The sequence below is a fragment of the Caretta caretta genome, chromosome 15 (genome assembly GCF_965140235.1).
Source record: "Caretta caretta isolate rCarCar2 chromosome 15, rCarCar1.hap1, whole genome shotgun sequence".
Lineage (NCBI taxonomy): Eukaryota > Metazoa > Chordata > Testudines > Cheloniidae > Caretta > Caretta caretta.
This window is the reverse complement of record NC_134220.1, coordinates 10810527-10862662: the sequence shown is the minus strand read 5'-3', so window position 1 is coordinate 10862662 and position 52136 is coordinate 10810527. Positions and strand designations below refer to the sequence as shown.

The following is a 52136-nucleotide window of genomic DNA, read 5'->3' as shown; positions in this document are numbered from 1 at the left end:
GGACGCGGCAGGTAAACAAACCAGCCCGGCCCGCCAGGGGGCTTACCCTGAACAAGTGGCGGACCAGCTTTGAGAGCCACTGATCTAGTCCAGTCCCCTGCACTAGTGGCAGGACTAAGTATTACCTAGACCATCTCTGACAGGTGTTTGTCTAACCTGCTTTTAAAAATCTCCAATGATGGAGACTCCACAATCTCCCTAGGCAATTTATTCCAGTGCTTAACCATCCTGACAGTTAGGAAGTTTTTCTAATGTCCAACCTAACCCTCCCTCACTGCAATTTAAGCCCATTGCTTCTTGTCCTATCCTCAGAGGTTGATAAAAAACATTTTTCTTCCTCCACCTTGTAACAACCTTTTACATACTTGAAAACTTATGTTCCCTCTCAGTCTTCTCTTTTCCAGTCTAAACAAACCCCATTTTTTTCAATCTTCCCTCATAGGTCATGTTTTCTAGACCTTTAATCATTTTTGTTACTCTTCTCTGGACTCTCTCCTATTTGTCCACATCCTTCCTGAAATGTGGCGCCCAGAACTGGACACAATACTCCAGTTGAGTCTAATCAGTGTGGAGTAGAGCAGAAGAATTACTTCTCATGTCTTGCTTACAACACTCCTGCTAATACAGCCCAGAACAATGTTTGTTTTTTTTTTTGCAAGTGTTACACTGTTGACTCATATTTAGCTTGTGATCCACTATGACCCCCAGATCCCTTTCCACAGTATTCCTTCCTAGGCAGTCATTTCCCATTTTGTATGTGTGCAACTGATTGTTCCTTCCTAAGTGGAGTACTTTGCATTTGTCCTTATTGAATTGCATCCTATTTACTTCAGACCATTTCTCCAGTTTGTCCAGATCATTTTGAATTTTAATCCTATCCTCCAAAGCACTTGCAACCCCTCCCAGCTTAGTATCGTCTGCAAACTTTATAAATATACTCTGTGTACCATTATCTAAATCATTGATAAAGATATTGAACAGAACCCGACCCAGAACTGATCCCTGTGGGACTCCACTTGTTATGCCCTTCCAGCATGATTCGGATCCACTGATAACTACTCTCTGGGAGGTTTCAGAGTAACAGCCGTGTTAGTCTGTATTCGCAAAAAGAAAAGGAGTACTTGTGGCACCTTAGGGACTAACCAATTTATTTGAGCATAAGCTTTCGTGAGCTACAGCTCACTTCATCGGACGCATACTGTGGAAAATACAGAAGATGTTTTTATACACACAGACCATGAAAAAATGGTTCTCTCCCCCCACCCCACTCTCCTGCTGGTAATAGCTTATCTAAAGTGATCACTCTCCTTACAATGTGTATGATAATCAAGGTGGGCCATTTCCAGCACAAATCCAGGGTTTAAAAAGAATGTCGGGGGGGGGGGGGGGAGGAAAAAACAAGGGGAAATAGGTTACCTTGCATAATGACTTAGCCACTCCCAGTCTCTATTCAAGCCTAAGTTAATTGTATCCAATTTGCAAATGAATTCCAATTTAACAGTTTCTCGCTGGAGTCTGGATTTGAAGTTTTTTTGTTGTAATATAGCAACTTTCATGTCTGTAATCGCGTGACCAGAGAGATTGAAGTGTTCTCCGACTGGTTTATGAATGTTATAATTCTTGACATCTGATTTGTGTCCATTTATTCTTTTACGTAGAGACTGTCCAGTTTGACCAATGTACATGGCAGAGGGGCATTGCTGGCACATGATGGCAGATATCACATTGGTAGATGTGCAGGTGAACGAGCCTCTGATAGTGTGGCTGATGTTATTAGGCCCTGTGATGGTGTCCCCTGAATAGATATGTGGACACAGTTGGCAACGGGCTTTGTTGCAAGGATAGGTTCCTGGGCTAATGGTTCTGTTGTGTGGTTGCTGGTGAGTATTCGCTTCAGGTTGGGGGGCTGTCTGTAGGCAAGGACTGGCCTGTCTCCCAGGATTTGTGAGTGTTGGGTCGTCCTTCAGGATAGCATGTAGATCCTTGATAATGCGTTGGAGGGGTTTTAGTTGGGGGCTGAAGGTGACGGCTAGTGGCGTTCTGTTATTTTCTTTGTTAGGCCTGTCCTGTAGTAGGTAACTTCTGGGAACTCTTCTGGCTCTATCAATCTGTTTCTTCACTTCCGCAGATGGGTATTGTAGTTGTAAGAATGCTTGATAGAGATCTTGTAGGTGTCTGTCTCTGTCTGAGGGGTTGGAGCAAATGCGGCTGTAGCGCAGAGCTTGGCTGTAGACAATGGATCGTGTGGTGTGGTCAGGGTGAAAGCCGGAGGCATGCAGGTAGGAATAGCGGTCAGTAGGTTTCCGGTATAGGGTGGTGTTTATGTGACCATCGTTTATTAGCACTGTAGTGTCCAGGAAGTGGATCTCTTGTGTGGACTGGACCAGGCTGAGGTTGATGGTGGGATGGAAATTGTTGAAGTCCTGGTGGAATTCCTCAAGGGCTTCTTTTCCATGGGTCCAGATGATGAAGATGTCATCAATATAGCGCAAGTAGAGTAGGGGCGTTTGGGGACGAGAGCTGAGGAAGCATTGTTCTAAGTCAGCCATAAAAATGTTGGCATACTGTGGGTACCCATGTGGGTACCCATAGCAGTGCCACTGATTTGAAGGTATACATTGTCCCCAAATGTAAAATAGTTACGGGTAAGGACAAAGTCACAAAGTTCAGCCACCGGGTTAGCTGTGACATTATCGGGGATAGTGTTCTTGACGGCTTGTAGTCCATCTTTGTGTGGAATGTTGGTGTAGAGGGCTTCTACATCCATAGTGGCCAGGATGGTGTTATCAGGAAGATCACCGATGGATTGTAGTTTCCTCAGGAAGTCAGTGGTGTCTTGAAGGTAGCTGGGAGTGCTGGTAGCGTAGGGCCTGAGGAGGGAGTCTATGTAGCCAGACAATCCTGCTGTCAGGGTGCCAATGCCTGAGATGATGGGGTGCCCAGGATTTCCAGGTTTATGGATCTTGGGTGTAGATAGAATATCCCAGGTCGGGATTCCAGGGGTGTGTCTATGCGCATTTGATCTTGTGCTTTTTCAGGGAGTTTCTTGAGCAAATGCTGTAGTTTTCTTTTGGTAACTCTCAGTGGGATCAGAGGGTAATGGCTTGTAGAAAGTGGTGTTGGAGAGCTGCCGAGCAGCCTCTTGTTCGTATTCCAACCTATTCAAGATGACAATAGCACCTCCTTTGTCAGCCTTTTTGATTATGATGTCAGAGTTGTTTCTGAGGCTGTGGATGGCATTGTGTTCTGCACGGCTGAGGTTGTGGGCCAAGTGATGCTGCTTTTCCACAATTTCAGCCCGTGCACGTCGGCGGAAGCACTCTATGTAGAAGTCCAGTCTGCTGTCTCAACCTTCAGGAGGAGTCCACCTAGAATCCTTCTTTTTGTAGTGTTGGTAGGGAGGTCTTGGAATTAATTTGCAAATTGGATACAATTAACTTAGGCTTGAATAGAGACTGGGAATGGTTGATTCATTATAAAAAGTAACCTTTCCTCCCTCCCACTGTTCCTCAGACATTCTTGTTAAACCCTGGATTTGTACTGGAAATGGCCCACCTTGATTATCATACACATTGTAAGGAGAGGTTTCAGAGTAACAGCCGTGTTAGTCTGTATTCGCAAAAAGAAAAGGAGTACTTGTGGCACCTTAGAGACTAACCAATTTATTTGAGCATAAGTTTTCGTGAGCTACAGCTCACTTCATCGGATGCATACTGTGGAAAGTTTAGAAGATCTTATTATATACACACAAAGCATGAAAAAATACCTCCTCCCACCCCACTCTCCTGCTGGTAATAGCTTATCTAAAGTGACCACTCTCCTTACAATGTGTATGATAATCAAGGTGGGCCTCAGACGTTCTTGTTAGACCCTGGATTTGTGCTGGAAATGGCCCACCTTGATTATCATACACAATGTAAGGAGAGTGGTCACTTTGGATAAGCTATTACCAGCAGGAGAGTGAGTTGGGGGGGGGGGGTGTGTGTGAGAGAACCTGGATTTGTGCTGGAAATGGCCCAACTTGATTATCATACACATTGTAAGGAGAGTGATCACTTTAGATAAGCTATTACCAGCAGGAATGTGGGGTGGGAGGAGGTATTTTTCATGCTTTGTGTGTATATAATAAGATCTTCTAAACTTTCCACAGTATGCATCCGATGAAGTGAGCTGTAGCTCACAAAAGCTTATGCTCAAATAAATTGGTTAGTCTCTAAAGTGCCACAAGTACTCCTTTTCTTATTGTAAGGAGAGTGATCACTGTACATAAGCTATTACCAGCAGGAGAGTGGGGTACAGAAGTTAAGCTGACTGGTCTGTAACTCCCTCGGTAGTCCTTATTTCCCTTTTTATAGATTGGCACTATATTTGCCCTTTTCCAGTCTTCTGGAATCTCTCCCATCTTTCATGTCTTTTAACAAATAATCACTAATGGCTCAGATATCTCCTCAGTCAGCTCCTTAGTATTCTAGGATGCATTTAATCAGGCCCTAGTGCTTAAAGACATCTAATTTGTCCAATTTTTAACTTATTCTTTCCCTATTTTAGCCTCTACTGATCTAACCTCATTTTCACTGGCGTTCACTATGTTAGATGTCCAATCACCACCAACCTTCTTGGTGAAAACTGAAACAAAGAAGTCATTAAGCACCTCTGCCATTTCCACATTTTCCTGTTATTTCTCTCCCCCACGCCCCATTGAGTAACGGCCTTGGTCTTCCTCTTGCTTCTAATGTATTTGTTTTCTTGTTACCCTTTATGTCTCTAGCTAGTTTGATCTCGTTTTGTGCCTTTGCCTTTCTCGTTTTGTCCATACATATTTGTGTTGTTTATATTCATCCTTTGTAATTTGACCTAGTTTCCACTTTTTGTAGGAATTTTTTTTTTATTTTTAGATCATTGAAGATCTCCAACCTCTCCCTCCTTCATGTTTTCAAAATAACAGCCTGCTTATCCCTTAGCATCACACAGTGCCTCCACCTGGCCACCCACCTCATGACAGAAGTCCATTCAGAATGGGGTGAACTGCTTTCACCCTATTATCTGGACCAGGCCAGGAGAACACAGGTGCACCTTCTGGACTGGAGATAAAATAGGGTGCCATGAAAATGTCAGGCTAGTTCCTAGGGGGATAGGTATTTGTGTCAGAGGAGTCATCAGCACAACTGCTACCATTGGTGCTAGTCTCACCAGAGGCCACACTGTCTGGGCTTGGAAACAGTTCTTCAGGCTTTGTAGTTGGGGAGCTTGCCCATGTTATACTGTATCTGTTTTATGGATGTCAAGAATTTATTTCCAGGACTTTACATTTAGCTTGTTACACAAGCATTATCTTAATTTTAAATTTAAAAAAAAACCAAGCTAAAGTATGCAGCTGGCCTGTTGGCTCCTGGAAAGGTAACTGCTGACCTTCAGCCAACTTTGCTATACTCTGTGATCCCACATCCCTTGACAGAAGTCTGCATTCGACAATGTAAACACTGCCCTGTTATCACACTTGTGTCAAGGTAAGGCTGTAATTATAAAGAGACTGATGCAGACCACAAAGACTATATTTTTCATACCCTGCTGAAGGAATGAAATTCATCCTGCTCATTCTGCTGTTTTCAGGTATGACTACATCATTTACTCACTCTCACGCCCTAAGTCTGTCTATCTTGCACATGTGTCACGGACTGGAGGTCTTGGTGGGTATGAACTCAACTTGCCACACATATGGCAGCAGACACAGGTAATTTATGGAAAGTGACAGTTTGACAATGAGCTCATCCACCTTCAGAAGCTGCCTCTGTGACACCCCATTTTTGATAGACAGGAGCATTAGCGCTTTAACTTCAAAAACCCAAAGAAGAAAGCTATTTTCCCACCCTCCCCCATATCCCAGTCTTTCGGATCTGATTAACATCAGTTTGGTTGTAGCTACAAGGGAACCAGATTGGGCACGTCTGAGACATGAATATGTGTTGTCTGCTACTGTCAGGTATAACTCCCACCTGAGTGTTTGTGTTTCTTCTCAGTGGGTGCGGCCAATGCCGCTACCATCTCCCGGGCTCTGTGGCAGTTCCGCGCACTAATCAAATGCGCCATCCCGAACAGCAACCCACTACATGATTACAATAACTATGGCTGCTACTGTGGCTTCGGAGGCAGCGGAACACCAGTGGACACCCTTGACAGGTTGGTGAGACTTTGCCTTCTCAGAACCCTTCCCTCTCCTTGCAGCTGTATCTGCAGTTCTTGCTGTCAGCCCTTTCCCAGGTGCCCCTGCCTGTAGGTGTTTGGAGAACATTCCTGGCTAATATGACATCCTGTGCCAAGAAATGGGGTTGTATTGTATTTCACTGTGTCCATTCTCAGGGGTTACGCATCATCCAAGCAGCTCCCCTTGTTTCACTCTTCTGCTGGTGGTTGCTATACTGAAGAGCTGAATTGAATGTGTAGTAGCAACTCTTGTAGTGGTGCTAAGTAGCAGCCAAGAGAGAAACAAATCAGGGTGACCAGATTTAAGCATACATCACAGGGCTTTGGACCCAAGTGATGCCACTGCAATGCTACTGATGTAAGTGCATGTGCAACAATAAGACTGAGAATTTGGCCCCTTATCTGGCAGATTACTTTCCCTTCAGAGATGCCCTACATTTGCTGTCTGATCATTGTGCCCTTTTGTTCAGAGTATTGTCTAGACCAGTGTTTCCCAAACTTGTGACGCTGCTTTTTCACGGAAAGCCCCTGGTGGGCCAGGCCGGTTTGTTTACCTGCCGCGTCCGCAAGTGCGGCCGATCGCGGCTCTCACTGGCTGCGGTTCACTGCTGCAGGCCAATGGAGGCTGCGGGAAGCGGCACCGGCCTAAACAAACCAGCCCAGCCTGCCAGGGGCTTTCCCTAAACAAGTGGCATCCCAAGTTTGGGAAACACTGGTCTAGACAATCCACCCTAGTTAGATAACTTAAAACAAGCCAGCTGAGCTCAAGCCTGAGTACATGGTTCTGAATGTATTCCCCATTGTTTCACAGGTGCTGTCAGGTGCATGATAACTGCTATTCTATGTCCAAGAAGCTTTCAGCGTGTAAAGGACTTCTGGACAACCCTTACACAGAGGTGTATACCTACAGCTGCTCAGGCACCACCATTACCTGTAGTAGTATGTCTGCCTTCTCTTATTTCACTTTAGCCACTGGTTTCTTTTTTATGGGGGTTTGATCTAAGTTGCATCTCCTTCAGCAGGAAGGTGCTTCCTAAGCAAGCTCCCCTCCATACCATTACCCACTTCAGTAGAGATGGTGTTTGCCAGGAGTGGGTATACCTCCCTGTAGAGACTCTGTAGCAATCACATTCTACACAGCATAGCCCATAGCTCTGGTTTGAAAGGCCTTAACTCCTTGGGATCACAGGTTCATATCCAGGACACACATCAAAGGACAAAGCCTTTTGTCCTGCTAAACTTGGTTTTACACAGTGTCTGGTGCACAGAGCTCCCATCTCTTCTTAATAGCTAGCAAGTTTCATGTCAACTCTTATGAGAGGGAGTTTGCCCAAGAATCTTGCCCATAGTTTCCTCTCCTCCCACTGTTGAGGGCTATTTGACTGTAGCTCTTTATCCCTGGGGTGGCTGCATTTCACTAGTGGTGTGTTTGAAGTATTCTGGAAAGCACCTTGAGAGCATTTCAAATTAAAAGGAGAAGGTATGAGAGTGAAGGGAAGGAGTATAACTATTTAAGTTTATCAGTTTCACTAGCCAGCAGAGAGAATCACCTTGGCTGCCTCTCCTCCCTGCCACCTAGGAAGATTTAAAGTAGTCTGAAACTGCCTCTCTTAATACAGCTATTGCTTAAACATTTGAAAACTGAAAATATGTAACATTTCCATGATAACCATAGGGATACCCTCTGAGGCTGGTGACACCTAAAAGGGGATAGGCACAATTGACACCTCACAGGGTCAGGACTAGAGCAGTGGGTAAAAAGAATAAAATATCTGATTCAAAACAGCAGAGGTTTTGGCCTCCCCAAACTGCTGCCATTGCTTGGAATAAAAAAAGCTGTCCTATTACTAGAGGCCTTCTGAGTTTTCACCTTCCTCCGCAGCATGGGCCATGTACTTGGTAGGACCATCTTACTAAATCCTTTCCCTGCCATTGCAAGGCCCTTGGTGCAGCCGGTCCCTCCTGTTCTCTGCCTGGGGCACATCACCGTGTAGTCTTGCAAGGGCTGCACGGTGTTGACCTAATGCTGGCTGGTGGCTTGGCGTGGGTGGCTGGGAGGGGTCTGGTGGCCTGTGCAGGGCCGGTCTCAGCCAGGCCTGTAGACCCCAGGGGGGTGAGGCCACGGCTTTTACTGGCCCAGCTTGTGCTAGGGTAAGAGCCAAGCTTGGGGGGGGTCCAAGGCTCTTCTTCCGGGGGCGCTCCGTCCTCGCCCTCACAGGTAACGTGCCCAACGTCTAGGGCCCGGCCGGAGCGCTCCGAGCGGCCCACAGAGGCTCTGCCCCCACAGCCCAAGGGTGCCAGACGTGCCCTGGTGTCGTTCCCTCACCCCGCGCTGGGCTCGCCGCACGGGGAAGAGCCGGCCTAGTGAGCGGCCCCTGGGGCGGGCCAGGCCCGTGGCCGGACGCTCGCTGGCCGCTTTGCCCTCGCTGACGCCGCCTCCTTTCCCCCCGCAGCCAAGAATGACGAGTGCGAAATGTTCATCTGCGAGTGCGACCGCAAGGCGGCCATCTGCTTCTCGGAGGCGCCCTACAACCCGGAGTACAAGGACCTGGACTCCGCCCTGTGCGGCTGACCGACCGCCCGCCCGCCCGACTGGCCCCAGCCCCGGCCCCGGCCCCGCGCAATAAAGCCTAGCACCGCGCCGCGCCTCCCCCTTCTTCCTTCCTTCCTGCGCCTGGCAACCGCCACCAACCGCCCCGCGGGCCCGCCCACGGCAGCGCGCCAGGGTGGGCGGGGGGATGGGACCCGCCCGCTGGCCCCACCTACCGGCCGGTTCGGGGCAGAGGGCGAGGCGACACACGCTGGCTTCCCCGGAGTGACGTAGTAACCCCGCCCTCCCAACTGTCACACCAGCGCTTTGTCACGTGTGCGGCCCACGCGCCCACCTCCCCGATTGGGCCGCTAGGGACACGTGTTCCGGGAGCCGCCGTCCCCGCAATAACAGCCGCTACACAGAAGACAGGGAGTTCGTGAGCCCCGCCCACTCCCGGGGTAGGGGACAAGGAGCCACGCCCACTTCCCCGCCCCCATAGGAGACCTAGACCGTTCTCTCACTGTCCACCCCCACAGGGGACAGGGAGCCCCGCCCACTGACCCCATCGAAGACTGAGCCGCGCCCACTGCCATTCCCTCTCCCTCCCCCCACCCCCAGAGGGGGTTTGGGGCTGCAGAAACTGATCCATTGCTTCTTCCCTTCAATGGTATCAGGGGCGGGCAGTTTCACCTGCTACGCCTTCCCCAGTGTTGAGTAGACTGGTGGGGCCAGGTCTTTGCTTGAGTTGTAATGGGGCCTGGCTGTTCCCCTCCATATTTTCCAAGTTGCTGGATGGCCCCTCCTTACCTGTCAGGGAATAGGGGGGAGTGAGTGGGGGTCATCATGATCCAGGCCAGCCCCACCAGTGCTTGTGGGTCATGGTCCTGTTGCAAATGGCCTGTCACTTTGTGACACCCCCATGTCCCACGGGGGCACTGGCTGCACAGGGAGGTGGGGACAGAAGAGGAGGTTGTGGTACTGTGGTCACACTCTGGGTAGGAGAGTCTGAGGGGGCCTGCTCTGCTGCCACCTCTCTCTCTTAGGAGAGGGGATTTGGCTCCTCAGCGGCATTGAGCCAGCTCCTCTCCCCAGCTGGAAGTCACTTCCCTCAAACAGGATGCAGGTCATGGTCCCAGCTGCCCTTGGAGGAAAATGTTTGTGTGCAGAGGAGCCTAAGAGAAGCCCTGCCCAAGAGGATCACTTATCTCCTTATTTTCCTGTGGGAGGATGTTCTGTCCTGAAGCTTCCAGCAATTTCAGCAACTCTTATTCCCTACACAGACCCTCGCCAGGAGAGGTTGGCACTAGGATAGCTATGAGCTCCTACTAGAGCAGCAATCTACCCTCTTGTGAGTCAGTGTCAGGCCCTCAGGATGGGAAAGGAGGGTGGCCTCTACTTTTCAGTCGGAAGTAACTCTGCTGGCTTGCTTTCCCATTCAGGATAGCTTTACTGCCTGTCTTTCTCTAGCGAAGTGTAGGATGGAGACCTTGGATGAGTTTGACAATGAATACCCCCTCAGTATGTCATTCTGCAAGCTGATTTCCCCTGAGGACTTTGAAGTACAGTCTTTATCCTACACTGAGCAGTGCCTGCAAGAATTGTATACAAACATGGAGCAGAGCCCAGGGATCTGTGAGAGGGTCATGCGAAAGCGGAAGCAGATGGAGAAAGAAGCATCTGGCCTGGCATCATTTTTAAAGGTACCTGCAGTGCCTTCCTGACTAACAGTTCCCCCCACCAAATATCTGAGATTATTGGGGGAGATTTTATCAGGAATAACAGCGAGAGAATGTTCTCTCGGAGCCAGGAACTCTTGACCACTCTAGTAATGAGACAAATCACCTTGTAGTTTTCCACCACCACTCTTTCCCTGTTTCTGCTTAGGCTGCTGGTATCTGTGCCACAAGAGGAGGGAAAAGTCTGTTTTCCAAATTGTGCATGAGCTTTCCTGAAACCCGCATCCCTCTCAGGGTTCCCCCCTGCCTCCAGCATGGAAAAGCCTGGATGTAGCCTCATCACATGACCTGGATCAATCTCTTCTGGGACTAGGGAATGAAGTGCTAGCTTGAGACCACCACTCTAGTCTCCACCTGCGTGTTGACTCTGATTCTCAGATCGCTATTTGCAAAGTGGTCCAAGCTTTAAGGGGAGTTAAATGTTACTGAAATCACAGGTTATGGTGATATATGTTCAGCCTGGTCAATATGAATCCAGTCATGCGATTTCCACTAAAGGGAATTATGGGAGCAAATTCCCCTCACCCAATGGAAAAATTACTCTCTTTTTTAGGAGTTTTTTATGTTTGTTTGCTGGGGGAGTGTGCAGGGAATAGAGACTGGAATCGACAGAGGAAGTGCTACTGAAGCTATTGTTGTACTTCCTCCTTTTCCATGTAGTAAGGGCTCTTTAGGTTGACTCGGATACTCTCGCCAGCTCTCTATCTGCTCTGTGACATTAACTTTCCCCTGATTCCAACCCACATGAATCTAATGGCAGCCTGAAGGCACCTGACCATTCTGTGTATGTCACCGCTCTGGCAGTGTAAAGGGTCCTTAAAGTCAGTGTAAATGTCCCCCTGAGACTTCCCCTTGTGCAGGGAGCTGCCTGACCAGTGTAAAAGCTCTACCCCAGTCCTTCTCCTAGTCCATAGCATAAGGGTCCATTGAGGGGATGGCCAGATTTCACAGCACTACAGCTGTTCTCTGCTTAACAGAGTTCACAGGGAGCTATGGGAAGCAGAATGTTAGAGCAGCCCAGAGGCTGCTGCAACTTACACTGCGAGCAGGCACAGCCCTACTCAGCATCAGAATAGGGGGGGTAAAAAGATAGCTTCAGGCTATCTTTGTGATTTCAGATCACTAACGCTCCCATTGCACACAGAGCCTGGTTTTCAGTTGCTCTGTTCCTGTACTTGGGGCAGGGATAGAAGCTGTGGGAGGGACAAACAGAACATCAAAGCCATAACAGCTGGTATGTGGGATACTGGAGAGATGGTTAGGTAGTCTTGTGAACCAACAGTCCACCTTGGCTATTAGACAGCAGTACCCACTGCAGAGGCGAATAGCAGTGCCTTACCCTCCATTCCCCCCCACCCCCCATGTTGTTTTCTAGGCCAAGTTTTTCTGGACACTTCAGGGAGAGATGAATTACTGTAACTATGTGGGGATTGCGGAGATGCAAGAGAAGGTGGTGCAGCTGAAACGAGACATGCAGAAAGTGAACAGCTATGCTCGGGGTAATCCCTGTGCTTCAGTATCCATTTAGACATGTGGCACAACTCTTGGAAATTTCCCTTCTTGGCTCTTCCTCTCAGACTCCCCTCTCTCCATCCTGTGGCTTGTGATGCAGAAGAGAAAATGCAGCGATGTTATAACAGTGCCTTTCCCTATTGGGAAGGGATAACTCAGAAGTCTAAGCTCAAGCTTGAAATAGCTAAGCTCTCTGAAACAGCAGGCTTAAATCCACCCTTCATGCTTCTGAGGCAGTTTCATTTAGCTAGCATCTCTCTACTGATTTTTATCCATAGATCTGAATGCTTTACAAAGGGAGATAAGCAGTATTATCTCTGTTACCTATGAAGAAATAGCCTCAGGGAGGTGAAGTGACTTTGTGAAGGTCACACAGTGAGTTGGTGGCATGGCTGTGAATTGTACCGAGGTCTTCTGTCTCCAAGTCTAGTACCTGGACAACACAGCCTCCCCAGTTTGCCTCATTGTCCTGTGCCAAAATTTCCCTTTCATTGTGCACCCGTTGTGTGCCACTCTCCCACCCCTGAGCTGGCTATGTTTTAGTGGTGGTTTATGTATAAAAGTTTGTGAACCACTTTGGGATGTCTGGGATGAAAGGTGTTATAGAAATATTAGATGTAATTGTTTGTTAATTAGCTGTTTGGATTCTGATGGCCATTTTCACCCCAGTCTATGATATAGCTCTGATGTTTCCTTCTCAGTCCTCGGCCTGGTAGTTATATTAGCAGCTGGTATAGAGTGGGAGAGGGGGTGTGGGGTGTGTGTGTGCGTGTGTGTATCAATCTACAGCACTTCAGCATGCCTCACACTAACTCTGTGGATCCTCCTGATGCACATTAAAAGTTCCCTAGTGTGTATTGACATCCTACAGCTTGAAACAGAGAGATTGGGGACTGTCCCTCATCATTCTGATCTAGTTGGCGGACAGCAGCTCTGAGGTCTGCCCAGAAGCCTATACAACTGTATAGTTTTGAACTACTTAGAAGAGCAGGGAAAGGACAGCCCTTGACAGGGAAGTGCTCTCTCTGTATCCCCACTCTAGGGTCTAATTCCATGCATTATTAGGTAGTCTGTGGTAGCTGCACGTGCACCTCAGGCCAGGCTGGGGGTAACAGTCCAACTAGAGGAGACTGTAAGCTACACGTGTCAAGGTGTCCAGATGCTAGAGGTGAGTGAAGGATGGAGTTGCATGTCATGGCCCTGCCCAGATCTAAGGTGTGTATTTTGGGGCTCATTGGGGAAATCTTTGCTCAACATAAGAACGGCCATTCTGGGTCAGACCAAAGGTCCATCTAGCCCAGTATTCTGTTTTCTGACAGTGCCCAATGCCAGGTGCACCAGAGGGCATGAACAGAACAGGTAATCATCAAGTGATCCATCTCCTGTTGCCCATTCCCAGCTTCTGGCAAACAGAGGTTAGGGACACCATCCCTGCCCATCCTGTTTAATAGGCATTGATGGACCTAACCTCCATGAATTTATCTAGTTCTTTTTTGAAACCTGTTATAGTCTTGGCCGTCACAACAACCTCTGGCAAGGAGTTCCACAAGTTGACTGTGCGTTGTGTGAAGAAATACTTCCTTTTGTTTGTTTTAACTTGCTGCCTATTAATTTCATTTGGTGGCCCCTAGTTCTTGTGTTATGAGAAGGAGTCAATAACACTTCCTTATTTACTTTCGCCACACCAGTCATGATTTTATAGACCTCTATCATATCTCCCCTTAGTCGTCTCTTTTTCAAGCTGAAAAGTCCCAGTCTTATAAATCTCTCTCTTACAGCAGCCGTTCCATACCCATAATCATTTTTGTTGTCCTTTTCTGAACCTTTTTCAATTCCAATATATCTTTTTTGAGATGAGGCAACCACATCTGCAGGCAGTATTCAAGATGTGGGTGTACCATGAATTTATATAGAAGCCATATGATATTTTCTGTCTTATTATCTATCCCTTCCTTAATGATTCCCAACATTCTGTTAGCTTTTTTGACTGCCGCTGCACATTGAGTGGATGTTTTCAGAGAACTATCCACAAGACCCCAAGATCTCTTTCTTGAGTGGTAACAGCTAATTTAGACCCCATCATTTTATATGTATAGTTGGGATTATGTTTTCCAATGTGCATTACTTTGCATTTATCAACATTGAATTTCATCTGCCATTTTGTTGTCCAGTCACCCAGTTCTAAGAGATCCTTTTGTAGCTCTTCGCAGTCTGCCTGGGACTTGACTATCTTAAGTAGTTTTGTATCATCTGCAAATGTTGCTACCTCACTGTTTACCCTTTTTTCCAGCTCATTTATGAATATGTTAAATAGGACTGGGCCCAGTACAGACCCCTGTGGGACACCACTATTTACTCTCTCCATTCTGAAAACTGACCATTTATTCCTACCCTTTGTTTCCTATCTTTTAACCTATCTCTCTTTCTATACACTTTGGAAAGATTATGTCCAGCACAAACATGAGTCCAGCATCTCAGTTGCCCCCTCTGCTTGAGCAGGGTTTTCCTTTTATTGTGCTTCCACGTGAAATTGAACTGCCCTGAGGCTTAGAGGATATTTTCCAGGACGAGGAATTTGTCCAGCAGCCTTTCCATCAGGCCTGGCATCCATTCCTTCAGCAGCAGCAGGGGCTTTAGGGTCCAGTAAGGATATATGACCTCTCGATGTCGCAGCACACCAGCCCGCACCACTTCCCGTGCACACTCTTCTTTGGGACTTGCCTGCATGGTGATTTTATCACCGATGATTTTCAAAGCATTGTCTGGGATGAAGAGAACAATTATCACACAGGGTATCTCCTTTCCTCTCTTCTTCCAGATTAAACAGACTGCATCTGGGTGCATTGGGGAGCATAAACTCTCTGAACTACAGGAGCCAACACCCAAGCCTTTTCTATAGTTCTTAAGATCATCATCATGTAATAAATCTCCTGACCTCCCCTTATTCCCCGGAGATTATCTCTCAACATCTGGATGATATTTTTCCCCTTCTGCACTGTGTATTGCAGCCTAATGATTGGGTCTGCCCAGCAGAGAGTAGCATTTTTGTTTTACCTGTGTCAATATATCCCAGCACAGCAACTGTGACTGAGAGACTGATCTCCCGAAGGTGCAGCTCCCTGCGTAGCGAGCTGTAGAATCCTTCCAGAGCAAACTTGGCTGCATTGTACGAGAGGGTGAATGGACCTCCAATGCGACCTGAAGAGAATCAAAGCAATAGGAATAGCTGAGAAGTTCCCCCAAGGAAACGATTTGCTGAGGGGAAAGGTTTTAGGCAAATGGAGCTGTCAGAGGACAAACTGGAGTCTCATGTAGATCCAAGTCTAAATACTGTTCAGATCATTTTTCTGTTGCATAACTGCCAACCTCAGAAACCAGACATGTCTTCTATTAGATGGGGCAGCCCCACCAGCTCTTGCTGGGATCCCATCGAATCTCACAAGCTAAACAGTGTCAGGGCATGTCATGGGAGGAGACCTCCAGGGGCACCTGTAGATGGTTTGGTAGGTGGCCCTCTTTACTCTGCTTTGAGTTCCTACTCAGACTAAATCCCCAGCGTAGCTGCATTTCAGTGATGGGTGAGTGATCCCAGTGAACAGTTTGTACTGAGCATTTTGAAAGACAGATTTGGAGGAGAGTTGTAATTACCCATCCTCTGCCACCAAAGAGTTAACAAAACTTCTCTGGAACTAGAAGCCTTTGTAACAGGCAGGAAGAGATTGGCTGTTGTTGTAACTAATGGCTTTTCCTGTGGAGGAGGTGAGATGAAACAATGATTCCACCAGTATTGTTAGCTGTGAGATTGGTTTGACTGAGTAGGGCAGTTTGGATGCGTTCACTGGTAACTGAAAGGAGCAGCCTTCCTTACCACTCAGAGACGATATGACAATGATGCTGCCCTGAGACTCTTGCAGCATGGTCATTGCAGAAACTGTCAGCTGGACGTAGCTCAAGAAATTGACAGTCATAGAGCTGGTCACTGCTGCCATGTCTCCTTGGAATGGGCCAAACCGGCCACTTCCCCCAACGTGGTTCAAAACCAGGTAGTCAAGACCCCCTGAAAGAGAAGGGGAAACACAGATTCAGATGAAGTATGTGCATCTGTTCTTGGATCAGATGGATGCGGTACACTATCTGCCCTCCCCGCTCCAAGATAGCAGCCGTTCTGAATCAGAGTCTACCAGAATCAGGGGATCTGCAGTGGGATGCACTCACATTTCAACCCAAATATTTCTTAGGTGGAGCTAGACTTACAGCCACTGAAGTCAATATCTAAACTCCCACAGATTAAAAGGGAATACTACTGGACTCTGGTATTGTCGGCCTTGATCCCAAGCTAATTCCCACTCTTTGTTCCCCAGAGTTGGGATGCACATCAACTATTCCCATATACCCTCCTGCTGATGCTCGTTTCGGCTGATGGCTTTGGAGTCAGGGCCCTAGCGGAGAAACCACTCACAGCTCCATCCTGCTTATAAGCCAGTGGAGCCATCTCAGGTTCTGCTTTTCTCTCCTCTGTGCAGACTCCTGGAGACCTCCCCCACTCTCACTGCAGCCTTCCCCCCCTCCCTGATAAATCTGACCTAGCACCCACTGAATGTCTGACTTGTCTGCAGCTACTCCGTGCACACTCGAGTGCTCCATTGTGAGAAATGGTGCTTGTTCCATCTGACACCGCGCACAGGCCGCTTGGGATGAAGCAGTCACTGTTGATTAAAGCCAGGACCCTTTTCCATGGAGGGCCCCAACATCTGTGATGGAATAATACTAATGGCTGTTCAACTTCCCAATGAAGCTGCCCTGCTACCACTGAGGTTTAGTGCAGGGATTTCCCAGCTGGGGCCTGGGGAAGTCCCCGTTGTTTGGAAGAGCACCTAAGCTGGTCATTCTGGAATTATCTGCATCTCTGCTGCCAGTTGAAGTAATTAGTTATTCAAAAGAGAGCTGCACTAACCCTATAGGGAATCAATGTTTGGGAATCTGCGTGGCTGGGCCAATTCCTAGGATGATTAGGCTTTTTCCGGGTAGCAGAAAAATGGAGCATCCTGTTTTAGGGAAAGGCAGCGTGGGTGATTGGAGTAGTTGACCCAGGAGAGGTCTGTGTCCTTCCCTGTCCCAGGAGGACACGAAAAAGGAGGGAAGCGATGCAAGTTTTACCCAGTTTGTTTCTGGTTTCTTCAATGACATTCTGGGCTGAAGTCAAGTTGTTCATGTCGGACACCACGTGCCTGGCGGAACTCGCCCCCAGTTCCAGACACTTCTGTGCCACCTGCAGAGAAAAGAGCAGCCATCAGCAAAGAACCTGACACTGCAGCAGGCTGTGCAGCCTTCTGCGTGGCAGCTGTTTCATAGCACAGAGTAGAGCGTGCAGCTGCCTGCTTCAGTTCGCCCCAGGTTAATGGATGGGGCAGGAGCTCAGTCTAGCATGAAATAGAAGGGACTGAATGCAGCTGAAGAATCACATTGGGCAGGGGAGCAAAGAAGTGATGATTTGCAGTAGCGTGCTCAAGGCCACATCCTGGCCTCGGGTGTGAATACAATTTCTGTTGAGAGAAGGGGGTTGTAATGTGGGTGGGTGGCCAATGTGTCCTGGCGTTTGGCCACCTCTGCACCCTGCTGTGTGGGTTTGGAGAGTGGGGTATAATAGAAGCCCAAATGTTCCATTTCTCCACCCTCTTTGGGTTGGGGGTCTTACCTCCTTGAGCTGCTTCTCCCTCCTGGCAGTGAGGAGCAGGTGTGCTCCCATTCGTGCAAACTCATAGGCTATTTGTTCCCCAATCCCAGTGCTCGAACCAGTGACCAGCACACGCTTCCCTCGCACCATTTCTGGAGGTTTAAAAGGCTGTTAGCAGGAATTTGACCAACTGCTTCCCTAAGATACTGGGCATCAGGGAGCCCCAGGACTCCAACACTGATTCTCTAAATCCCAACAATATGTGCCATCGAAGAAGGTCTATCTTTTCATCTGTAAAATGGAGGTAGTGATACTCTAGGAGTACTGAGAGTATTCGTTTGTAAAGTGCTGAGTACCGGCACCAAATTGTTTGTACAACTGGGGAGTCGTTACACCTTTGATCATCCTGACCTGTTGGAGGAGAGACCACTTGTGATATGGGCTTATGTGTAATTGGACAAGTTAGGGAGGGAAAGGACCTGTTAGGTCACCCCATCCCTCTCCCTGCCACTACAGGATATGGTACATTTACTAGAGTTTGTCCAGGCTTGCTTTAAATGTCCCAAGCAATGGGGCTTCCACCATTTCCCTTGGAAGACTATTCCACAGGCTAATGCAGCTCTCTGCAAATGTGGCCTTGCCCGCTATTACAGAAAGCATGTTCCCCAAACGCATGGCTCCTGTGATAGTTCCCAATCCCCAGAGGGAGCTCATGGTGAGCACCAGAAAGTTGGTTCTCTCAGTGGCTTCTTTTAGAAAGAGGTATTTTCTCCCTTTCCTGATATTCGGGTTCCCCAACCTCTGAAACAAGGTTATCCCAAGTCCTGGTCTGTCTTTGCTACTCAGAACCAGCATTCCTCCTTTGTCACCACCTGGAGGAAATCTTGCAGCCACAAGCTTCCATTGTGATACCACGTCTGTAGGAAAGTATCTGGCTTCTCTTAGGGCATCATTGGGGCTCATTTTCTGTCAACATTCTGCATTTTCTAAACTCATTGGAGTGGTTCCCCTTACAGTGGAGACTGAGCCACATGTTCCCTGCTTCATTACCCCCTTTTACACTGGCCTTTCTCTCTGTTCACCTCTTGTTTTTCAGCTCCAACTTTCTGTATACCTCTTAAATAGATCATTGTCATAGATCTAACTTAGTTTTAGAAAGTATTTTCAATTGCTTTGGATGCTGACAGTAGTCACCAAATGGGGGGTCATCTTTTCCCTTTACACTGAGCTGGGAGAGTGCCACAAAAGGGGACTAACCTCCATCCTGATTTCAGCTCAGTTTTTGGCAATCAGCGAAAGATCTGACTGTAACAGGGAGTCAGCGCTAGCCCTCTTCTGTGCCTGGGGTGTGAATTCCCTGGGGTCCCGTCCTGCTTTGCTTACCTGCAGATAGGGTTTCCTGGCTGTAGAAATAATAAGCACATAGGCCAACAAGGAGCGAGAGGAGAAGCCTGATTGCAGCCATTGTATCAGCTCTGTGCATAGACACTGGAGTGAATCATTAAACCCAGCAGGCTCTTTCATGTCCAAGTGATAAACAAGTGAGGGTCACAATTTGATTTCAGCATATGTCACTGTCCGATTTCTCTCACCAGCCTCACATTGGAGCACTTCCCTCCTGCCAGCAGTTTGTACTAGACTAGGTATGCACTGGGGCAGCGATTTACTGTTTAACCCAGATCCCCTTTTGCACAGTGCACCACATATGGTGCCATCCCTTCTGAGCTGCATCCAAATGAACTGGCTTGAACTACATGGAAGATGTTAATTGGCTCCTGTTTAGGGAGACAGTTACTCCCCTTTGTTGTGGGAGAGCAGACTCTGAAAGCTGCTGCAGACCATTAGCAGCCATTTGAATGTCCTCTTACTGTCCCTTGTCAATATGAGCATTTTGAGGGATGGGGGGTTAGGGTGAGACCCAAAGAACATTGGAGGCAGCTTCTCCATCCTGACTGGCTGGTGGGGAGGGTCACTAAACTGTACTATATACATTCTTGTACTTTGCTCATCAGCATAGTATCTGAGTGCCCTCCAATAGTGCATTAAGCAACATGATTAACATCTGCCATATGTTGTTTGGTCTCTGATCCTCTCTCCACAGGGAGAAGTGTGTGCATTGGTGTCTTGTTTTGACAGTTTTTTTTTAATAACTGGTGGTGTGACTTGTGATGGATCTTAGTTCCTGAGGAAGTTAATGTCATAGAACTTTCTCAAAAAGAAAAGGAGTACTTGTGGCACCAGACTAACACGGCTGCTACTCTGAGAACTTTCTCAGGAGCTGGTCCAAGACTGTCTCCTGCACAGACAAGCTTTTACCCTTATGGCAGAGAGAGCCATTGAGCCAGAGGAACATAGAGAACATTATCAGTGGAAAGCCATTGCCTCCCTCAGAGACCAGTAGGGTGACCAGACAGCAAATGTGAAAAATCAGGACGGGGGTGGGGGGTAATAGGAGCCTATATAAGAAAAAGACCCAAAAATCAGGACTGTCCCTATAAAATCAGGACATCTGGTCACCCTAGAGACCAGGGTGGGTCTGAATCTTCCCTTGTGTATGGCACTTTGCAGGATTTTTCTCACTGGCTCCCCACCATAATGGAGTGATAGAAAGGTCCGGAAATGCTCTCCTGCTTGGCAGTCGTCACTGGCTATAAGAAAGGGAGGCTGGAGAGTTTGGCTCCAAGTTCAGACAGAATTCACTGTGAATGCTAGTTATGTAACATAGCCTTAATGCTAAAGTGATGGGCACATCAGAACCGCCTGCAGCCTTTCTGTTGTGGGTCTGCTGTAAAGGAGAGATTAAGAATTATGGTCTAGTCCATCCTGAGATAAAACTGGCTCAAGCACCCACCACAGGGAGATGGTTCAGTTGTGTAAGCAGGGAAAGCTGGCTGAGTTGTTTGGATTGCTATGCTTGAGAGAGATGCAGTGAAGCAAGTCTGAAGCCTGTACACAGCACCCTGTGCTTGCCACCACAGAGGGATGCTCAAGCTTGTGGGATAAATGCCAGCAGACAAGAATGGACAAATAGCCCATCTAGTCTGGTATTCTCCCTCTAACCATAAGAGGTGTAAAACCCTATTGGTCATAATATACCTAACGTTTGATACTGACCCATTGCAGGGGAGAATTCAGATAATGCCTTGAAGCATGACAACTGTTGGCCCTTATAAATATTCCCCTAGCTGGTGCCTCTGCAGCTGCCATTCCTACTCATATAAAGTGTGACATTATTTTAAAATGCATTGGGTCTAATTTTCAAAGCTATAAGCAAAAATGCATAGGTTTCACTTGCACTTTGGGTATGGCACTTGGCACATGCCAAGAGCTAGCTATGTATCTTACTAGCCATCACATGCACAAATAGTAAATATGTATATTTGCCTCTAGCTTTTTGAAAATCATGCCCTCTAGACTATAATAAGCTATAACGATGCACTAATATATTGTGTCTGTGTTTCACTTTTTTATGTAAAAAGAAAAGGAGGACTTGTGGCACCTTAGAGACTAATAAATTTATTTGAGCATAAGCTTTCAAGAGCTACAGCTCACTTCATCGGATGCTCACGAAAGCTTATGCTCAAATAAATTTGTTAGTCTCTAAGGTGCCACAAGTCCTCCTTTTCTTTTTGCGGATACAGACTAACACGTCTGCTACTCTGAAACGTGTCACTTTTTTATGTGTTGTTGCAGCCATGTTGGTCCCAGGAGAGGCAAGGTGTGTGAGGTAATATCTTTTATTGGATCAACTTATCTTGTGGTGAGACAGAGACACTTTTGAGTTTACACTGGTCTCTTCTTCTTCTAATATCCTCGGACCAACACAGCTACAACAATGCTTCTCTATACCAGTTATTATTTCCTATATTCAGACAAACTCAAGATACATAGGTTACAGAAAATGGGTGCATGTGTGCGTGTGTGTGTGTATGCACAGAGTTTGGGATTTTTGCCAAAAAAAAAAAGGACCCAGCCTCCGCTGAGCTGCAGGCAGGATGGGTGGATAAAGAAGATCAATGGGTCCCTTTTGGATTTTAATGACTAAGAAGAATGTCACTGCATTAGACTGAAACCCAACAAATCAAATCTGTTTTAACTATGGGCATTCACTGGGTATGTTCAGCACACCAGGATTTTGCTCCCTCTCAGAAGGAGAGTGTCTTAAGCAGGGAGCAATCAGGTGCTTTAAGGAAAATGTCCTCTCTGAATTTATTACTGGTGAAAGGTGCTAGATTGACAAGGCTGGAGGGCAAAGTCCTCTGTCCCTACATTCACTGTCCACCAGCATTTCTCCTCTCCAACCTGGAAGGACAACTGCCCAAGGTGGGAGAGTTCAGTCTCCATGACCTCTCTGCTGAGATGGCCAACAGGTGGCCAGTTGTGCTGATGTGGACACTCACCCCCTAGGAACTTGACTGAGCCCCTCCACATTTATTTCCTGTAGGCCACAAGCAGCCACCAAGGGCTGATAACTTTCTGTCACAACTGACCTGAGCTGCATTAGGACAGCTGATCTAGGCTCCGTTGCCTATTACCAAACCCTGAGCCATTCAGTTCCCTTCTGGGCTTGATTTTTAAATACATGGTATCACAAGAACTGAAGAACTACATTGCACCCTGCCTGCCTCTCTGGGCAGTGACACACACCCTAAGGCCTTAAAGTTGCTGGTTTGAAGTGCTTTGGGGGTGTGCTTTTGTTTTCTTTTCTCATAGCTGCAAAGGCTGTGAAAGTGCGATATCCGAGGCAAGTGACTGGGAAGAAGCAAGCTCTGGAGGGAGGATTCTGTCCCTCCTGGGCCAGGACTTCTGGCTCCACCGCTCCTCCCAAGTTCACCATGCCCAGGGTCTTCGGACCTTTTCCCGAACTGATGAGCAAACAGGTTTGTATTTGGATCTTCCACTAATATGTTCCTGACATATCCTCAAGCCATGCAAGTCCTCCAGGCTGCCTGGGGTCCCTCTGCTACCCTCAGTGTAGCACAGTACACATGGCACCTGTCCCAGGCTGCAGCCCTCTGTAGTGTGGAGTTAACTCTGACTGTGGGCATTAATAGAGGAGCAGGAAGCAAGGCTTTCCCAATAGGAGGAAGTCCTCTCACAGTAGCAACTCCAGCCCCAGGCTCTCCCAGCAGAAATTCTGTAGGAAATGGGCAGGAGCACAGGCTGTGGGGGAGCTCACAGTTACTCCAAGTCTAGCCTCCCCAGTAGAGGCCCTGTAGAGAGTGGGATAGGAATGCTCATTGTGTGGAGGCTCCCAGCATCTCCATCCCAGCTTTAGCCTTTCCCAGCAGGAGCACTGACTGGTGGGTTAGCTAACTTGCTTGTGAAGAAACAATGCTTGTGCCGTTGTCTAACGAGTGCTTTTATTTCCAATAGATGGACAGAGCAACAGCTTCGAACACTGACCTGAAACACCACTGGGCTGGGGTGTCGACAATGAACCAAAAGAGGTTTGAGGCACTGGGGAGGGTCAGTACTGGCTAGGAGAGGTTGAGAAAGCAAGGAAGAGAGGAAGCACGTCCCCACTTCCTTATAGGTGATGGGGTGAGGGGGAAAGTGAACCTGTGATGGAGTTGGAGGGAAGCAGGCACTTGTCAGGTGTGGGCTGAAAACTCACTTGATTCCCTTCAGCCCCTGTAATGCTGCTCCTCCTGCAGCCTGGTCAGTGTGACACAGGGATCTCTTCCCTCTTGTCTGTTCCTATAGGACTACTACATCTCCCCCCACAGGTTCCACTTGTCCCCAGAGAACCAGGGTGAACAACAGGGCACTGCTCAGTTTAGCTGCAGTGAGTGATAGCTCTCTTCCTGAATGTCTTGTCTTCCAACAGCATGATCGATCTGCATCCTATAGTGCTGAACCCTGGTGGCTTTCATGCCTCGCTCCAGGCTGGTAACCACATCAATAAGCTGAGGTACACCGGTTTCTCAAGGTAGGTATCATTAGTTACCCACTATCTCAGGGCCAGATTCTGATCTCCTTGTTCTTTCTGAGTAGAACTGTACTGCACAAACAGTCCCATTGAAGAAATGGCAGAAGGCGCTGCTTCATGCGAGAAAGGGATGAGAATATGGCCCTTGGGGAGGGGCCTTTTGGCTCACTGTGGGATCTCCTTTTGGGGGGAGGAAAGGGGAATTTGATTACACATGAAAGGCTCTGATCCTGTTCTCACTGAAGTCAATGATGGCGAAGCTTCCTCTTCAGCAGTGCTGGATCAGGTTCAGCAGAAAGAAGGAATCCCATCGTCTCAGCCTTATACTGGTCAAGAACCTCCATAGGGAGGAAAAGGTTAAAGTCCATTGCATAAGAGTGCTAACAAATGAAGCAATGCAGTTTCAAGGATTGACTCTGCAATGATCAGATCCTTGGTTGGGAGCGGGAGAAGAGGAAGTGTAGTGGTAGTGAAGAGGCTGTAGAGCATTTGTATACCATCATACACTGTGCAGGTAGGTTCTGACCACTGGGAATTCATTCCATACCATGCTGTTCCTGTATATTTATATGTACCTCATGTAAACCATTAGAGGAATGTGGCTTAGCCTAATTTATCAGTAATGCCTGAGGGGAGCTGTGACTCCTTTCACCAGTGCTCAGCTGCTGGTACTGAACAAGTAAGGATAGGTGAAAGAGGTTAGCTACCCATCACATTACTTCTCCCTGGCTATCCTCACTGGAAATGTTTTCTTGTTCTAGGCCTCCTGGGAACAGTCCCAAGCCTTCTCCCCAAAAGGCAGGCCCTTCTGACATGAAGTCCACACCTTCTGTTTTTGACACTCCCATGCTGTCCAAGTTTCAAGGTGGCTCAGAAGATGACATGGATAATGAGAAACCTGGCCCCAGTTCCCCTCCAAAGGGAGCATAATTGTCTCTTCCTGTATGGAAAATTGCTACGTGAATAAAAGTTCCATGCAAGCTCCTTGACTGTGGGTGAGAACTCCGCTGTGTAGGAGCCTTGATGATAGTACAAAGAGAATAGCTGATTGATTGCTTGGGAAACTTTGGCAGGTGGGGCAATTCTAATAGGCCAGAGCTGGCATGATACTTGTGAGCATCAGCAAACAGACCTATGATTCACTGCAAAGGTGTCCCCATTTATGTAGAGCTGGTGGTCTGTGGTAGGGGGACATTAAGCTACCTCACTTCAGATGGTGGCATGTGTAGCAGGGTCTCCCCTAGCTTATTAGTTACTGCTGTCCTCGTCTGGATTTGAACAAGTGCATAAGCAGGGAAAACCTCTATGTCCCATAAGCAGCCCTCCCTACTTTGCTACTTGGAGAGGTAGTGTCCTTTCAGCAAGTGACCACAGCAGTCCTGGCCCTGTGCATTTATTATTATTCTCTTTGGATGGTTACTGTAGGAAACTGCCCTTGAAGATGGCACTGGAGCATTTTAATCTGCATCCTAATGGAATCTTAAGAACTCATCACAACACTGAAACCCCCTTATAGCAAGCAGGTCAGCTCAAAGACCCAATGTTTGCCCAGCGCACACTTCTGCCTCTCAATCTGTATACAGCAAAATACATCTTAAGGGACCAACAGAAATTGGTAGCTTAACAGAGGTGGATTTTCTCTTAGTGGTGGGGCAAAATGGGGGATGGGGATACTTTAGGGTGGCCTGTTGAGACAGACAGTTCCCTCATCAGGGTGGTCTCTTGTGCAGGTATCGTCGTATTACTCTTTTGCTTCATCTAGTGCTAATAATTTCAGCTTGAATTTCTGAAACGGAAAAATGAATCTGACCCAGGCATGAACTTGACTGATTCATAGGAGAGGAAAAAATTCCAAAGTGGCACCATAAATCTTGTAAGCAATTTTTAAATTTAATTACACACGGAAAACCCTACTCCCAGCTGCGCATTCCAGAGAAGGTCATAGCTTAGTTAGGAGCAGCTCTGGTCAGGCTGACTCAGTGAAACTCCAGCAATATCCCAGTCATTGTTGTTTTTTTTTAAGGTTCAAATAGGAGCCAAGGGTAGCTGCCAAACTGTACAGCACCTCCCTCTGGCCCCGTAATGCTCAGCCTTCTCCCTGCTCGAAGAGGAGGACTTGTTCAGCTGATAACCCACCCCGCAAAGAAGTCTCTCTCTGGAAAGCAGCTGCATTTAGCAGGTGGCCTTGTTCAACTTCTCTGCTGAAAACATTTTTCCCAGTACAGGTTCCTCCCAGCTCTGGGAGAGCAGAGTTCCGGCTTCACGGGGCCTGTCTTATGCCGTCCCCTCTCACCTTCTTCTGACATTAGATCCCCCAGCTGCTAAAACCCTCTTCAGCTCCGTGCTCCCCCCCATTCCAATTTGTCTAATCCCTCCTCCAAGCTCCCCTTCCCCAACTCTCCTCCTGGTGCCAATTGTAAGAAAAGTGTCTTGGTTTGGAGATACAAAAGTCTGATGACCGTGTCCCAGCACCTTGCAGTGAAGGCAAAGCAGGGGCACAGTAGACTCTAGGGACAGGTAGGGCCGAGAGAATCTCATACGAGGTGCTTTCCACCCATCCTGCTTCCAGGTAAATGGAGACCATGGCTCAGTGCAGAAAGCTGATCTGATTGGAACGGATGATGGATTGCTGTCCTCTGCTGGTCTCATCAAAAGATGCACCTTTAGATCTCACCTCCGTTTGCCTGCTGGGTTAAAATAGCCCCTCTTAAGAGATTATGATGGGTCAATAAGCACTTGACGATATGAGGAAAAGAAACTGCTTTATGTTGCTTATTATTTGTATTTCCATCGCACCCAGTTGGAACTTGATACTTTAAAAATCAGTGCCCAATTAGCTGTGCGCAATCCTACGCGGCAGAGTTTTTGTATTACCACATCCTGTAAACTTTGCACTAAAAATCACAGTGCACAATGGGCCTTGGTAAGTCACTTTTTTTTTAATGTCCTGACACAAAGTTTCAACAATGTGCTGATCAGCCACTCTATGACCCTGCAGCCACTCCCTGGGGGCTTTCTGCTAACTGCCTTGTTAAAGTAACTATCTGATTGGAACCCAAAGAAACCAGAAAACTGATGAGACGAGTCAAGTCTGAAAATTCCTCTCACCCCATTCTCTGGAAGGATTAGCATCCTGGGAGCCATTCTCAAACCCAAAGAAGTCAATGGGAATTAAGGGTGCTCAGCTCCTTTATTTAAGTTAATTAATTTGTAGGCAGTCAGCCTTCCCCATCAGGACTGCATCAGTCAGAGCTGAAACTATATGATCAAGTGTTGGCACCTGTTATTGGGATGGCTTTTTTGCTTGGCTGATCTTTGTCCCTATCCTGCCAGAAGTGCTCAGCATTTGATGGGTGTCCAAGGACCTCCTGCTGCTCAGTGGGTGTGACTGACAATCCCACGTCAGCTTGTCACAGGTAAGGCTGGGGAGTTTACTCACCATGAACAGGGTACTTACCTTGGGTGGGTGCAGGTGCTTGGCTCACTAACACTAGAAACTGGGTCACCGCAGGACAATCAAAGGCAGCAACTCCCCACACCGGGAATTCAGTTTCATGGATGCAAAGTGATCTGACCTTGTGGGTCCAATATTAATGATCACAATTGGCAGCTTCTTCTCATGGGCAGCAAGTGCAAACCTGTAACCAGAGTACACCTGCAGGGACACAAAGAAACAAAGTGATGTGGAGCCTGGACAAAGGAAGAGCTATAGAAAGAATCAGTCCACATAGGCCATTGCCCAATGGTGGGACATGATTGTTCCCTCTGGTGTATTTGCAGATACACACTACACAGAAAAATGCTATATAAGCTACTCTTCATTCAAGTACTAGATTCTTTCTTCAAATCTGCACAGGATGGGAGCAGCTGCTACTTAACTCCTAACAGAGGAAAGATTTTCAATACTGTGGAAAATATTCCCCCTTCAATGGTTTTTGTGACTTTCCTTGCCACCCCTAGCTAGTTATCATAGAGTCTTGCTTATATGCTTCCACCTTTGTGGCCTATCTCCTCTGCCCATTTGGGGATAAACATGAGACCTTGATTGCTTCCAGGGACAGGATTATGACTTCACTTCAAGCTCAAGCAGCAGTTGGGCCCCAAATATCCTGAAGAGGTGAGGACTGGAACTCAACAGCCTCAGCCTTACCCACTCATGTCAGCCCTTGAGATGTGTGTGAGCATTTTACAGTGCAGCTTTATTCTGTAAAGTAGCTTTCATGCAAACTGTGTCCCAGACACTTTCCCAGGTTAAGTGGTGGGCTCAGAGTCAGGATAAATAACAACACAGGCAAGAAATAGCTCAGGGAGAAAAAAAGATGGCAAAGCAAAGAAGGGAAGCTGTCCAGCAGGGCTGTTCCAGAATGCAGGTGAAGGCTCTCTGCTCCCTCATCTTCTTCAACTTCTTTCAGCAGTCTAATGAGGAATTAATTCACTTGCAACTCTGTTCTCTCCAGGCAGAGAACGCTCTATCTCAGTCTGTTTCCTGCAGGTCTCCAGCCTGGATAATGTATAAACCTCCCCACACTAGAGACAAAGTTATTTCAGGTTGCCATTCCCATAACACTAGGGCGTGAGAGGAATATGTTAGAAAATTCAAAGGAAAACCTGAAGTGGGGGTGAAGAGGGATTTTGCAGCACTGATCTTTCACACCAGGCTTAATAGGGTGCTAAAGACAAAAGAGTTGGGCAAGAAAAAGTGGGATCGTGATCTTTGCAGGGCTAATCTGCATCTAAAGTCAGGTAGATAACAGGGCTACCTGGGCAACCGTGGAGATTAAGAAAGTATATCTGGGATAGCATAGGCAGATCAGACAGTATCTGGGAAATGGCTAAGTCCGACTGGCACTGAAGTGAAAAGCACATAATAGGTACCTCACAGGGATGGCTGTGAAGCCAGATTATAAAGACAGTAGAACAAAATACTAGGAAATTCTGGAGACTGGATTCAGATAAGAGGGATGGTGGTCCCAGATTATGGGATCAGGGACCACTGCAGAGACAGTAGCCCAGAAAAATAGGAATACAGACAGGAGAGATGAGCAGTTACCTGCAAAGAGGATCCTGCCACTAACATGGAATCTGATTCAGCCAGGCGCTTGTGCACAAAGTCCACTTTCTCCCGGCTAACTGTGTCCCCAAAGAACGTCACATCTGGCTTCAGGATCCCACCACATCTGCTGCAGGCCGGGACACGGAAGTTATGCACCTGCTCTTCTGTGAGGAAGACATCCCCATCCGGGGCCATGCCATGTGCTTCAGCTGTCCAGGTGGGATTCAGCACTTCAAAGCACTTCTGAAGCTCAGAGCGGGGAGTTTGCTCTCCACAGCCGAGGCAGAGAACCCTGAAACACAGTTCATGGTCTTTCAAAGGGCCCCATCTCCACTGGGCTGCAGCAATTCACTGATCCAAAGATTTTAAGGCCAGAGGGACCATTTGTGATAATCTAATCTGACCCCCTGCATAGTACAGGCCAGAGAATGTTCCTGCGTGAAGTCTGGAAGGCCCAATATGGACCTCACAACTCTGTGTTTAACTATGACCCTGAAGGAAACTGCCCCATGGGAGCCGGTGGGTTCTAAAGAATATGTGATCTAAATCAGTGGTTTTCAACCTGTGGTCTGTGGACTCCTGGGGTCCACACACTATGTCTAAGAAGTGCAAAGGGGTCTGCATCTCCATTCAAAATTTGTAGGGGTCCACAAATGAAAAAAGGTTGAAAACCACTGCTCTAGAAAGTCAGAATTACTCAAGAAGAGATCTAAGGGTATGTCTTCACTAGCAACGTTAACGTGGCTGTATAGCCGCGGCACCAGTGCTATAAAAAAACCACCCCCACGAGGGGAGTAGCTACCTGCACTGGTGCACTGTCTACACTAGTGCTTTACAGCGCTGAAACTTGCATCACTCGGGCGGTGGGGATTTCACACCCCTGAGCAAGAAAGTGTCAGTGCTGTAAAGTGGCAGTGGAGGCCAGGCCTAAGTCCTCTACCTACTTCCCACCTCCATCCTCACCAGCGGGGTGGGGGGATTCATGGTTTTAGCATTGCTCTGAAATATCACCACAGGTTCAACTTCCAACAGTGTCAACTCAGCCCAGCATCCTTCCAAGGCAGAGAAACTAGCTGCCAGGCTGTTTACTGTGTGTGCAGATCTTTCCCACAGGGCCTTCAAACATTGTGGTCCCATCTGTGCTGTGTAGACATTAAAGTACCTTGGGATCTTTTGGTAAGTGGCCTTGGCTAAAATCCCCCCTCCATTTCTGTGGTGCAGAGTGCTGCTCTCCCTCCCAAGAAGTGGCTGCACGGCAGTGGTGCTGTTTACGTATAGTATGCAATGTCTGTGGTATGTACTATCCTTGCTGCACTTCTTGTCTCCAGAAAGGTCCACCTTCTGTGCTCCCAGCACAACCCACTGATTTCAGCCCCATTTACCTTTCCCTGCACACGCATGGTCTCTGTTCCCCTTCTTGCCCTCGCTGAGAGGACTCTAGATATGACAGAAAAGGAGAACATCCTAATGATAACAGATTAAAGGGGAAACGAGTCAAACAGTACTGCACGAAAGGTGTGTGAAACGTGGGAGCACCCGGGCAAAAGATGTTCTGCCCCTTAAACAGCATCTGTGGATTAGCCACCCTCCCGCCATAGCATAGCAATTCTGTGCTCACCTCTCCCGCAGTCAAGCAGCACCTTTATGTTGTCCCACCTGTGTAGTAACATGACATTCTTACATAATTCCTTGTGCCCCCCCATAACACCACACCCCTTTGTAAGCTACTCTCCCACCCATAAGATGGTACCTGTGCATTAACCATCTTTTCCCTAACCCTGTAGCGTACCTGTGTGTGCAGCCATGCAATTCCATCACCCGCTGACTCCCGGCCTTGGTATGCAGGGCATCCACATTCTGGGTCACCAGCCAGTGCAGCTTTCCTAGCTTCTCCCAGTTTCTTAAGGCCAGGTGCGCTGCGTTAGGCTGGTGAGAGGAGAACTGGGGCCAGCCCACAAAGTTCCTTGCCCAGTACCTCTGGCGGGCACTGGCACTGCGAAGAAACTCAGTATGCTGGATGGGCCGCCTGTCCGTCCTGGCATAAAGCCCCACCCCTTCTGAGCGGTAGTCAGGGATCCCTGATTCAGTGGAGATTCCAGCGCCGGTCATTACCAACAGCCTCTGGGAATGAGAAAAGAAGCGCTGCAATGCCTCCACTTCCAGGGCATCTGGAGGAAGGCTGGCTGGCACAAAAGTCAGGTTTGGAGAGGCCTTGGCCCCGGAGTGAGATCTGTAATGGTGGAGCCTGAGGGCTCTGCAACCTTCCGGCACCTTCAAAGCACAGTATATACTCATCTAGGACCCAAGAAGATGAATATATGGCAGTTAAACCTTGGAACACAGAGGTCTTCCTTAACGACAAGGTTATTTTTTCTTAGGCTACTGTGAGGAATTCATGATGCTGATAATGATACTTTGTTCTTCTCTTCTGCCTTCTAGTCAACAATCCCAAATCACTTTGGACACGTTAATTCATTAAACAGCACCTGCGAGGAAGGCATTATTAGCCTCCTTTTCCAGCTAGAGAAACTGAGGCATAGAGAGGTGAAGTAACTTTTCCACGGTCATGCAGTGAGTCAGTGGTAGAGCAGGCACTCGAGACCAGAACTCCTGACTCCCAGCCCTGTGCCCTATTCATAGGTCTCACCCTTCCTCCTTGGTTGACAGGCAGCTCCCCCCTGCAAGTGGGCAAACTTGGAAGAGATGGGGCCAGTTCTTCACATTTTATGACTTTTTTAAAGGGACACCAAGGCAGGGGAAAGCCAGAATCTACCTAAGACTTGGCTTTATACGGGGTTGCAGGTGGACAGCATCCCTTTCAGGCACATGTGATGGGCACAAAGAGTGGCAGCGGAGAGATAGGGTAAGAGAACCCCAAGTATGCCAAGCTCATCTCCACCGGCCTTGCCTGGTTTGGGAGCCCAGCTTCTCCTCAGGTGGGAGTTTGCTCTGCTGCTCTTGGCACAGAGTTGTCTCCAAACCGGGGTGGAGAGCAGCGCACACAGAAGCAGCATCACACGGAGCAAAGCCCTCACCACAGCAGCAACCCCATTCTTCAGAACCCCTCCCCACAGATGACGCCCCTCCTCACCACTGCCTCTGATGAGGGAAGGCAGAGATGACTCGCCCTGTTGTCTCCCTCCTCTTCAGGGTAGAGGCCCTGTTGATAAGAGGAGAGTATAGAGCCTCTGGCTGTTACAGAGCCTGGGCAAAACAGGCCTTGCATTAGTGGGTGAGTTTGCAACCTAGGCTGCCTCCCAAGCCAGTTGCCATGTTGGGCACCATCCCCCTCAATATGAGCAAGAGAGGGAGGCAGGAATGGGGCCTATCTCTGCTGCTTCTCTAGCAGCAGGAAGGCCTGGGTTCGGTGTGTCTCTGAGTTGCTGCTCCCTTACAGGGGTCTGGAGGGGGCTAGGAACAGAGGGGCCCAGTGTAGGAGGAGCAGCTGGGAGATGGAGGCCAACAAAGGAGCAGCAGAGTGGCCCTCAAACAGTAGGGGACAGCATGAAATGACTGAGGGAGGGGAGAATGGATTTTGGAGAGCTAGCAATGTAAATTGGCTGGGGGAGGGGAATTGATCTGGGGACAGGAGAGGCATTGATTGCTTTGGCAATAGGGTTGGGAAAGAGTCAAAGAGCGCAGAGGAGCAAAGGCACAAGGAGAGACATTTGTCCACCCTATTTTCAGGAGATTTTTGTCCACTCTGTGTACAAAGAGCATTTACAAAATTTCCCTGTGTACAAAGAGCATTTAAAAAAACAAAATAAAACAATGGAGGGGATGAACTGCCTGGAGATTTCTGGAGACAAGAGGAGCGAAAACAGGGAGAGAATTTGTAATTCACACTAAACACCAAATATATCAGTTTGGGCCAGCATGGGAGCCTAAAATGAAGAGCCTGATTTGCAAAGGTAGGTGCTGAGTGCCAGGTACAGTCAATGGATGTTGCAGCTGTCCAGCATCACTAAAAATTTGACCACTTCCTTAGGTACCTAAGTCTGGATTTAGGTACCTAATTTTAGGCACCCACATCTGAAGCGTTTGGCCTGGATTTTTCAAGATATTAGGCCTTGCCCCGCTCAGCATTGCAAGGCCTAAGGCCCAGACCCTCAAAGGTTTTGGGCGCCTAACACCCACTGAGTTCACATCTACCCAACTGGGCCCCGCAAGCGAGATAGGTGAGGAAATAACTCATTTGTGAACCCTAAAGGGGCCTAGGTGTGAATTAGGTGCCAAGCGGCTGGTCAGGGTCAGGGCTGAGGCAGCTGAGCCCAGGCCCAGCCACCAAAATTTAGGTGCATCAGACACTTTAACTGCAGAAACTTAGGCACCTAGAGACATGAGGCGCCCACCGGCTTTTAGGCAGCAGCTGAGCAGGGATTTTGTGAGTGCTCGTGGCACCTACATATTGGATGCCTGAATTGGCAATTAGGCACCTACTGTCTCTGCTATAGCCACTACTGTGGCAGAGCTGTGGCCCTGCTGCTGTGACGATGTAGCGTAGCCGTGACTTACATTGACGGCAGGGGTTTTACCGATGATGTCGGTAATCCACCTCTCTGAGAGGAAGTAGCTCGGTCTGCCTAGCCGTGTCCGCACTGGGTATTAGGTCAACCTAACTACAGTGCTCAGGGCGCAAAGATTTTCACAGCCTTGAGCAACACAGCTAGGTCAGCCTAAGTTTTAGGTGTAGAGCAGGCCTCAGTCTGACTTGTAAATCCCTCCCCTAAATGTGTTTACAAGTCTGGGACCGACAGCTGAAATTTTTAAAGGGATTTAGGCAGCTAAACAAACAGATAGGCACATGGGCCCATAGCCCCAAAGGTATTTAGGGATTTCAATGGGAGTTAGATGCTTGAATACTTCAGAGGACATTTTCAAAGATTCAGCCCAGGTGCCACCTAACCCATCTAGGTGGATAAGTTCCCACCAGCTGACATTTTCAAAGCAGCCTAAGGGCTGCTACTACTTTGCAGCTAAAGAGCTGCTCTGAGCCCTAGCACAAGCTGAAGCCCCAGAGGCTCTGCCACAGAACTGGGATTTTTAAATTAATTGGAGGAATGTCTATCTTGCCAACAGGGCCTGATCCTGTAGGTGTGCTCTGAGCATGCCTAAGTCCTGCCAGACCCTGCAACAGGTGGGCCGGATGGTGGCCACCATTAGGTGGAGGGGTGGCCAGTACAGCACCTGCACAAAAGAGAGCAGGAGACCCAGGGCAATGTAGGGTGAGGCGAGGTAAGAGAGGGATGGAGTATGAATGGGGGTGGAAAGCAGGGGGTTAGTTGCTAGGGCACAGGCTCCCTAAGCAAATGACCTGGTTTAGATGCCTAACTCCAGGAGAAGGTTCGTGGCTGAGGATCCCAAGTGGACGGAGGCGCCTATCTCTGGCCCATCAGCCGATCGGACCAAGTCAGGCTCTTAGATGCTTAAGCCCCACTCTTCTGCCCTCCCCTCCCCCTGGCATTTTACTCCTGGATAGCTTAGGTGGTTCCTGCTCAGTTCTGAAAATTTTACTTCCTGGCCAGCTTCTGAAAATCCCTTTGGCAGGTGCTTAACTATCTCCATGCTCTAGTCTAGGGAGCGTAGGCAGCATAAAGCTGCCAACTCAGGGCTGAAGATTCCACTAGACAGTGGGCCACCTAGGGGGTTAGTCATAGAATCATAGAATATCAGGGTTGGAAGGGACCTCAGGAGGTCATCTAGTCCAACCCACTGCTCAAAGCAGGACCAATCCCCAATTAAATCATCCCAGCCAGGCCTTTGTCAAGCCTGACCTTAAAAACTTCTAAGGAAGGAGATTCTACCACCTCCCTAGGTAACGCATTCCAGTGTTTCACCACCCTCCTAGTGAAAAAGTTTTTCCTAATATCCAACCTAAACCTCCCCCACTGCAACTTGAGACCATTACTCCTTGTCCTGTCCTCTTCTACCACTGAGAATAGTCTAGAACCATCCTCTCTGGAACCACCTCTCAGGTAGTTGAAAGCAGTTATCAAATCCCCCCTCATTCTTCTCTTCTGCAGACTAAACAATCCCAGTTCCCTCAGCCTCTCCTCATAAGTCATGTGTTCCAGACCCCTAATCATTTTTGTTGCCCTTCGCTGGACTCTCTCCAATTTATCCACATCCTTCTTGTAGTGTGGGGCCCAAAACTGGACACAGTACTCCAGATGAGGCCTCACCAATGTCGAATTGAGGGGGACAATCACGTCCCTCGATCTGCTTGCTAGGCCCCTACTTATACATCCCAAAATGCCATTGGCCTTCTTGGCAACAAGGGCACACTGCTGACTCATATCCAGCTTCTCGTCCACTGTCACCCCTAGGTCCTTTTCCGCAGAACTGCTGCCTAGCCATTCGGTCCCTAGTCTGTAGCTGTGCATTGGGTTCTTCCGTCCTAAGTGCAGGACCCTGCACTTATCCTTATTGAACCTCATCAGATTTCTTTTGGCCCAATCCTCCAATTTGTCTAGGTCCCTCTGTATCCTATCCCTGCCCTCCAGCATATCTACCACTCCTCCCAGTTTAGTATCATCCGCAAATTTGCTGAGAGTGCAATCCACACCATCCTCCAGATCATTTATGAAGATATTGAACAAAACCGGCCCCAGGACTGACCCCTGGGGCACTCCACTTGACACCGGCTGCCAACTAGACATGGAGCCATTGATCACTACCCGTTGAGCCCGACAATCTAGCCAACTTTCTACCCACCTTATAGTGCATTCATCCAGCCCATACTTCTTTAACTTGCTGACAAGAAACTGTGGGAGACAGTGTCAAAAGCTTTGCTAACGTCAAGAAACAATACATCCACTGCTTTCCCTTCATCCACAGAACCAGTAATCTCATCATAGAAGGCGATTAGATTAGTCAGGCATGACCTTCCCTTGGTGAATCCATGCTGACTGTTCCTGATCACTTTCCTCTCATGTAAGTGCTTCAGGATTGATTCTTTGAGGACCTGCTCCATGATTTTTCCGGGGACTGAGGTGAGGCTGACTGGCCTGTAGTTCCCAGGATCCTCCTTCTTCCCTTTTTTAAAGATTAGCACTACATTAGCCTTTTTCCAGTCATCCGGGAATTCCCCCGTTCACCAGGAGTTTTCAAAGATAATGGCCAATGGCTCTGCAATCACAGCCACCAATTCCTTTAGCACTCTCGGATGCAACTCGTCCGGCCCCATGGACTTGTGCACGTCCAGCTTTTCTAAATAGTCCCTAACCACCTCTTTCTCCACAGAGGGCTGGCCATCTATTCCCCATGTTGTGATGCCCAGCGCAGCAGTCTGGGAGCTGATCTTGTTCGTGAAGACAGAGGCAAAAAAAGCATTGAGTACATTAGCTTTTTCCACATCCTCTGTCACTAGGTTGCCTCCCTCATTCATTAAGGGGCCCACACATTCCTTGGCTTTCTTCTTGTTGCCAACATACCTGAAGAAACCCTTCTTGTTACTCTTGACATCTCTCGCTAGCTGCAGCTCCAGGTGCGATTATGGCCCTCCTGATTTCATTCCTACATGCCCGAGCAATATTTTTATACTCTTCCCTGGTCATATGTCCAACCTTCCACTTCTTGTAAGCTTCTTTTTTATGTTTAAGATCCGCTAGGATTTCACCGTTAAGCCAAGCTGGTCTCCTGCCATATTTACTATTCTTTCGACACATCGGGATGGTTTGTCCCTGTAACCTCAACAGGGATTCCTTGAAATACAGCCAGCTCTCCTGGACTCCTTTCCCCTTCATGTTAGTCCCCCAGGGGATCCTACCCATCCGTTCCCTGAGGGAGTCGAAGTCTGCTTTCCTGAAGTCCAGGGTCCGTATCCTGCTGCTTACCTTTCTTCCCTGTGTCAGGATCCTGAACTCAACCAACTCATGGTCACTGCCTCCCAGATTCCCATCCACTTTTGCTTCCCCCACTAATTCTTCCCGGTTTGTGAGCAGCAGGTCAAGAAAAGCTCCCCCCCAGTTGGCTCCTCTAGCACTTGCACCAGGAAATTGTCCCCTACGCTTTCCAAAAACTTCCTGGATTGTCTATGCACCGCTGTATTGTTCTCCCAGCAGATATCAGGAAAATTAAAGTCACCCATGAGAACCAGGGCGTGCGATCTAGTAGCTTCTGCGAGCTGCCAGAAGAAAGCCTCATCCACCGCATCCCCCTGGTCCGGTGGTCTATAGCAGACTCCCACCACTACATCACCCTTGTTGCTCACACTTCTAAACTTAATCCAGAGACACTCAGGTTTTTCTGCAGTTTCATACTTGAGCTCTGAGCAGTCATACTGCTCCCTTACATACAGTGCTACTCCCCCACCTTTTCTGCCCTGCCTGTCCTTCCTGAACAGTTTATAACCATCCATGACAGTACTCCAGTCATGTGAGTTATCCCACCAAGTCTCTGTTATTCCAATCACGTCATAATTCCTTGACATCACCAGGACCTCCAGTTCTCCCTGCTTGTTTCCAAGGCTTTGTGCATTCGTATATAAGCACTTGAGATAACCTGCTGATCGCCCCTCATTCTCAGTATGAGGCAGGAGCCCTCCCCTCACAGACATTCCTGCCTGTGCTTCCTCCCGGTATCCCGCTTTCCCATTTACCTCAGGGCTTTGGTCTCCTTCCCCTGGTGAACCTAGTTTAAAGCCCTCCTCACTAGGTTAGCCAGCCTGCTCACAAAGATGCTCTTCCCTCTCTTTGTAAGGTGGAGCCCGTCTCTGCCCAGCACTCCTCCTTCATGGAACACCATCCCATGGTCAAAGAATCCAAAGCCTTCTCTCTGACACCACCTGCGTAGCCATTCGTTGACTTCCACAATTCGACGGTCCCTACCCAGGCCTTTTCCTTCCACGGGGAGGATGGACGAGAACACCACTTGCGCCTCAAACTCCTTTATCCTTCTTCCCAGAGCCATGTAGTCCGCAGTGATCTGCTCAAGGTCATTCTTGGCAGTATCGTTGGTGCCCAAGTGGAGAAGCAGGAAGGGGTAGTGATCCGAGGGCTTGATGAGTCTCGGCAGTCTCTCCATCACACTGCGAATCTTAGCCCCCGGCAAGCAGCAGACTTCTTGGTTTTCCCGGACAGGGCGGCAGATAGATGACTCAGTCCCCCGGAGGAGAGAGTCCCCGACCACCACCACCCGCCTCCTTCTCTTGGGAGTGGTGGTCGTGGAACCCCCCATCTCAGGACAGTGCATCTCATGCCTTCCAACCAGTGGAGTCTCCTTCTAGTCATTGGTCTGCTCAGCTGAGCCATACGAACATCCCTTTAGAAATCTGGTCCTAACTAGAGAAGCCACTTTTGAAAATGGACTTAGCTATCTAAGGGCCTGTCTACACTTAAAATGCTGCTTTAATGATGACGCTCTAAACTGATGGGAGAGAGCTCTTCCTTCAGCATAGTTAATCCACCTCCCCCTAGAAGCAGAAGAAGGTCTCCTGCCAACAGAATACTGTCTACACTAGGGGTTAGGTTGGTATAAGTGGATTTTCACACTCCTGAATGAAGTAGTTATACTAATATAGATCTGTAGTGAAGACCTGATCTAGGTCAATTATGCCCAGATCCTCAAAGATTTTAGGTGCCTAAAATCAATAGAGCTGAAGAGAAGCCAGCGCCATGATCTTTGATAAGGGACTGACATGATGAGAGCAGTGGGAGAGAACACTTGTTTATGCAGCAGCATTTGGGTCAGACTGGAGGGGAGCAAGATGAGAGGCAGAGTCTGCAGTGGTATAGGTGGGAGGCGACAGTAAGTGGCAAAGACCAAGAGGAAGGGATGTATTGGAGAAATGTGGTGAAAGATGAAAGAGAAAGATTTTGTGGCAAGCATTACTGAGGGGTGAGGGGAGGCTAAATGTAAAGAAATAAATATTTAATGAAGAAAAGAAATACACTTGAAAAACAGGACTTTTTATGTTTAAAATATGATTCTTAACCTTAATGCTTTCTAGTCCACAAAATAATTAAAAATAATTTTCCATTTCACTCTCCTGCCAAGTCCCACATCTACAGTTCTTTGTTTCCCCTGTTACAGTTGCAAAAAATATACTAACATTTCACACACAGTCTAAAAACCACTACGGAGACAGATCAGATCAGCATTACAGCAGGAAAGGGGCAGCATCTGAAGATAACCCCTGACTCTAAAGATCTCCACAGCACCCAGCTTAGCCATACCTCCATTTCTGTAAAACATGCATATTAACAAGAGAAAAATAAAACAGAAAAAATAAAGCCCTTGTTGCTAAACCAGCAAGAAAAATTCTATAAGCATTTGCAAGTTCACCTCTCATGTTATGGCAGTGCCTGACCTTCAGAGAAGACAAAAGGCTGCAGAAACAGAGAACTCTGGGAAATGAAGTTCACAAAACAAAACTAAAAAGGAAAACTACAAATCCCACAATTCAAAGAATACATATGTTGAAAAACTGAGCAAAGAAAAAAGAGCAAAATTTCAGAACACCAGGGAAACCAATCATACAATCCTTTCTCTGAAAGTCTCGGGGGAGAAAGTCACATGAGTACTAGAGACAGATTCTAGCAATACTTAGCGTATTACAGTTAATTTAGCAGATTTACACTGGCATATTTTAATTCACGAATTTGGCATCTTATAATATAGACAGCAGAGATAACTTGAGAAAAGTTGCAGCATGTGTGAAACTTTCCTGGGACAGAAAGGTGACAGAAAGCTGGTGTTGCAAGTTGGGTGATGGACTAATTAGCTTAATGATGCCTTGAAACCAGTCTGGTTCACCCCATGCTGGAAAGCAGGTGGCCGGCAAGTGAGCAAGGGTCACAGGTTCACTTCTTACCTTCTCAGAGCTAAGATCACGTGTAACTTTGACCTGTTAACCTTTTACCCCTTAATGGGAATATTGCAATTATGTATTCCTTATGCTGTCTGATTTTAAACCAAACTTTACACCACTTTATAATCTGTACATTATTCCCTGATAACCAGAAACTTCTATGCTTAAATTCTGTTTGCTTTTTTAAAAAAAAATATCATTGTAATAAATTTTTAAAGTCTTTTGGCCTATTAAAAGCTATGATCAAATGTCTTGATGTGTTTGGTCTTTTAGCCCCAAGATGAAAACCTTGTTTGTGTCTTTTGGGCCATGAAGCACAAACATTATCTCCTAGCTTCTGAGGTTCAACTGAAGCATGATTATTACTAATTGAAAACTTTTCCAAATATCCTGCCTTGAGAGGTGGAAATACAGCTGTCATTAGCAATTTTTAGTAGCTTCTTTGGAGGCTGACTTCTTGCCTGACTGAAAAAACAGATAAGGTGAAGGTTCTTAGGTAGGTTCCTTTTTAGTTGTGTCTCCTTTTCTCTGGGCTTTCTGAATTTCTCACTGGGGTTCTCTGTGATGTTTTTGGTTTAGTGGGGTTAGAATAAACACTGAACTTCCTCTCAAAGCTGTAGTGAGTCAGTCTGTGTTCCTGAGGAGCTCTGCTGCCTTCTTTTTCTGGTGCTTTGTGTGCTCTGGGGGTGATTATTCTCCAGAGCCAGGAAGTGCAGATTTCATGAATTCCTAAAGTGAATCCAGTGCTCACTCACTTCAAAGAGCATGACTGACCCCTGAAGATGTATGGGCAGCCATATAATATTCCCTTCTTTCTAACAAGAGGGGGACTGAGGAATGGGAGGTGAATCAGCGAACATGGCCAAAGCAGAGGCTTCAGTGTGACGTTGCACTCTATATGATTTTATGTAAATATGCTAATGAGTGCGAATATAATGTAACTGGAATATGCTTCATGCAAAAGGTCTCTTGTAAGGTATCATTACAGAGCTTATAATCTACTGAGTGTGGTCATCCAATTTGTATAAATGTATCATTCTTGTATCTGAAACTAGAAATATGAAATATAACTCTGAGGGCCTATTGTAATTATGCAAAGAGTGGACCATTAATTGTGGCTTGGAATCTTAATGGCTCCCATTAACCAGGACAATTGGTTGTAAATGGCTCTGTTTACTTATAAGTCCTCCTGTATACCTGCGTGCTGGCAAGTGGGTGATCATGTCACCGGAACTGGAATCCATCTTTAACCTGGTGCTTTTCCATTTAGAAAGAGGGGTGGAAACCCAGAGAGGGACAAAGGATTCCCACCTTGTGCAAAAGATATATAAGGGGGTGGAACAGAATAAAGGGGGATGCAGTCATGAGAAATCCCTTAGCTACCACCTGAGCTGGAACAAGGACTGTGCCAGGGGAAAGGATTGGGCCCAGACTAGAAAGGAGTCTAGTCTGTGAAAGAAGCTTATTGGAACATCTCTGAGGGTGAGGTTTCATCTGTAATCTGTTTTTTACTGTATTAGTCTTAGACTTGGTTGTTTTTGTTTTATTTTGCTTGGTAATTTACTTTGTTCTGTCTGTTATTACTTGGAACCACTTAAATCCTACTTTTTATATTTAATAAAATCACTTTTTGCTTATTAATTAACCCAGAGCAAGTAATTAATACCTGGGGGAGCAAACAGCTGTGCACATCTCTCTAGCAGTGTTATTGGGGGCAAACAATTTATGAGTTTACCCTGTATAAACTTTATACAGAGTAAAATGGATTTATTTGGGGTTTGGATCCCATTGGGAACTGAGTATCTGGGTGCTGGAGACAGGAGCACTTCTTAAGCTGTTTTCAGTTAAGCCTGCAGCTTTTGCAGGACGTGGTTCAGACCTGGATCTGTGTTTGCAGCAGGCTAACATGTCTGGCTCAAGAAGACAGGGTACTGAAGTCCCAAGCTGGCAGGGAAAACTGTCTTAGAGGTAGTCTCAGCACATCAGGTGGCAGACCAAGGGGGTCTCTGTGACCCAACCCGTCACACCTGGCTACCTGAGTTGTGAAAGCCAAAAGTAAAACTGGGTTCAAAAAATCATTAGCTAAGTTCCTGGAGTAGAGGTCCATCATTGGCTATTACCATGCTGCAGTGTCCCTAACCCTCTGACTGCCAGAAGCTGGGACTGGATGACAGGGGATGGATCATTCAATAAATTGTCCTGTTCTGTTCATTCCCTCTGAAGCATCCAGCACTGGTGTCTGTGGGAAGACAGGATACCGAGCTAGATGGACCATAGGTGCTGGAACTATGGGTGCTGCCACGCCCCATGGCTTGAAGTGGTTCCCATCATATACAGGGTTTACAGTTTGGTTCAATGGCTTTCAGCACCCCCACAACACAAATTGTTCCAGCACTGTTAAGATGGACCATTCTTCTGACCCAGTATGACCATTCTTATGAGCTATTCCCTTTTGCTGACAGCAAGTAGATGGTGGTAGCAGTCACTGGGACAAGCCAGAAGTAGCCAGGTCTGAGCCAAAGTGCCGTGTGGTTCTCTGTCCCCTCACCCCTGCTTAGGGAAACTGTTTCTGGATGCCTCAGTTGCATGGGAGTTGTGCTCCCCTCCAGCCTGCTGTGCCCTTCCTCTCAGTCTCTCCCCAAGTAGCCAGTGGAGCTGCAAGGAGCTTTGGGCTGCCTTCCTGTCCTCCAAACTGTCTGGAAGAGTCTAATAGGGTGTTTATTGGCATTGGTCCTGTAAGAGAGCGGGACAGTTGCTGTGGTGCTGATGCTATGGGCAGGGGAGGAGAAATGTATGAGATTCCCCCTGAAGATGCCTGAGCTCTGGGAGAAGCTGCTGTGGAATTTTTGGGAGACAGGAAGGGGACAGGAGGCTGCCAAGAGGGTGACAGGCTAATTAGTATAATCAGGCCCATGATGCCCTGTCACCAGACTGGGGAAAAAGACTGACATGGGGCAGCCTTGTGGGCGTTTTTTCAGGGGGTAAGATCCGGCAGCAAGAGAGGCTCCCAAATGGCATAGCTGCGCCATCCAGTGCGAGCTAAGCAAGCGGATCTCTCCATGCTCTAAAGCAGGTGGCCGGCGAGTGAGCAAGGGTCACATGACCTACAGTTTCAGGTTTGTACAGTGGCAGTATTGTAGTCTCTGAGATTCAGCTGAGGCATGGTTATTACTAATGGAAACCTTTTTGTAATATCCCACCTTGAGAGCTTGATTTACAGCTGTCATGGGTGATTTTTGGTGATTATTGTAAAAGCTGACTTCTTGCCTGAGTAAAAAACCAGATGAGATGAAGGTTCTTGGGGAGGTTCCCTCTTTATTTTATCTTTTTTTCTCTGGGCTTTCTAAATTTCTTATTGGGGTTCTATGTGGTGTTTCTGGTTTGTTGGGGCAGGAATAAACATTGGTCTTGTCTTAAAGCTGTGGTGGTTTAGTCTGTGTTACTGAGGAGCTTGTTTTCCTTTTCTGGTGCTTTTTCTAATGAAAGAGTGAAAGTTATCTGAGACAGATCAAACTGTAAATGATCCAGTATGATGTTAATTTGATAATTTACATTAGGATCTTTTTTTTTTATAGTCCTAAACTCTTTTCCTTGCCTCGGCACTTATCAATACAATTAGCTAATTAGCATACAATATCCCAGAATGCTTCAGTATCTCTTCTTGTCTTTAAATTGGTAATAAAATTAGGGAAAGTCAAAGTCTGTGTAAATATCTTATTGCTTAATTATAACAGAGGTAGGTTTACATTGATCTGATGGAGGGAAGATTTCAGGGCATTCTGAGTTCTTGTGAAAACTCCCTTTAACCTGAAGAGTGATCAGATTTTAATGGTTTGTAAGATTGGCGAGTTTTCTTTAGCTTTGTGCAGTGGCAGTGTCATAGCCAATGAGGATAATCTGAGGTGTGATTATTGTTAGTTGAAAACTTTTACTAATACCCCACCATGTTAATTTGAAATATAGTTAACACTGGTAATTTTTGGCAATCTTATGTGAGACTGTTATGGTTGTTGTAAAATCATATTTTAATTGTGAGTGTCCATTATTGATGAACATATAAATAGGTTTTTGGAGTACATGTGATTTTTGAGTGGACCTAGTTGTGGGTGATGCTACTGTTCATTGTTTTGACTGTCAGGTGTTTTTTCTCTTGTTTTTTTTCTACTGTTCATATTACCTGTTAGTAGTGAGTGCTGCTGAATAACTGCATGTATGGAATGTTCTGTTTATTTAATCCATAAATGTCTCTTGATAATTTAGTTTTTGGCCCCCTTTCACAGGTACACCGGGCTTAAAGGAGCCCTTTAACGAGTGGGCCTAAAGGATAGCTTCCCAGTGCACTACCCACTGGGCATTGTGGCAGGGGCAGTGAACTCTGGGTATGAATGTCTCCAGGCTGGGTGACCCTGAGTATTAGCAGATATTACTCGGAGTACTTGGGTCTACTGTCGTGCAGTGGGGATTAGTGTTTCATAACAGTGGCGCAGAGCTACAACTCCGTAGTAATGTCCCTGAGCGCTTGGTTGGTGCATGGGGCTCTCCACCCTTCACACCCCCTGCACGTACTCAGAGAAAGGCACCAGCCAAATCCCCCCTAGCTCCCAGCCTTGTATCTCAGGAATATACCATCCTGCAATGCTCAAGACCCTTTCTTGAGCAATGCAAGTTTATCAATTGCTTCTCCACTTTGTCAATGGAAAGTAGATATACACCAGCCTTTGTAACCTGACAGATTTACCAAGCACTTCAGTCAAATTCACCTGTAAGGATAAACATTAAAATACATTTATTGATTACACAAGATAGATGTTAAGTGATTATAAGTGATAGGCAAAAATCAGAGTAGTTACCAAAGGAAAATAAAAGATAAGCACACAGTCTAAATTCTCAGCCTTATTAGACTAGGCAATATCTGGACTAAGCAGTTTTTCTTATCCCACTGCATATTGCAGGTTGGGTACAGTCTTTCATATGCAGGCTCTCCCTGTTAGCCTGGGGACTACTCTCCTCAGCTCCAGCATTCTCATTGCCTTCAGCGTAGGTGGGAGAAGAGACAGGACAAACCAAGTGGCCTCTGTCCCCTATTTTATATCCTCAGTCCATGCGCTTGGAGAACACAAGTCCAGACATATCTGGTGGGCATTGCTGAGTCACCAGGCAAGGTTGAACAATTCTCCTGGGGTGGACTTTTGCATGTGAGTCCTTGCATTGTAACTCCTTGCTGGACAATGTCTGTTGATGGTTGTTCTTCACCTGCCCAGGTGTGAGTTACCTCCCTTGTCCTGGTCTCTGGGGATCTAAAAACTGAGCAATTCCCCAACTCACAACATATTTTAGTGACAACCATACAACATAACCTCATAACTTCATATGCACTAATGCAGGGGTTCTCAACCTTCATTGCACCATGACCCCCTTCTGACAACAAAAATTATTACTACACAACCCCAGGAGGGGGGAAGAACCAAAGTTAAAGCCTGAGCCCTGTTACCCTGGGAAGAGGGGCAAAGCCGAAGTGCAAGGGCTTCAGCCCCAAGTGGGGGCCTGTAACCTGCATCCTGCCATCCAGGGCTGAAGCCCTTAGGCTTTGGCTTCAGACCCAGGCAGTGGGGTCTCAAGGTGTGGCTTTGGCCCCAGCAAATCTAACATCAACCTTGGTGACCCCATTAAAACAGGTTTGCGACCCACTTTGGGGTCCCAATCCACAGTTTGAGAACCACTGCACTAATTATATATATATTTAGATAGAACAATGACTTTAAGCAGATCATAGCCTTTCACACAATACCTTATGTGGCATGCTTTATATGAAATACCAATTACATATAAATGATGAATATGGGGTTTACAGGGCGCTCCCTCGAGGAATAGAGTGTCAAGCCAGGGTTGAGCAAAAGTGCTATGTGGTTCTTCCCCCTCCCCCCACGATAGGCAAGCTGCTCCCAGAGGCCTGAGGTGCATGGAAGTTCTGCTCCCCTCTGGCGTACCATGGCCTCTCTTCTCAGCCTCTCCACAAGTGGTCACTGGCCTTACTGAGGCTGGAAGGAGCTTTGGGCTGCGTTCCTGTTCTCCAAGCTGTCTGGAAGAGTCTAATGGGGTGTTTCTTGGCATTGGTCCGGTAAGAGAGCAGGACAGTTGCTGTGGTGCTGATGATATGGGCAGGGGAGGAGAAATAGGTAAGATCTCCTCCTGAGGATGCCTGAGTCCTGGGAGAGGCTGCCACACGTGGAACTTTTGGGAGACAGGAAGGGGACAAGAGGGTGCAAAGAGGGTGACTGGCTAATTAGCATAATCAGGCCCATGATGCCCTGCGACCAGATTGGGGGAAAAGGCTGACATGAGGCGGACTTGTGGGGTTTTTTCCCGCAGGATTAGGTCCTGCAGCAAGAGAGGCTCATGGTGGAATAGCTGCTGGCAGCTTCATCCAGCGTGAGCTAGGCAGGCAGTTAGTTCACCCCATGCTGTAAAACAGGTGGCTATTGAGTGGGCAAGGGTCACCTAGTCTCTATGGTTAGTTTTGTGTAGTGGTAGTATCATAGTCTTTGAGGTTGAACTGAGCCATGATTATTGCTAATTGAAAACTTTTATCAATGCCCTGCCTTAATAGCTTGAAATATAGCTGTTATTGGCAATTTTTGGCAGTCTCTGTAGTGGCTGAGTTTTTATGTGAGTAAAAGATAGGTAAGGTGCAGAAGGGTCTCTGAGAGGCTAGGTTTTTTTCTTAGTTTTCTTTTCTTTTTCTCTGGGGTTCCTGAGTTTTTCACCAGGTTTCTGTGGGGGTATTTCTGATATATTAGAGTGGTAATACATACTGATCTTGTCTTCAAGCTGTGGTGGTTCAGTCTGTGTTCCTGAGAAGCTCTGGTATTTTCCTTTTCTGGGGGCTTGGGGTGGGGGGCTTGTTCTCCAGAGCTGGGAAGCACAGACTCCCTGAATTCTTAAAGTGAGTCCTGTGCTTGCTTGCTTTAAAAAGCATGACTGGACCCTGAAGGTGAAAGGGCAGCCATATAAGTTGCCCCTCCACAAGGCAGACAAGATCATCCAGCAACTGGTGAAGAAGTGGCTGTTCCTTCCCTAGAGAGCCAGCAATGAGCTGGTCTATATCACCCACAGGCATGGCAGCGCCAACGTTCCCTGCATGGGCGACCTGTGCGACGTTGTGGGGGATCATCCATGCCTTCCGCCTGCTGATGTGTCCTGACACCACGGTAAGGAACATCACAGCAAACACCCTGCGTGATGTGATTAAGCAGTGGATCGGCAGAGCCCCCTCCAACCAAGATATCGCCACCTTCCTGAGCGGCTCCCTGGATGGCGAATTCGGACGGGACGGGCACGACATCGCTTCACTATGGTCCCACACTCACAAGGCAATGCGTCGCCTGGGGAAGCGCATTGGTTGCCACTGGGTGTGGTGTGAGAAGCGCCAGGAGCTGGGAGTCCTGGTGCTGCAGATCAGGTCCGACAACAACACCATTGTTGCCCCGAGCACCAGGGGCCTGCTGGAGAGGACTCTGAAGGCCGCCATCCACTTGCTGTATGTGGAAACCCTGAAGCGTAAACAGACCAGGGTAAAGCCTTCGAACTGACCAGCAAGTGGGATGCCACCAACCACTTCCTCACCGGGGGTGACTTCACCCGTTTTGCTGACTGGCGGTTCATCCACCATGCCTGGCTCAACTGTGTCCCGCTCAATGGAGCCGTCCACCACGGGAACTGAGACAAGCGTTGCAGGAAGTGCAGCTACTCCAACGAGACCCTGCCCCACGTCCTGTGCAGCTGCAGGCCCCACTCCAGAGCCTGGCAGCTGCGCCACAACGCCATCCAGAACTGCCTGGTGAAAGCCATCGCACCGCCCCGGGGGAGATCACCATGAACTGCACCATCCCCGGTACCAACAGCCCGCTGTGACCTGACATCATCGTCACTGACAAGGCCCAGAAAAAGATCATCCTCGTCAATGTCACGGTCTCCTTTGAGAGCAGGATCCTGGCCTTTTGCGAAGCCTGAGCTCGTAAGCTGGAAAAGTATGCTCCCCGGCCAACACCCTGAGAGCGAAGAGCTATGAGGTGCAGGTGGACGCCCTGATCGTCGGAGCCCTGGGCACTTGGGACCCCTGCAACAAGCGTGTGCTGTGGACCTGCAGGATTGGTTGATGCTATGCACGGCTCATGCGGCACCTCATGGTCTCAGACACCATCTGATGGTCCAGGGACATCTACACCGAACACATCACTGGCCACTGACAGTACCAGGAGGCGTAAGCCAGAGCAACAGCATGCATTGACTACAAGAAAGGAACTGAGAGACTTTGTCCATTGGACCATATGAACTGGAACCATAAACTCACTGAATGTTAAATCTCACCAAATGAGGGTCAATCCATCCTCATCATCGTAACCACTCATTATACTCCACACCTGAACATAGCCATTATATGAACAACATACCCTCATATGTCAATGTCTGTACTTTGACCTGTCAACCTTTTACCCCCAGATTATATATTCCTTACGCCATCCGATCTTAAACTGAACTTTGCATCCCTTGATAATCTGTATGTTATTCCCTGATAACCAGAAACTTCTACGCTTAAACTCTGTACCGTTCACTTTTTTTTTTTAAACATCACCTTCATAAAAAAAAAATTTCCCTTCTTTCCAGTGAGAGCAAGACAGAGGAATGGGAGGTAAATCAGGCCACATGGCTAAAGCAGAAGCCCCGGCAACCATAGCTGTGAAGACCAAAAGTTAACTGAGTTCAAAAAAGAATTAGCTAAGTTCCTGGAGGAGAAGTCCATCAATGGCTATTAGCTCAGATGGTCAAGGATGCACCCCATGCTGCGGGGTTTAGGCTTGGTGCTACTCATGATGTCTGGATTTAGGTGGCTCTGTGAACACACACTAGTAGATAATTTAGGATGGTTTATCAATGGAAACTGAGGTACCTTGGGAATTTAAATGCTTATAGGATTTGGCAGCAGCTGAGCATGGGGGCAGAGGAGCTAAATAGTTTACCTAGGTGCTTAAAGTAGAAGTCAGAAGCCTAAGTCCCTTTGTGGATCTAGCCCTAAATGTATCTTTAGGCACCTAAATACCTTTAATAATCAGGCTCCCATGTCGATCCCCTATTTTTCATCCAGAGCATTAAATTTGTGTCCAATGCCTGGGAAATTAACCTGTAAATCACTTCCAAATTAAGAGTTATAAATGTTTCAGCTAATAAATAAAATTATTTCTTGTTTCCAATGAACATTATCAAGATTAATTAATCAGTCAAATTCTATTCAAATTTTATCTTTTGAAAGGAGGGGGGGGGGTTGAAAATAGAATTTGACCCAGTAGTCACTAAACTTTAAATATTAAAGGCCATATATATGTTACATAATAGTAATAAGTAATATTGTTGCTTTTATTACAGTACTATTAATATCAAAATACAGTCTCTTCTCGCTGTGTTACATGTCTGTGTTGTGCGATATAGTTGTTGCAGATGGTGCATATGAAACAAATGTGAACAAATTTTGTAGCCAGCAATTTCTGTTTTCTTCTGCTTCCACAACGTTTAAATGTTGAAGTTGGTACAATAACAAACCATATTGTTTGCATCTAAATGGGGCTATTCCCCAATAGAAGATTAACAATAAAAAAATAAAGTGTATGAGAAAGATCGAGCAGCTGCATTGTAGCAAATTAAATGTTACACATTTACAGAGGTTGGATACAATTGGTTACTGCTAACAGAGGTTTCTTATGGCCTTTTGCAGTTTCCTGAGCCAATTATCATAAGATCCCTGGATCTTTTGTTATAAAGGTAATAACGTTTAGAAAATTTGAAAAGTCTCTATGAAGGTTTCCGTACATCATTCTACCTGAATATAAGCAAGTTTTTCCTTCCTTCCCTGGCTATGTTAGAAACTCACTCTGTCCACTTTCTGAGCGTGGTAAAGTGAAAGACTTTAAAAGGTTATTTTTGTGTAGTGGTGCTATAGCCTGAGAGGTTAGGGGAAGGTGTGATTATTGTTATTTGGAAACTTTTTCTGTGTTGATTTGAAATATAGTTTGTACTAGTAATTTTGGAAGGTCTTTTTGAGAGAGTGGGTGCAGTTTCGTGGTAGTTCTAGAACTGAAGCAACATATTTTCTTTTAAAGTGAATGCCTCTGAAGACTGAATTGTAAGAAAGTATCTGAAGATTTGCATTAGAATGTTTATTAATATGTGAAGGTGTTAGTCTGGGTAATGAAGCTTGTTTCTGTTCTAACTGGTGGTTTATTAAATGTAGGAAGTATTTAATAGGGCTTCATATGACTCACCCTGTAGTTTCTCTAGTGATGTTTTAATAAGTTGTTTGCCAGCTGAGTCAGTCCTGGGTTAATGATACCCTAATAGATATCTGTTAATGTCTTCCCAACTCTTCATTCTTAAAGAGATTTGGTACCTCGGTACCATATTCCTTTCCGTGAATAGGCTGCGATGGGGAGTTGGAATGAGGAGATATTTAGTGCAATTTTCCTTGTTCTCATCTCACTATTTCTATGCAGGTGGGAGTGGGAGTTAACTCTATGGTCATGTCTACATTTACCTCTGGAGCGATCAAGCCAGCGGGGGTTGATTTATTGTGTATAGTGAAGACGTGATAAATCAACCGCCGAGTGCTCTCCCATGGACTCCGGTACTCCACTGGAGTGAGAAGCACAGGTGGAGTCGACGGGAGAGTGGCAGCAGTCTACCGACCGCAAAGAAGGCACCGCGGTAAGTAGCTCTAAGTACATCAACTTCAGCTACGCTATTTTATTAGCTGAAGTTGTGTAACTTAGACTGACTTAGCTTGCCCTGCCCCCCATAGTGTAGACCAGGCCTAAGTTTCCTGGTTTGAGAGGTGGGAGCGGAGGAGATGGGAGTTAATGATATATTTTCTGAGAGAGGGAGTGGAAATCATTTGTAGTTTTGTTGTAAAAGGGAGGCTGTGACTTCCCATGATTTTAATTTTTCCTGGCAAGAAGAATTTAACCCTGGTTATCAAAAGTGATGAAAATAGAAGTGCTTGAGCTGGTTTCCATTATGTACAGGGTTTACAGTTTTGTTCAATGTCTCTCAGCACCCCTACTATAAAAATTGTTCCAGCAGCCTTGCTGGTTATTGATGTTTGCTAGGTGGAAAAAGTAACCAAGAATATAAATATGGGGAAAATTAACTAAATTATCACGTCCAGTTGAGCCAGATGCTTTGCTATTGCTAATAAAGTTTGCAAATTGTCTTTTTTTTTTTTGTTAATCGATTGAGAATCTGAACCGAGATATGCATGTGTTTTAAGCAGTTCATGAAGCAACTTTAAGGCATTTTTCATTTAAGAGTGGTATCTTCAAGACTTCCTTAGAGACTAAATGAACATTTCTCCCAATAACAAATGGGCTGTAAGCTGAATGAGGAAAAGATTTTCTAATGAAAAAGTGAAAATTGTATGAGATAGATCAAACTGTAAATGATCCAGTATACCATTAATTTGATAATTTACATTGGGGTCTTTTTCTAATACAATAGTCTAAGCTTTTTTCCTTGGCATTTTATAGGGTCAATACAATTAGCTAATTAGCATACAATATCCTGGAATGCTTCAGTATCTCTTCTTGTCTGTAAATTGGTAATAAAATTAGGGAAAGTCAAAGTCTGTGTAAATATCTTATTGCTTAATTACAACAGAGGTAGGTTTACATTGACCTGAAGGAGGAAAGTTTTCAGGGCATTTTGAGGTCTAGTGAAAACTCCCTTTAACCTGAAGAGTGATCAGATTTTAGTGGCATGTAAGATTGGTGAGTTTTCTTTAGCTTTGTGCAATGGCAGTATCATTGCTAATGAGGATAATCTGAGGTGTGATTATTGCTAGTTGAAAACTTTTCCCAATATTCCGCCATGTTGATTTGAAATATAGTCGGCATTGGCAATTTTTGATAGTCTCATGTGAGACTGATATGGTTGTTGTAAAATCAGATTTTAATTGTGGCTGTTCATTATTGATTAGCATACTAATAGGTTTTAAAGAGTATGTGTGGACTTGGCTGCAGGGTGATACTACTGTTCATTGTTTTAATTGACAGGTTTGTTTTTTTTCACTTATTTTTTTCTACTGTTCCTATTGGGGTAAATCATTACCTGTTACTAGTGAGTGCTGCTGAATAGCTCGGTGTAGGGAATGGTCTGTTTGTTTAACCACTAAATGTCTCTTGATAATTCAGCTTTTGGCCCCTTTTGCAGGTACACTGGGCTCCTAAAGAGCCCTGTATTAAGTGGGCTTAAGGTATGGCTTCCTAGTGCATTGTGGCGGGGGGAGTGAAGATAAGCACACAGTCTAAATTCTCAACCTTATTAGACTAGGCAATATCTGGACTAAGCAGTTTTTCTCATCCCACTGGATATTGCAGGTTGGGGATAGTCTTTCATACACAGGCTCTCCCTGTTACCCTGGGGACCAGTCTCCTCATCTCCAGCATTCTTGTTGCCTTAAGCATAGGTGGAAGAAGAGACAGGACAACCCATGTGGCTTATGTCCCCTATTTTATATCCTCAGTCCATGTGCTTGGAGAACACAAGTCCAGGCATATCTGGTGGGCATTGCTGAGTCACCAGGCAAGGTTGAACAATTCCCCTGGGCTGGCCTTGTGCAAGTAAGCCCTTGCGTTGTAACTCC

The 52136-nt window shown here is 46.9% G+C and overlaps 4 protein-coding genes and 5 non-coding genes across 12 annotated transcripts; 7 read left to right on the top strand and 2 right to left on the bottom strand.

Moving 5' to 3' along the window:
- The first annotated feature begins 5558 nt into the window (after positions 1–5558).
- Positions 5559–8808, top strand: PLA2G1B (phospholipase A2 group IB). The gene is made up of 4 exons (XM_048821914.2): positions 5559–5610; positions 6018–6177; positions 7013–7140; positions 8655–8808. Exons 1-4 carry the CDS (start codon positions 5577–5579, stop codon positions 8771–8773), a joined length of 441 nt encoding a protein of 146 aa, XP_048677871.2. The 5' UTR covers positions 5559–5576; the 3' UTR covers positions 8774–8808.
- Positions 8809–9935: 1127 nt separating this feature from the next.
- On the top strand, positions 9936–24518 carry LOC142069364 (uncharacterized). The gene is made up of 6 exons (XM_075120186.1): positions 9936–10434; positions 11846–11969; positions 22370–22536; positions 23033–23106; positions 23487–23588; positions 24350–24518. The coding sequence occupies exons 1-6, from the start codon at positions 10213–10215 to the stop codon at positions 24516–24518; spliced, it is 858 nt and encodes a 285-aa protein (XP_074976287.1). The 5' UTR covers positions 9936–10212.
- On the bottom strand, positions 14457–21164 carry LOC125622937 (hydroxysteroid 11-beta-dehydrogenase 1-like protein B). The gene is made up of 6 exons (XM_048821587.2): positions 19040–21164; positions 17678–17808; positions 17140–17251; positions 15851–16039; positions 15037–15180; positions 14457–14744 (listed from the first exon to the last, which is right to left on the bottom strand). The coding sequence occupies exons 1-6, from the start codon at positions 19137–19139 to the stop codon at positions 14530–14532; spliced, it is 891 nt and encodes a 296-aa protein (XP_048677544.2). The 5' UTR covers positions 19140–21164; the 3' UTR covers positions 14457–14529.
- Positions 24519–25457: 939 nt separating the features above from the next.
- On the bottom strand, positions 25458–38986 carry SIRT4 (sirtuin 4). Of its 4 annotated transcripts, none has more exons than XM_048821584.2 (5): positions 38926–38986; positions 30431–30936; positions 28639–28933; positions 27046–27243; positions 25458–26275 (listed from the first exon to the last, which is right to left on the bottom strand). In XM_048821584.2, exons 2-4 carry the CDS (start codon positions 30934–30936, stop codon positions 27091–27093), a joined length of 954 nt encoding a protein of 317 aa, XP_048677541.2. In that variant the 5' UTR covers positions 38926–38986; the 3' UTR covers positions 25458–26275; positions 27046–27090. The 4 variants fall into 4 exon arrangements, with proteins under 4 accessions (XP_048677541.2, XP_048677540.2, XP_074976318.1 ...); XM_048821583.2 differs by having other exon boundaries at positions 30431–31127; positions 38926–38961; XM_075120217.1 differs by lacking the exon at positions 38926–38986 and adding an exon at positions 38817–38837.
- A 771-nt stretch (positions 38987–39757) lies between these two features.
- LOC125623256 (U4 spliceosomal RNA) lies at positions 39758–39900 on the top strand. The gene has a single exon (XR_007352940.1). It is a non-coding gene; the product is annotated as a U4 spliceosomal RNA (small nuclear RNA).
- A 2665-nt stretch (positions 39901–42565) lies between these two features.
- On the top strand, positions 42566–42706 carry LOC125623254 (U4 spliceosomal RNA). Its single transcript, XR_007352938.2, has one exon. It is a non-coding gene; the product is annotated as a U4 spliceosomal RNA (small nuclear RNA).
- A 602-nt stretch (positions 42707–43308) lies between these two features.
- Positions 43309–43449, top strand: LOC125623252 (U4 spliceosomal RNA). The gene has a single exon (XR_007352936.1). It is a non-coding gene; the product is annotated as a U4 spliceosomal RNA (small nuclear RNA).
- A 2515-nt stretch (positions 43450–45964) lies between these two features.
- Positions 45965–46105, top strand: LOC125623253 (U4 spliceosomal RNA). Its single transcript, XR_007352937.1, has one exon. It is a non-coding gene; the product is annotated as a U4 spliceosomal RNA (small nuclear RNA).
- A 5169-nt stretch (positions 46106–51274) lies between these two features.
- Positions 51275–51415, top strand: LOC125623251 (U4 spliceosomal RNA). The gene has a single exon (XR_007352935.1). It is a non-coding gene; the product is annotated as a U4 spliceosomal RNA (small nuclear RNA).
- The last annotated feature ends 721 nt before the right edge of the window (positions 51416–52136 follow it).

Excerpts from the sequence above, each read along its gene's own strand:
- LOC125622937 (XM_048821587.2), bottom strand. The coding sequence starts at position 19,139 with ATGCACAGAGCTGATACAATGGCTGCAATCAGGCTTCTCCTCTCGCTC. Across the intron at positions 17,252-17,677 it reads GGGAGAAGCAGCTCAAGGAG|GTGGCACAGAAGTGTCTGGA; the intron begins GTAAGACCCCCA and ends TTTTCTCTGCAG. Across the intron at positions 16,040-17,139 it reads AGAAACCAGAAACAAACTGG|GGGGTCTTGACTACCTGGTT; the intron begins GTAAAACTTGCA and ends CTTCTCTTTCAG.
- LOC142069364 (XM_075120186.1), top strand. The coding sequence starts at position 10,213 with ATGGAGACCTTGGATGAGTTTGACAATGAATACCCCCTCAGTATGTCA. Across the intron at positions 10,435-11,845 it reads GCCTGGCATCATTTTTAAAG|GCCAAGTTTTTCTGGACACT; the intron begins GTACCTGCAGTG and ends GTTGTTTTCTAG. Across the intron at positions 22,537-23,032 it reads CCGAACTGATGAGCAAACAG|ATGGACAGAGCAACAGCTTC; the intron begins GTTTGTATTTGG and ends TATTTCCAATAG.
- PLA2G1B (XM_048821914.2), top strand. The coding sequence starts at position 5,577 with ATGAAATTCATCCTGCTCATTCTGCTGTTTTCAG. Across the intron at positions 5,611-6,017 it reads GCTCATTCTGCTGTTTTCAG|TGGGTGCGGCCAATGCCGCT; the intron begins GTATGACTACAT and ends GTTTCTTCTCAG. Across the intron at positions 7,141-8,654 it reads CACCACCATTACCTGTAGTA|CCAAGAATGACGAGTGCGAA; the intron begins GTATGTCTGCCT and ends TTCCCCCCGCAG.
- SIRT4 (XM_075120217.1), bottom strand. Across the intron at positions 28,934-30,430 it reads TTGCATGGCTGCACACACAG|GGTTCTCTGCCTCGGCTGTG; the intron begins GTACGCTACAGG and ends ACTGTGTTTCAG. Across the intron at positions 27,244-28,638 it reads TGGCAGGATCCTCTTTGCAG|GTGTACTCTGGTTACAGGTT; the intron begins GTAACTGCTCAT and ends GTGTCCCTGCAG.